The sequence below is a fragment of the Strix aluco genome, unplaced genomic scaffold (genome assembly GCF_031877795.1).
Source record: "Strix aluco isolate bStrAlu1 unplaced genomic scaffold, bStrAlu1.hap1 HAP1_SCAFFOLD_41, whole genome shotgun sequence".
NCBI lineage: Eukaryota > Metazoa > Chordata > Aves > Strigiformes > Strigidae > Strix > Strix aluco.
In genome coordinates this window covers 2630124-2699148 of record NW_027436552.1, presented here as the reverse complement: position 1 = coordinate 2699148, position 69025 = coordinate 2630124, and the positions used below count along the sequence as shown (strand labels likewise).

General features: G+C 50.0%; 2 protein-coding genes across 2 annotated transcripts; both read left to right on the top strand.

Moving 5' to 3' along the window:
* The first annotated feature begins 28289 nt into the window (after positions 1-28289).
* Positions 28290-31576, top strand: LOC141918967 (hydrocephalus-inducing protein homolog). Its single transcript, XM_074813932.1, has 5 exons — positions 28290-28342; positions 28870-29082; positions 29764-29902; positions 30969-31176; positions 31440-31576. Exons 1-4 carry the CDS (start codon positions 28290-28292, stop codon positions 31086-31088), a joined length of 525 nt encoding a protein of 174 aa, XP_074670033.1. The 3' UTR covers positions 31089-31176; positions 31440-31576.
* Positions 31577-32237: 661 nt separating this feature from the next.
* Positions 32238-40865, top strand: LOC141918968 (hydrocephalus-inducing protein homolog). Its single transcript, XM_074813933.1, is given in 13 exon segments — positions 32238-32385; positions 32619-32767; positions 34443-34723; positions 35070-35289; positions 35922-36068; positions 36128-36209; positions 36299-36320; positions 38143-38293; positions 38717-38947; positions 39572-39795; positions 40285-40306; positions 40309-40474; positions 40477-40865. Coding segments are annotated over 12 exon segments (1833 nt in total). The 5' UTR covers positions 32238-32385; positions 32619-32761; the 3' UTR covers positions 40758-40865.
* The last annotated feature ends 28160 nt before the right edge of the window (positions 40866-69025 follow it).

The following is a 69025-nucleotide window of genomic DNA, read 5'->3' as shown; positions in this document are numbered from 1 at the left end:
CCTGCCTTGAAGCTGGGGTCAAAGCACTGCAGGACATGCCTGAGAGGAGTCTTGGGTGGGTTCTGGAGCAAAACTCTTGCTTTACAGGAGAAAAAAAATCCTGGGTATCTTCCTTGGAGGAGTCTGGGGTTGCAACCCAGGATTAGGCCTGCCTTAAAGCTGGGGTCAAAGCACTGCAGGACATGCCTGAGAGGAGTCTTGGGTGGGTTCTGGAGCAAAACTCTTGCTTTACAGGAGAAAAAAAATCCTGGGTATCTTCCTTGGAGGAGTCTGGGGTTGCAACCCAGGATTAGGCCTGCCTTAAAGCTGGGGTCAAAGCACTGCAGGACATGCCTGAGAGGAGTCTTGGGTGGGTTCTGGAGCAAAACTCTTGCTTTACAGGAGAAAAAAAATCCTGGGTATCTTCCTTGGAGGAGTCTGGGGTTGCAACCCAGGATTAGGCCTGCCTTAAAGCTGGGGTCAAAGCACTGCAGGACATGCCTGAGAGGAGTCTTGGTTGGTTCTGGAGCAACAATCTTGCTTTACAGGAGAAAAAAAATCCTGGGTATCTTCCTTGGAGGAGTCTGGGGTTGCAACCCAGGATTAGGCCTGCCTTAAAGCTGGCGTCAAAGCACTGCAGGACATGCCTGAGAGGAGTCTTGGGTGGGTTCTGGAGCAAAACTCTTGCTTTACAGGAGAAAAAAAATCCTGGGTATCTTCCTTGGAGGAGTCTGGGGTTGCAACCCAGGATTAGGCCTGCCTTAAAGCTGGGGTCAAAGCACTGCAGGACATGCCTGAGAGAAGTCTTGGGTGGGTTCTGGAGCAAAACTCTTGCTTTACAGGAGAAAAAAAATCCTGGGTATCTTCCTTGGAGGAGTCTGGGGTTGCAACCCAGGATTAGGCCTGCCTTGAAGCTGGGGTCAAAGCACTGCAGGACATGCCTGAGAGGAGTCTTGGGTGGGTTCTGGAGCAAACCTCTTGCTTTACAGGAGAAAAAAAATCCTGGGTATCTTCTTGGAGGAGTCTGGGGTTGCAACCCAGGATTAGGCCTGCCTTAAAGCTGGGGTCAAAGCACTGCAGGACATGCCTGAGAGGAGTCTTGGCTGGGTTCTGGAGCAAACCTCTTGCTTTACAGGAGAAAAAAAATCCTGGGTATCTTCCTTGGAGGAGTCTGGGGTTGCAACCCAGGATTAGGCCTGCCTTAAAGCTGGGGTCAAAGCACTGCAGGACATGCCTGAGAGGAGTCTTGGGTGGGTTCTGGAGCAAACCTCTTGCTTTACAGGAGAAAAAAAATCCTGGGTATCTTCCTTGGAGGAGTCTGGGGTTGCAACCCAGGATTAGGCCTGCCTTAAAGCTGGGGTCAAAGCACTGCAGGACATGCCTGAGAGGAGTCTTGGGTGGGTTCTGGAGCAAAACTCTTGCTTTGCAGGAGAAAAAAAATCCTGGGTATCTTCCTTGGAGGAGTCTGGGGTTGCAACCCAGGATTAGGCCTGCCTTAAAGCTGGGGTCAAAGCACTGCAGGACATGCCTGAGAGGAGTCTTGGGTGGGTTCTGGAGCAAACTCTTGCTTTACAGGAGAAAAAAAATCCTGGGTATCTTCCTTGGAGGAGTCTGGGGTTGCAACCCAGGATTAGGCCTGCCTTAAAGCTGGGGTCAAAGCACTGCAGGACATGCCTGAGAGGAGTCTTGGGTGGGTTCTGGAGCAAAACTCTTGCTTTACAGGAGAAAAAAAATCCTGGGTATCTTCCTTGGAGGAGTCTGGGGTTGCAACCCAGGATTAGGCCTGCCTTAAAGCTGGGGTCAAAGCACTGCAGGACATGCCTGAGAGGAGTCTTGGTTGGTTCTGGAGCAACAATTCTTGCTTTACAGGAGAAAAAAAATCCTGGGTATCTTCCTTGGAGGAGTCTGGGGTTGCAACCCAGGATTAGGCCTGCCTTGAAGCTGGGGTCAAAGCACTGCAGGACATGCCTGAGAGGAGTCTTGGGTGGGTTCTGGAGCAAAACTCTTGCTTTACAGGAGAAAAAAAATCCTGGGTATCTTCCTTGGAGGAGTCTGGGGTTGCAACCCAGGATTAGGCCTGCCTTAAAGCTGGGGTCAAAGCACTGCAGGACATGCCTGAGAGGAGTCTTGGGTGGGTTCTGGAGCAAAACTCTTGCTTTACAGGAGAAAAAAAATCCTGGGTATCTTCCTTGGAGGAGTCTGGGGTTGCAACCCAGGATTAGGCCTGCCTTAAAGCTGGGGTCAAAGCACTGCAGGACATGCCTGAGAGGAGTCTTGGGTGGGTTCTGGAGCAAAACTCTTGCTTTACAGGAGAAAAAAAATCCTGGGTATCTTCCTTGGAGGAGTCTGGGGTTGCAACCCAGGATTAGGCCTGCCTTAAAGCTGGGGTCAAAGCACTGCAGGACATGCCTGAGAGGAGTCTTGGTTGGTTCTGGAGCAACAATTCTTGCTTTACAGGAGAAAAAAAATCCTGGGTATCTTCCTTGGAGGAGTCTGGGGTTGCAACCCAGGATTAGGCCTGCCTTAAAGCTGGCGTCAAAGCACTGCAGGACATGCCTGAGAGGAGTCTTGGGTGGGTTCTGGAGCAAAACTCTTGCTTTACAGGAGAAAAAAAATCCTGGGTATCTTCCTTGGAGGAGTCTGGGGTTGCAACCCAGGATTAGGCCTGCCTTAAAGCTGGGGTCAAAGCACTGCAGGACATGCCTGAGAGGAGTCTTGGGTGGGTTCTGGAGCAAACCTCTTGCTTTACAGGAGAAAAAAAATCCTGGGTATCTTCCTTGGAGGAGTCTGGGGTTGCAACCCAGGATTAGGCCTGCCTTAAAGCTGGGTCAAAGCACTGCAGGACATGCCTGAGAGAAGTCTTGGGTGGGTTCTGGAGCAAAACTCTTGCTTTACAGGAGAAAAAAAATCCTGGGTATCTTCCTTGGAGGAGTCTGGGGTTGCAACCCAGGATTAGGCCTGCCTTGAAGCTGGGGTCAAAGCACTGCAGGACATGCCTGAGAGGAGTCTTGGGTGGGTTCTGGAGCAAAACTCTTGCTTTACAGGAGAAAAAAAATCCTGGGTATCTTCCTTGGAGGAGTCTGGGGTTGCAACCCAGGATTAGGCCTGCCTTAAAGCTGGGGTCAAAGCACTGCAGGACATGCCTGAGAGGAGTCTTGGGTGGGTTCTGGAGCAAACCTCTTGCTTTACAGGAGAAAAAAAATCCTGGGTATCTTCCTTGGAGGAGTCTGGGGTTGCAACCCAGGATTAGGCCTGCCTTAAAGCTGGGGTCAAAGCACTGCAGGACATGCCTGAGAGGAGTCTTGGGTGGGTTCTGGAGCAAACCTCTTGCTTTACAGGAGAAAAAAAATCCTGGGTATCTTCCTTGGAGGAGTCTGGGGTTGCAACCCAGGATTAGGCCTGCCTTAAAGCTGGGGTCAAAGCACTGCAGGACATGCCTGAGAGGAGTCTTGGGTGGGTTCTGGAGCAAAACTCTTGCTTTGCAGGAGAAAAAAAATCCTGGGTATCTTCCTTGGAGGAGTCTGGGGTTGCAACCCAGGATTAGGCCTGCCTTAAAGCTGGGGTCAAAGCACTGCAGGACATGCCTGAGAGGAGTCTTGGGTGGGTTCTGGAGCAAACCTCTTGCTTTACAGGAGAAAAAAAATCCTGGGTATCTTCCTTGGAGGAGTCTGGGGTTGCAACCCAGGATTAGGCCTGCCTTAAAGCTGGCATCAAAGCACTGCAGGACATGCCTGAGAGGAGTCTTGGGTGGGTTCTGGAGCAAACCTCTTGCTTTACAGGAGAAAAAAAATCCTGGGTATCTTCCTTGGAGGAGTCTGGGGTTGCAACCCAGGATTAGGCCTGCCTTAAAGCTGGGGTCAAAGCACTGCAGGACATGCCTGAGAGGAGTCTTGGGTGGGTTCTGGAGCAAACCTCTTGCTTTACAGGAGAAAAAAAATCCTGGGTATCTTCCTTGGAGGAGTCTGGGGTTGCAACCCAGGATTAGGCCTGCCTTAAAGCTGGGGTCAAAGCACTGCAGGACATGCCTGAGAGGAGTCTTGGGTGGGTTCTGGAGCAAAACTCTTGCTTTACAGGAGAAAAAAAATCCTGGGTATCTTCCTTGGAGGAGTCTGGGGTTGCAACCCAGGATTAGGCCTGCCTTAAAGCTGGGGTCAAAGCACTGCAGGACATGCCTGAGAGGAGTCTTGGGTGGGTTCTGGAGCAAACCTCTTGCTTTACAGGAGAAAAAAAATCCTGGGTATCTTCCTTGGAGGAGTCTGGGGTTGCAACCCAGGATTAGGCCTGCCTTAAAGCTGGGGTCAAAGCACTGCAGGACATGCCTGAGAGGAGTCTTGGGTGGGTTCTGGAGCAAAACTCTTGCTTTACAGGAGAAAAAAAATCCTGGGCATCTTCCTTGGAGGAGTCTGGGGTTGCAACCCAGGATTAGGCCTGCCTTAAAGCTGGGGTCAAAGCACTGCAGGACATGCCTGAGAGGAGTCTTGGGTGGGTTCTGGAGCAAAACTCTTGCTTTACAGGAGAAAAAAAATCCTGGGTATCTTCCTTGGAGGAGTCTGGGGTTGCAACCCAGGATTAGGCCTGCCTTAAAGCTGGGGTCAAAGCACTGCAGGACATGCCTGAGAGGAGTCTTGGGTGGGTTCTGGAGCAAACCTCTTGCTTTACAGGAGAAAAAAAATCCTGGGTATCTTCCTTGGAGGAGTCTGGGGTTGCAACCCAGGATTAGGCCTGCCTTAAAGCTGGGGTCAAAGCACTGCAGGACATGCCTGAGAGGAGTCTTGGGTGGGTTCTGGAGCAAACCTCTTGCTTTACAGGAGAAAAAAAATCCTGGGTATCTTCCTTGGAGGAGTCTGGGGTTGCAACCCAGGATTAGGCCTGCCTTAAAGCTGGGGTCAAAGCACTGCAGGACATGCCTGAGAGGAGTCTTGGTTGGTTCTGGAGCAACAATTCTTGCTTTACAGGAGAAAAAAAATCCTGGGTATCTTCCTTGGAGGAGTCTGGGGTTGCAACCCAGGATTAGGCCTGCCTTAAAGCTGGGTCAAAGCACTGCAGGACATGCCTGAGAGGAGTCTTGGGTGGGTTCTGGAGCAAACCTCTTGCTTTACAGGAGAAAAAAAATCCTGGGTATCTTCCTTGGAGGAGTCTGGGGTTGCAACCCAGGATTAGGCCTGCCTTGAAGCTGGGGTCAAAGCACTGCAGGACATGCCTGAGAGGAGTCTTGGGTGGGTTCTGGAGCAAAACTCTTGCTTTACAGGAGAAAAAAAATCCTGGGTATCTTCCTTGGAGGAGTCTGGGGTTGCAACCCAGGATTAGGCCTGCCTTAAAGCTGGGGTCAAAGCACTGCAGGACATGCCTGAGAGGAGTCTTGGGTGGGTTCTGGAGCAAAACTCTTGCTTTACAGGAGAAAAAAAATCCTGGGTATCTTCCTTGGAGGAGTCTGGGGTTGCAACCCAGGATTAGGCCTGCCTTAAAGCTGGGGTCAAAGCACTGCAGGACATGCCTGAGAGGAGTCTTGGGTGGGTTCTGGAGCAAAACTCTTGCTTTACAGGAGAAAAAAAATCCTGGGTATCTTCCTTGGAGGAGTCTGGGGTTGCAACCCAGGATTAGGCCTGCCTTAAAGCTGGGGTCAAAGCACTGCAGGACATGCCTGAGAGGAGTCTTGGTTGGTTCTGGAGCAACAATTCTTGCTTTACAGGAGAAAAAAAATCCTGGGTATCTTCCTTGGAGGAGTCTGGGGTTGCAACCCAGGATTAGGCCTGCCTTAAAGCTGGCGTCAAAGCACTGCAGGACATGCCTGAGAGGAGTCTTGGGTGGGTTCTGGAGCAAAACTCTTGCTTTACAGGAGAAAAAAAATCCTGGGTATCTTCCTTGGAGGAGTCTGGGGTTGCAACCCAGGATTAGGCCTGCCTTGAAGCTGGGGTCAAAGCACTGCAGGACATGCCTGAGAGGAGTCTTGGGTGGGTTCTGGAGCAAACCTCTTGCTTTACAGGAGAAAAAAAATCCTGGGTATCTTCCTTGGAGGAGTCTGGGGTTGCAACCCAGGATTAGGCCTGCCTTAAAGCTGGGGTCAAAGCACTGCAGGACATGCCTGAGAGGAGTCTTGGGTGGGTTCTGGAGCAAACCTCTTGCTTTACAGGAGAAAAAAAATCCTGGGTATCTTCCTTGGAGGAGTCTGGGGTTGCAACCCAGGATTAGGCCTGCCTTAAAGCTGGGGTCAAAGCACTGCAGGACATGCCTGAGAGGAGTCTTGGGTGGGTTCTGGAGCAAAACTCTTGCTTTACAGGAGAAAAAAAATCCTGGGTATCTTCCTTGGAGGAGTCTGGGGTTGCAACCCAGGATTAGGCCTGCCTTAAAGCTGGGGTCAAAGCACTGCAGGACATGCCTGAGAGGAGTCTTGGGTGGGTTCTGGAGCAAAACTCTTGCTTTGCAGGAGAAAAAAAATCCTGGGTATCTTCCTTGGAGGAGTCTGGGGTTGCAACCCAGGATTAGGCCTGCCTTAAAGCTGGGGTCAAAGCACTGCAGGACATGCCTGAGAGGAGTCTTGGGTGGGTTCTGGAGCAAACCTCTTGCTTTACAGGAGAAAAAAAATCCTGGGTATCTTCCTTGGAGGAGTCTGGGGTTGCAACCCAGGATTAGGCCTGCCTTAAAGCTGGGGTCAAAGCACTGCAGGACATGCCTGAGAGGAGTCTTGGGTGGGTTCTGGAGCAAACCTCTTGCTTTACAGGAGAAAAAAAATCCTGGGTATCTTCCTTGGAGGAGTCTGGGGTTGCAACCCAGGATTAGGCCTGCCTTAAAGCTGGCATCAAAGCACTGCAGGACATGCCTGAGAGGAGTCTTGGGTGGGTTCTGGAGCAAACCTCTTGCTTTACAGGAGAAAAAAAATCCTGGGTATCTTCCTTGGAGGAGTCTGGGGTTGCAACCCAGGATTAGGCCTGCCTTAAAGCTGGGGTCAAAGCACTGCAGGACATGCCTGAGAGGAGTCTTGGGTGGGTTCTGGAGCAAAACTCTTGCTTTACAGGAGAAAAAAAATCCTGGGTATCTTCCTTGGAGGAGTCTGGGGTTGCAACCCAGGATTAGGCCTGCCTTAAAGCTGGGGTCAAAGCACTGCAGGACATGCCTGAGAGAAGTCTTGGGTGGGTTCTGGAGCAAAACTCTTGCTTTACAGGAGAAAAAAAATCCTGGGTATCTTCCTTGGAGGAGTCTGGGGTTGCAACCCAGGATTAGGCCTGCCTTGAAGCTGGGGTCAAAGCACTGCAGGACATGCCTGAGAGGAGTCTTGGGTGGGTTCTGGAGCAAACCTCTTGCTTTACAGGAGAAAAAAAATCCTGGGTATCTTCCTTGGAGGAGTCTGGGGTTGCAACCCAGGATTAGGCCTGCCTTAAAGCTGGGGTCAAAGCACTGCAGGACATGCCTGAGAGGAGTCTTGGGTGGGTTCTGGAGCAAACCTCTTGCTTTACAGGAGAAAAAAAATCCTGGGTATCTTCCTTGGAGGAGTCTGGGGTTGCAACCCAGGATTAGGCCTGCCTTGAAGCTGGGGTCAAAGCACTGCAGGACATGCCTGAGAGGAGTCTTGGGTGGGTTCTGGAGCAAACCTCTTGCTTTACAGGAGAAAAAAAATCCTGGGTATCTTCCTTGGAGGAGTCTGGGGTTGCAACCCAGGATTAGGCCTGCCTTGAAGATGGGGTCAAAGCACTGCAGGACATGCCTGAGAGGAGTCTTGGGTGGGTTCTGGAGCAAAACTCTTGCTTTGCAGGAGAAAAAAGATCCTGGGTATCTTCCTTGGAGGAGTCTGGGGTTGCAACCCAGGATTAGGCCTGCCTTAAAGCTGGGGTCAAAGCACTGCAGGACATGCCTGAGAGGAGTCTTGGGTGGGTTCTGGAGCAAAACTCTTGCTTTACAGGAGAAAAAAAATCCTGGGTATCTTCCTTGGAGGAGTCTGGGGTTGCAACCCAGGATTAGGCCTGCCTTAAAGCTGGGGTCAAAGCACTGCAGGACATGCCTGAGAGAAGTCTTGGGTGGGTTCTGGAGCAAACCTCTTGCTTTACAGGAGAAAAAAAATCCTGGGTATCTTCCTTGGAGGAGTCTGGGGTTGCAACCCAGGATTAGGCCTGCCTTAAAGCTGGGGTCAAAGCACTGCAGGACATGCCTGAGAGGAGTCTTGGGTGGGTTCTGGAGCAAACCTCTTGCTTTACAGGAGAAAAAAAATCCTGGGTATCTTCCTTGGAGGAGTCTGGGGTTGCAACCCAGGATTAGGCCTGCCTTAAAGCTGGGGTCAAAGTACTCCAGGACATGCCTGAGAGGAGTCTTGGGTGAGTCCTGGAGCAAAACTTTTCCTTTTCAGGAGAAAAGACAACCCAGGAAGCTTCCTTGGGGGAGTCTAGTGCTGCTACCTGAGACCTCAGGTCCCTAAAGCAGAGTCGGAAGATACTGGGAGCTGCCTGGGAGGAGTGTGGTGTGGATCTTGGAGGTAAGAGCTTTCCCCAATACTAAAAAATATTCCATGTGTCTTCCTTGGAGGAGTCTAAGAGTTTTACCTGGGATCTCAGGTCCCTGAAGCAGGCCTCAAGACAGTGTGGGACATGTCTGTGAGGAATCTTGGGCAGATGCCAGAGAAGAGAGCGTCCTTTGAGGGAAAAAATCCTTTTGGGTATCTTCCTTGGAGGAGTCTGGGGTTGCAACCCAGGATTAGGCCTGCCTTAAAGCTGGGGTCAAAGCACTGCAGGACATGCCTGAGAGGAGTCTTGGGTGGGTTCTGGAGCAAACCTCTTGCTTTACAGGAGAAAAAAAATCCTGGGTATCTTCCTTGGAGGAGTCTGGGGTTGCAACCCAGGATTAGGCCTGCCTTAAAGCTGGGGTCAAAGCACTGCAGGACATGCCTGAGAGGAGTCTTGGGTGGGTTCTGGAGCAAAACTCTTGCTTTGCAGGAGAAAAAAAATCCTGGGTATCTTCCTTGGAGGAGTCTGGGGTTGCAACCCAGGATTAGGCCTGCCTTAAAGCTGGGGTCAAAGCACTGCAGGACATGCCTGAGAGGAGTCTTGGGTGGGTTCTGGAGCAAAACTCTTGCTTTGCAGGAGAAAAAAAATCCTGGGTATCTTCCTTGGAGGAGTCTGGGGTTGCAACCCAGGATTAGGCCTGCCTTAAAGCTGGGGTCAAAGCACTGCAGGACATGCCTGAGAGGAGTCTTGGGTGGGTTCTGGAGCAAAACTCTTGCTTTACAGGAGAAAAAAAATCCTGGGTATCTTCCTTGGAGGAGTCTGGGGTTGCAACCCAGGATTAGGCCTGCCTTAAAGCTGGGGTCAAAGCACTGCAGGACATGCCTGAGAGGAGTCTTGGGTGGGTTCTGGAGCAAACCTCTTGCTTTACAGGAGAAAAAAAATCCTGGGTATCTTCCTTGGAGGAGTCTGGGGTTGCAACCCAGGATTAGGCCTGCCTTAAAGCTGGGGTCAAAGTACTCCAGGACATGCCTGAGAGGAGTCTTGGGTGGGTTCTGGAGCAAAACTCTTGCTTTACAGGAGAAAAAAAATCCTGGGTATCTTCCTTGGAGGAGTCTGGGGTTGCAACCCAGGATTAGGCCTGCCTTAAAGCTGGGGTCAAAGCACTGCAGGACATGCCTGAGAGGAGTCTTGGGTGGGTTCTGGAGCAAACCTCTTGCTTTACAGGAGAAAAAAAATCCTGGGTATCTTCCTTGGAGGAGTCTGGGGTTGCAACCCAGGATTAGGCCTGCCTTAAAGCTGGCATCAAAGCACTGCAGGACATGCCTGAGAGGAGTCTTGGGTGGGTTCTGGAGCAAAACTCTTGCTTTACAGGAGAAAAAAAATCCTGGGTATCTTCCTTGGAGGAGTCTGGGGTTGCAACCCAGGATTAGGCCTGCCTTAAAGCTGGGGTCAAAGCACTGCAGGACATGCCTGAGAGAAGTCTTGGGTGGGTTCTGGAGCAAAACTCTTGCTTTACAGGAGAAAAAAAATCCTGGGTATCTTCCTTGGAGGAGTCTGGGGTTGCAACCCAGGATTAGGCCTGCCTTGAAGCTGGGGTCAAAGCACTGCAGGACATGCCTGAGAGGAGTCTTGGGTGGGTTCTGGAGCAAAACTCTTGCTTTACAGGAGAAAAAAAATCCTGGGTATCTTCCTTGGAGGAGTCTGGGGTTGCAACCCAGGATTAGGCCTGCCTTAAAGCTGGGGTCAAAGCACTGCAGGACATGCCTGAGAGGAGTCTTGGGTGGGTTCTGGAGCAAACCTCTTGCTTTACAGGAGAAAAAAAATCCTGGGTATCTTCCTTGGAGGAGTCTGGGGTTGCAACCCAGGATTAGGCCTGCCTTGAAGCTGGGGTCAAAGCACTGCAGGACATGCCTGAGAGGAGTCTTGGGTGGGTTCTGGAGCAAACCTCTTGCTTTACAGGAGAAAAAAAATCCTGGGTATCTTCCTTGGAGGAGTCTGGGGTTGCAACCCAGGATTAGGCCTGCCTTGAAGATGGGGTCAAAGCACTGCAGGACATGCCTGAGAGGAGTCTTGGGTGGGTTCTGGAGCAAAACTCTTGCTTTGCAGGAGAAAAAAAATCCTGGGTATCTTCCTTGGAGGAGTCTGGGGTTGCAACCCAGGATTAGGCCTGCCTTAAAGCTGGGGTCAAAGCACTGCAGGACATGCCTGAGAGGAGTCTTGGGTGGGTTCTGGAGCAAAACTCTTGCTTTACAGGAGAAAAAAAATCCTGGGTATCTTCCTTGGAGGAGTCTGGGGTTGCAACCCAGGATTAGGCCTGCCTTAAAGCTGGGGTCAAAGCACTGCAGGACATGCCTGAGAGAAGTCTTGGGTGGGTTCTGGAGCAAAACTCTTGCTTTACAGGAGAAAAAAAATCCTGGGTATCTTCCTTGGAGGAGTCTGGGGTTGCAACCCAGGATTAGGCCTGCCTTAAAGCTGGGGTCAAAGCACTGCAGGACATGCCTGAGAGGAGTCTTGGGTGGGTTCTGGAGCAAACCTCTTGCTTTACAGGAGAAAAAAAATCCTGGGTATCTTCCTTGGAGGAGTCTGGGGTTGCAACCCAGGATTAGGCCTGCCTTAAAGCTGGGGTCAAAGCACTGCAGGACATGCCTGAGAGGAGTCTTGGGTGGGTTCTGGAGCAAAACTCTTGCTTTACAGGAGAAAAAAAATCCTGGGTATCTTCCTTGGAGGAGTCTGGGGTTGCAACCCAGGATTAGGCCTGCCTTAAAGCTGGGGTCAAAGCACTGCAGGACATGCCTGAGAGGAGTCTTGGGTGGGTTCTGGAGCAAACCTCTTGCTTTACAGGAGAAAAAAAATCCTGGGTATCTTCCTTGGAGGAGTCTGGGGTTGCAACCCAGGATTAGGCCTGCCTTAAAGCTGGGGTCAAAGTACTCCAGGACATGCCTGAGAGGAGTCTTGGGTGGGTTCTGGAGCAAAACTCTTGCTTTACAGGAGAAAAAAAATCCTGGGTATCTTCCTTGGAGGAGTCTGGGGTTGCAACCCAGGATTAGGCCTGCCTTAAAGCTGGGGTCAAAGCACTGCAGGACATGCCTGAGAGGAGTCTTGGGTGGGTTCTGGAGCAAACCTCTTGCTTTACAGGAGAAAAAAAATCCTGGGTATCTTCCTTGGAGGAGTCTGGGGTTGCAACCCAGGATTAGGCCTGCCTTAAAGCTGGCATCAAAGCACTGCAGGACATGCCTGAGAGGAGTCTTGGGTGGGTTCTGGAGCAAAACTCTTGCTTTACAGGAGAAAAAAAATCCTGGGTATCTTCCTTGGAGGAGTCTGGGGTTGCAACCCAGGATTAGGCCTGCCTTAAAGCTGGGGTCAAAGCACTGCAGGACATGCCTGAGAGAAGTCTTGGGTGGGTTCTGGAGCAAAACTCTTGCTTTACAGGAGAAAAAAAATCCTGGGTATCTTCCTTGGAGGAGTCTGGGGTTGCAACCCAGGATTAGGCCTGCCTTGAAGCTGGGGTCAAAGCACTGCAGGACATGCCTGAGAGGAGTCTTGGGTGGGTTCTGGAGCAAAACTCTTGCTTTACAGGAGAAAAAAAATCCTGGGTATCTTCCTTGGAGGAGTCTGGGGTTGCAACCCAGGATTAGGCCTGCCTTAAAGCTGGGGTCAAAGCACTGCAGGACATGCCTGAGAGGAGTCTTGGGTGGGTTCTGGAGCAAACCTCTTGCTTTACAGGAGAAAAAAAATCCTGGGTATCTTCCTTGGAGGAGTCTGGGGTTGCAACCCAGGATTAGGCCTGCCTTGAAGCTGGGGTCAAAGCACTGCAGGACATGCCTGAGAGGAGTCTTGGGTGGGTTCTGGAGCAAACCTCTTGCTTTACAGGAGAAAAAAAATCCTGGGTATCTTCCTTGGAGGAGTCTGGGGTTGCAACCCAGGATTAGGCCTGCCTTGAAGATGGGGTCAAAGCACTGCAGGACATGCCTGAGAGGAGTCTTGGGTGGGTTCTGGAGCAAAACTCTTGCTTTGCAGGAGAAAAAAAATCCTGGGTATCTTCCTTGGAGGAGTCTGGGGTTGCAACCCAGGATTAGGCCTGCCTTAAAGCTGGGGTCAAAGCACTGCAGGACATGCCTGAGAGAAGTCTTGGGTGGGTTCTGGAGCAAAACTCTTGCTTTACAGGAGAAAAAAAATCCTGGGTATCTTCCTTGGAGGAGTCTGGGGTTGCAACCCAGGATTAGGCCTGCCTTAAAGCTGGGGTCAAAGCACTGCAGGACATGCCTGAGAGGAGTCTTGGGTGGGTTCTGGAGCAAACCTCTTGCTTTACAGGAGAAAAAAAATCCTGGGTATCTTCCTTGGAGGAGTCTGGGGTTGCAACCCAGGATTAGGCCTGCCTTAAAGCTGGGGTCAAAGTACTCCAGGACATGCCTGAGAGGAGTCTTGGGTGAGTCCTGGAGCAAAACTTTTCCTTTTCAGGAGAAAAGACAACCCAGGAAGCTTCCTTGGGGGAGTCTAGTGCTGCTACCTGAGACCTCAGGTCCCTAAAGCAAAGTCGGAAGATACTGGGAGCTGCCTGGGAGGAGTGTGGTGTGGATCTTGGAGGTAAGAGCTTTCCCCAATACTAAAAAATATTCCATGTGTCTTCCTTGGAGGAGTCTAAGAGTTTTACCTGGGATCTCAGGTCCCTGAAGCAGGCCTCAAGACAGTGTGGGACATGTCTGTGAGGAATCTTGGGCAGATGCCAGAGAAGAGAGCGTCCTTTGAGGGAAAAAATCCTTTTGGGTATCTTCCTTGGAGGAGTCTGGGGTTGCAACCCAGGATTAGGCCTGCCTTAAAGCTGGGGTCAAAGCACTGCAGGACATGCCTGAGAGGAGTCTTGGGTGGGTTCTGGAGCAAACCTCTTGCTTTACAGGAGAAAAAAAATCCTGGGTATCTTCCTTGGAGGAGTCTGGGGTTGCAACCCAGGATTAGGCCTGCCTTAAAGCTGGGGTCAAAGCACTGCAGGACATGCCTGAGAGGAGTCTTGGGTGGGTTCTGGAGCAAAACTCTTGCTTTGCAGGAGAAAAAAAATCCTGGGTATCTTCCTTGGAGGAGTCTGGTGTTGCAACCCAGGATTAGGCCTGCCTTGAAGATGGGGTCAAAGCACTGCAGGACATGCCTGAGAGGAGTCTTGGGTGGGTTCTGGAGCAAAACTCTTGCTTTGCAGGAGAAAAAAAATCCTGGGTATCTTCCTTGGAGGAGTCTGGGGTTGCAACCCAGGATTAGGCCTGCCTTAAAGCTGGGGTCAAAGCACTGCAGGACATGCCTGAGAGGAGTCTTGGGTGGGTTCTGGAGCAAAACTCTTGCTTTACAGGAGAAAAAAAATCCTGGGTATCTTCCTTGGAGGAGTCTGGGGTTGCAACCCAGGATTAGGCCTGCCTTAAAGCTGGCATCAAAGCACTGCAGGACATGCCTGAGAGGAGTCTTGGGTGGGTTCTGGAGCAAACCTCTTGCTTTACAGGAGAAAAAAAATCCTGGGTATCTTCCTTGGAGGAGTCTGGGGTTGCAACCCAGGATTAGGCCTGCCTTAAAGCTGGGGTCAAAGCACTGCAGGACATGCCTGAGAGGAGTCTTGGGTGGGTTCTGGAGCAAACCTCTTGCTTTACAGGAGAAAAAAAATCCTGGGTATCTTCCTTGGAGGAGTCTGGGGTTGCAACCCAGGATTAGGCCTGCCTTAAAGCTGGCGTCAAAGCACTGCAGGACATGCCTGAGAGGAGTCTTGGGTGGGTTCTGGAGCAAAACTCTTGCTTTGCAGGAGAAAAAAAATCCTGGGTATCTTCCTTGGAGGAGTCTGGGGTTGCAACCCAGGATTAGGCCTGCCTTAAAGCTGGGGTCAAAGCACTGCAGGACATGCCTGAGAGGAGTCTTGGGTGGGTTCTGGAGCAAACCTCTTGCTTTACAGGAGAAAAAAAATCCTGGGTATCTTCCTTGGAGGAGTCTGGGGTTGCAACCCAGGATTAGGCCTGCCTTAAAGCTGGGGTCAAAGCACTGCAGGACATGCCTGAGAGGAGTCTTGGGTGGGTTCTGGAGCAAACCTCTTGCTTTACAGGAGAAAAAAAATCCTGGGTATCTTCCTTGGAGGAGTCTGGGGTTGCAACCCAGGATTAGGCCTGCCTTAAAGCTGGGGTCAAAGCACTGCAGGACATGCCTGAGAGGAGTCTTGGGTGGGTTCTGGAGCAAAACTCTTGCTTTGCAGGAGAAAAAAAATCCTGGGTATCTTCCTTGGAGGAGTCTGGTGTTGCAACCCAGGATTAGGCCTGCCTTGAAGATGGGGTCAAAGCACTGCAGGACATGCCTGAGAGGAGTCTTGGGTGGGTTCTGGAGCAAAACTCTTGCTTTGCAGGAGAAAAAAAATCCTGGGTATCTTCCTTGGAGGAGTCTGGGGTTGCAACCCAGGATTAGGCCTGCCTTAAAGCTGGGGTCAAAGCACTGCAGGACATGCCTGAGAGGAGTCTTGGGTGGGTTCTGGAGCAAAACTCTTGCTTTACAGGAGAAAAAAAATCCTGGGTATCTTCCTTGGAGGAGTCTGGGGTTGCAACCCAGGATTAGGCCTGCCTTAAAGCTGGCATCAAAGCACTGCAGGACATGCCTGAGAGGAGTCTTGGGTGGGTTCTGGAGCAAACCTCTTGCTTTACAGGAGAAAAAAAATCCTGGGTATCTTCCTTGGAGGAGTCTGGGGTTGCAACCCAGGATTAGGCCTGCCTTAAAGCTGGGGTCAAAGCACTGCAGGACATGCCTGAGAGGAGTCTTGGGTGGGTTCTGGAGCAAACCTCTTGCTTTACAGGAGAAAAAAAATCCTGGGTATCTTCCTTGGAGGAGTCTGGGGTTGCAACCCAGGATTAGGCCTGCCTTAAAGCTGGCGTCAAAGCACTGCAGGACATGCCTGAGAGGAGTCTTGGGTGGGTTCTGGAGCAAAACTCTTGCTTTACAGGAGAAAAAAAATCCTGGGTATCTTCCTTGGAGGAGTCTGGGGTTGCAACCCAGGATTAGGCCTGCCTTAAAGCTGGGGTCAAAGCACTGCAGGACATGCCTGAGAGGAGTCTTGGGTGGGTTCTGGAGCAAACCTCTTGCTTTACAGGAGAAAAAAAATCCTGGGTATCTTCCTTGGAGGAGTCTGGGGTTGCAACCCAGGATTAGGCCTGCCTTAAAGCTGGGGTCAAAGCACTGCAGGACATGCCTGAGAGGAGTCTTGGGTGGGTTCTGGAGCAAACCTCTTGCTTTACAGGAGAAAAAAAATCCTGGGTATCTTCCTTGGAGGAGTCTGGGGTTGCAACCCAGGATTAGGCCTGCCTTAAAGCTGGGGTCAAAGCACTGCAGGACATGCCTGAGAGGAGTCTTGGGTGGGTTCTGGAGCAAAACTCTTGCTTTGCAGGAGAAAAAAAATCCTGGGTATCTTCCTTGGAGGAGTCTGGGGTTGCAACCCAGGATTAGGCCTGCCTTAAAGCTGGGGTCAAAGCACTGCAGGACATGCCTGAGAGGAGTCTTGGGTGGGTTCTGGAGCAAACCTCTTGCTTTACAGGAGAAAAAAAATCCTGGGTATCTTCCTTGGAGGAGTCTGGGGTTGCAACCCAGGATTAGGCCTGCCTTAAAGCTGGGGTCAAAGCACTGCAGGACATGCCTGAGAGGAGTCTTGGGTGGGTTCTGGAGCAAACCTCTTGCTTTACAGGAGAAAAAAAATCCTGGGTATCTTCCTTGGAGGAGTCTGGGGTTGCAACCCAGGATTAGGCCTGCCTTAAAGCTGGGGTCAAAGCACTGCAGGACATGCCTGAGAGGAGTCTTGGGTGGGTTCTGGAGCAAACCTCTTGCTTTACAGGAGAAAAAAAATCCTGGGTATCTTCCTTGGAGGAGTCTGGGGTTGCAACCCAGGATTAGGCCTGCCTTAAAGCTGGGGTCAAAGCACTGCAGGACATGCCTGAGAGGAGTCTTGGGTGGGTTCTGGAGCAAAACTCTTGCTTTGCAGGAGAAAAAAAATCCTGGGTATCTTCCTTGGAGGAGTCTGGGGTTGCAACCCAGGATTAGGCCTGCCTTAAAGCTGGGGTCAAAGCACTGCAGGACATGCCTGAGAGGAGTCTTGGGTGGGTTCTGGAGCAAACCTCTTGCTTTACAGGAGAAAAAAAATCCTGGGTATCTTCCTTGGAGGAGTCTGGGGTTGCAACCCAGGATTAGGCCTGCCTTAAAGCTGGGGTCAAAGCACTGCAGGACATGCCTGAGAGGAGTCTTGGGTGGGTTCTGGAGCAAACCTCTTGCTTTACAGGAGAAAAAAAATCCTGGGTATCTTCCTTGGAGGAGTCTGGGGTTGCAACCCAGGATTAGGCCTGCCTTAAAGCTGGCATCAAAGCACTGCAGGACATGCCTGAGAGGAGTCTTGGGTGGGTTCTGGAGCAAACCTCTTGCTTTACAGGAGAAAAAAAATCCTGGGTATCTTCCTTGGAGGAGTCTGGGGTTGCAACCCAGGATTAGGCCTGCCTTGAAGCTGGGGTCAAAGCACTGCAGGACATGCCTGAGAGGAGTCTTGGGTGGGTTCTGGAGCAAACCTCTTGCTTTACAGGAGAAAAAAAATCCTGGGTATCTTCCTTGGAGGAGTCTGGGGTTGCAACCCAGGATTAGGCCTGCCTTGAAGCTGGGGTCAAAGCACTGCAGGACATGCCTGAGAGGAGTCTTGGGTGGGTTCTGGAGCAAAACTCTTGCTTTACAGGAGAAAAAAAATCCTGGGTATCTTCCTTGGAGGAGTCTGGGGTTGCAACCCAGGATTAGGCCTGCCTTAAAGCTGGGGTCAAAGCACTGCAGGACATGCCTGAGAGGAGTCTTGGGTGGGTTCTGGAGCAAAACTCTTGCTTTACAGGAGAAAAAAAATCCTGGGTATCTTCCTTGGAGGAGTCTGGGGTTGCAACCCAGGATTAGGCCTGCCTTAAAGCTGGGGTCAAAGCACTGCAGGACATGCCTGAGAGAAGTCTTGGGAGGGTTCTGGAGCAAAACTCTTGCTTTACAGGAGAAAAAAAATCCTGGGTATCTTCCTTGGAGGAGTCTGGGGTTGCAACCCAGGATTAGGCCTGCCTTGAAGCTGGGGTCAAAGCACTGCAGGACATGCCTGAGAGGAGTCTTGGGTGGGTTCTGGAGCAAAACTCTTGCTTTACAGGAGAAAAAAAATCCTGGGTATCTTCCTTGGAGGAGTCTGGGGTTGCAACCCAGGATTAGGCCTGCCTTAAAGCTGGGGTCAAAGCACTGCAGGACATGCCTGAGAGGAGTCTTGGGTGGGTTCTGGAGCAAAACTCTTGCTTTACAGGAGAAAAAAAATCCTGGGTATCTTCCTTGGAGGAGTCTGGGGTTGCAACCCAGGATTAGGCCTGCCTTAAAGCTGGGGTCAAAGTACTCCAGGACATGCCTGAGAGGAGTCTTGGGTGAGTCCTGGAGCAAAACTTTTCCTTTTCAGGAGAAAAGACAACCCAGGAAGCTTCCTTGGGGGAGTCTAGTGCTGCTACCTGAGACCTCAGGTCCCTAAAGCAGAGTCGGAAGATACTGGGAGCTGCCTGGGAGGAGTGTGGTGTGGATCTTGGAGGTAAGAGCTTTCCCCAATACTAAAAAATATTCCATGTGTCTTCCTTGGAGGAGTCTAAGAGTTTTACCTGGGATCTCAGGTCCCTGAAGCAGGCCTCAAGACAGTGTGGGACATGTCTGTGAGGAATCTTGGGCAGATGCCAGAGAAGAGAGCGTCCTTTGAGGGAAAAAATCCTTTTGGGTATCTTCCTTGGAGGAGTCTGGGGTTGCAACCCAGGATTAGGCCTGCCTTAAAGCTGGGGTCAAAGCACTGCAGGACATGCCTGAGAGGAGTCTTGGGTGGGTTCTGGAGCAAACCTCTTGCTTTACAGGAGAAAAAAAATCCTGGGTATCTTCCTTGGAGGAGTCTGGGGTTGCAACCCAGGATTAGGCCTGCCTTAAAGCTGGGGTCAAAGCACTGCAGGACATGCCTGAGAGAAGTCTTGGGTGGGTTCTGGAGCAAAACTCTTGCTTTACAGGAGAAAAAAAATCCTGGGTATCTTCCTTGGAGGAGTCTGGGGTTGCAACCCAGGATTAGGCCTGCCTTGAAGCTGGGGTCAAAGCACTGCAGGACATGCCTGAGAGGAGTCTTGGGTGGGTTCTGGAGCAAAACTCTTGCTTTACAGGAGAAAAAAAATCCTGGGTATCTTCCTTGGAGGAGTCTGGGGTTGCAACCCAGGATTAGGCCTGCCTTAAAGCTGGGGTCAAAGCACTGCAGGACATGCCTGAGAGGAGTCTTGGGTGGGTTCTGGAGCAAACCTCTTGCTTTACAGGAGAAAAAAAATCCTGGGTATCTTCCTTGGAGGAGTCTGGGGTTGCAACCCAGGATTAGGCCTGCCTTAAAGCTGGGGTCAAAGCACTGCAGGACATGCCTGAGAGGAGTCTTGGGTGGGTTCTGGAGCAAAACTCTTGCTTTACAGGAGAAAAAAAATCCTGGGTATCTTCCTTGGAGGAGTCTGGGGTTGCAACCCAGGATTAGGCCTGCCTTAAAGCTGGCGTCAAAGCACTGCAGGACATGCCTGAGAGGAGTCTTGGGTGGGTTCTGGAGCAAAACTCTTGCTTTTACAGGAGAAAAAAAATCCTGGGCATCTTCCTTGGAGGAGTCTGGGGTTGCAACCCAGGATTAGGCCTGCCTTAAAGCTGGGGTCAAAGCACTGCAGGACATGCCTGAGAGGAGTCTTGGGTGGGTTCTGGAGCAAAACTCTTGCTTTACAGGAGAAAAAAAATCCTGGGCATCTTCCTTGGAGGAGTCTGGGGTTGCAACCCAGGATTAGGCCTGCCTTAAAGCTGGGGTCAAAGCACTGCAGGACATGCCTGAGAGGAGTCTTGGGTGGGTTCTGGAGCAAACCTCTTGCTTTACAGGAGAAAAAAAATCCTGGGTATCTTCCTTGGAGGAGTCTGGGGTTGCAACCCAGGATTAGGCCTGCCTTAAAGCTGGGGTCAAAGCACTGCAGGACATGCCTGAGAGGAGTCTTGGGTGGGTTCTGGAGCAAAACTCTTGCTTTACAGGAGAAAAAAAATCCTGGGTATCTTCCTTGGAGGAGTCTGGGGTTGCAACCCAGGATTAGGCCTGCCTTAAAGCTGGGGTCAAAGCACTGCAGGACATGCCTGAGAGGAGTCTTGGGTGGGTTCTGGAGCAAACCTCTTGCTTTACAGGAGAAAAAAAATCCTGGGTATCTTCCTTGGAGGAGTCTGGGGTTGCAACCCAGGATTAGGCCTGCCTTAAAGCTGGGGTCAAAGCACTGCAGGACATGCCTGAGAGGAGTCTTGGGTGGGTTCTGGAGCAAAACTCTTGCTTTTACAGGAGAAAAAAAATCCTGGGCATCTTCCTTGGAGGAGTCTGGGGTTGCAACCCAGGATTAGGCCTGCCTTAAAGCTGGGGTCAAAGCACTGCAGGACATGCCTGAGAGGAGTCTTGGGTGGGTTCTGGAGCAAACCTCTTGCTTTACAGGAGAAAAAAAATCCTGGGTATCTTCCTTGGAGGAGTCTGGGGTTGCAACCCAGGATTAGGCCTGCCTTAAAGCTGGGGTCAAAGCACTGCAGGACATGCCTGAGAGGAGTCTTGGGTGGGTTCTGGAGCAAAACTCTTGCTTTACAGGAGAAAAAAAATCCTGGGTATCTTCCTTGGAGGAGTCTGGGGTTGCAACCCAGGATTAGGCCTGCCTTAAAGCTGGGGTCAAAGCACTGCAGGACATGCCTGAGAGGAGTCTTGAGTGGGTTCTGGAGCAAACCTCTTGCTTTACAGGAGAAAAAAAATCCTGGGTATCTTCCTTGGAGGAGTCTGGGGTTGCAACCCAGGATTAGGCCTGCCTTAAAGCTGGGGTCAAAGCACTGCAGGACATGCCTGAGAGGAGTCTTGGGTGGGTTCTGGAGCAAACCTCTTGCTTTACAGGAGAAAAAAAATCCTGGGTATCTTCCTTGGAGGAGTCTGGGGTTGCAACCCAGGATTAGGCCTGCCTTAAAGCTGGGGTCAAAGCACTGCAGGACATGCCTGAGAGGAGTCTTGGGTGGGTTCTGGAGCAAACCTCTTGCTTTACAGGAGAAAAAAAATCCTGGGCATCTTCCTTGGAGGAGTCTGGGGTTGCAACCCAGGATTAGGCCTGCCTTAAAGCTGGGGTCAAAGCACTGCAGGACATGCCTGAGAGGAGTCTTGGGTGGGTTCTGGAGCAAAACTCTTGCTTTACAGGAGAAAAAAAATCCTGGGCATCTTCCTTGGAGGAGTCTGGGGTTGCAACCCAGGATTAGGCCTGCCTTAAAGCTGGGGTCAAAGCACTGCAGGACATGCCTGAGAGGAGTCTTGGGTGGGTTCTGGAGCAAACCTCTTGCTTTACAGGAGAAAAAAAATCCTGGGTATCTTCCTTGGAGGAGTCTGGGGTTGCAACCCAGGATTAGGCCTGCCTTAAAGCTGGGGTCAAAGTACTCCTGTACTCCCATTTTACTACATTTGAATTAAACTCTATTGTAGTTTAATTACATTCTGCTCCTTTTAGTATTTTCTGTACTGTTTGGTTGTATTTTAATTACATTCCAATGCCTCTGAACAGTTTTTTTTCCTGTCTGATTTTACTTAAACTTTGTGCTAACAGCTGTGTTTGAAGCAGGGTAGCATGCTGGGTTCTCCATGCTGGACCAGCAGCAGTGCGTTGTCAATCCACATGCCACCCTGTACCCACACCAGTGGGGTTGTGTTCTGTGTTCCCTTTTCTTAGTTGATGATAGACCTGTTGGATGAAGGGGGAGTTTTCTTCTTGAAAGCCAGGCCCGCCACACACTGCATCTACCAAGCTGCAGGCATGGAGGAGGACGCTCCTGGAGAAGGTAAATTCAATAACCATCAAGTGTGGTCAGTCATTGGGAAGATGTGTGCCCTGCTCTTGGCTTGGCCAAGCAGCAGCCAGATGTTAGACACAGTTTCTTTCCTGGGGCTCTCTGTACCCCTAGTTTTTCATGTGGATGCTTTGTAGGGTTTCCTCCTAACAAGTTGTAGGAAGTTTTTCTGTTCTTCTGGACATGGTGGGGTTGAGTTGTGGGGGACTATCACCACTTCAGTGAGGTCTTCGCTGCATTTGGGAAGTTACCAGCCTGAATGGAGGCAGCCCTTGAGCCCACAGCCAGCCAACAGAAATCAAAACCACCCTTTGACTCAGCTTTATGTATAGCAGGAGCTGGCTGGGTGCAGTTTGAGTGAGAGCTGGGTGTTACCCTGAGGTTAAGACACTTTAGCAGTGATATGCACAGTGGTGTCATAGTCTTGTGACCATAGGAGGAGGGTCTGGAACCATCGGTGGGAGAACCTGTGCTTAGAGACAGCTGGGTTTCAACCTCTTACTCCTCCTATACCCCATGGAAATATTTTTCTCTCTACAGCTGTATCACTTTTCTCTGATTTCCATTGTTGTGCAGAGAGGAGGCCTCACACCGCTTCCTTGGTCCTGCATCACGGGGAATCAGCAGAGTTTGATGTGCTTTTCAAACCCACCCTGGCCCAATGTGTGGAAGCGAGGATCCACCTATCAGTGGTGGACAACCCCTACGAAGAAACCAACATTCAGCTGGTGGGTGAAGGCTACGAGGATGACTTCATGCTAGATAACATCCATGAACTAATGGCAAACAGCGAGGAGAACACTGAGGGCAATATGGAGGAAGACATAATTGAGGGTAAGAGAGGAGAGACTGACAAGATGGAGCAAGGAATAGGAAAATCCACATTTCTGCTCACCTTGTGCTGGTGCAGGTGTGGTCCAACCTTAGGAGACAGATCCTGTTGCCTTTTGTAGCCTGGAGAGCAGCCACACTTGAGAACAAAGGGAAGATCCTCTGTCAAGGGAGAAGCTTACAGGCTAGTAGGGTGGGGTCAGAGATACCAGCATTCAGCTGAGTATCTCTAAAAGGAGGTCTGCTCGCCCGTGGGATATTGTGGAGATGAAGACCGTGTATGATAATCTGTGTCCTCTATATGAGCAGGCCTGTGCTGTCACCCAGCGGAGCTGGCGGTCTGTGAGCGTGCCAGCCGTGTGCACAGAGGCAGTGCAGGCTGTACTGCATGTCTCTGCACAGCTGCAACCACATGTTTAGGGATGTGTCAGGGCGTTTCCCTGAAAGTGGTAGGATGGGGAGCAGCTGCATCTCCCAGGGGGAGGAAGGTTTGGAGCAAGGAAGAGTTGGACATAACGTGTCTGTAGATGGGGGGGGGCAGATGGACCTCACCACACACTGAGATCCCTTGCTCTCATTGTTAACAGCTGCCAGAGGTGGATCACATGCAGTTCGGGGACTGTCACATCGGGACACCCTACACCGTGAGCTTCACAATCACCAATCGCAGCAGGACGGAGGCGATGTGGTTTGAGTGGCTGGCAGGCGCCCTGTTTCACTTCTCCCCCCAGGTGAGCTTGGACAGCTCTGCCTTTCCCCGCTGCTCAAGCAGTGCTCGGCGGGTTCCCGGGAGCTCGCAGGGAGTCCCCACAGACCAGTGAGAGCCCGGCTCAGAGCCATGTAGGAGCTGCGATCCCTGGCTTTGCTGGGGCAGGGCTGTCTGCCCCACAGAAAAGGCTCCATGTTACGGGAGGTGGCATCTTTTGTTTGTACTTTATCAAACTTCAGATAGATACACAGTAAGACGCAGATTCCTGGCACAGCTGCTCAGCACATCAGTCCCTTTGCTGTCAGTCCTGCCCTTGCCAAGGATTCCAGTTTGGTCTTCGGTCTCTGGTTCTGCCTAGGTGGGACACCTCCATGCTGGCTGTGCTAAGAACATCACAGTGACCCTGAGATCGGACATTGCAGTCGCCTTCAAAAAGCACCCTGTGAGGTGTAAGGTGGCTCGGATCGCTTTGCAGCTGCTGCCAGAGCAGGTTCCCGACTGGGACGACTGCCTGCACACCGTCAAGTGGGTGGATGCCATGAGGGGCCCGGCAGCCACATGGCCTGTCAAGAAGAAGGTAAGAAGCACAATAGCAAAAGCTAACTGAGCATCCACAAGAAGAACAGCCAACGGCAGCAGGCTGCCATCTCTGCTGGCTAAGCAGTTCCTGCCTCCTCCTGACATTTAATCCACCTGTGCGGTTAACCAGCAGTGCATTTCAGGAGAGGTGGATGCACGGTGGCCTGATACACCCCCACAAGATGGGGAAGTCTTTTTGACAAGAGACATTTTGCCACTTGCAAACTATTGGTCTCTGCCAAAAGCAGAAGTGTTGCAGCCTGTGTTGAATGCCACATTTTATGATAATACATTTTATGGTGTTAAAATCTCTTCACCTGATTCAGTACCTTTTCACCAACAAGGAGTTAAATCCACTGTGCTCTGTCTCTTGTTCTGAAGTGGAGAGCAACACTAGTGCTCTTCTGTGTGTGCTGGCTAGCCCACCAGCACGCTGTGGGCGAGCTCTGAGCTCTGCCTACACTGGTACCAGAGGTTCTGGTTGTGGTCTCTGTATGGTGTAGGATGTCTCATTATGGAGCAGCCCAGGTACTGTATGGCAGTCACGCAGGAGTCTGGAGAAGTGTCATCTCCAGAAACTCTTGCTTTTACTATTGTTGTTGCCAGACACATTTATCTTGGGTGATGGTTCTTCCCCAGTTTCTGAACCATTTTAAGACCTGTAAACCGAACTTCTTCCCCATCAGAGCATCAGCAGTCGGAGACTTTCCTAGTGAGTTCACTCCCATCCCAAAATGCCCATCCCCAGCCACCACCAGTGTGGCTGTTGCCCCGCACATGACATCTGGAAAGCACTTTCTCCTGAGACAAGAAGGAAAAGGTGCTTTCTAGGTTTGTTCAGTCTTGGGGTTCTCCATCCACAGAGCTCCAGCAGGGGAACTTAATCCTGATTTGGAAGCCTGCTGGACTTGTAGGAGGCCAGGAAAAAGGTCAGACACTACAGGGTTGAAACACAGAGGCTGATACCCGGTCATAGTCCCCATGGGTGTATTCACAGTCGTGGTGACTGCTGTGATCAGTAGGTAGAAACAAATACTATAGCGGAAGGGTCAAATTTGGTTATCTTTCGAGGGAAATAAATGGGAATGGTCCTTTCTAGCCCTTATATGTGGCTGATTTTAGAGGCCAAAAGATTCCCTGCTCAGCCTGGCTTTCTGGGCTCTGGTCAGTGATTCTTCCCTCTCCTGTTTGGAGGTGATCGAGACCGACCCAGAACCAGCTCACACTGTCCTGGAGAAGAGCATCCGTGAGGTGGAACTTCGCCTCAGTGCTGTCGTTGACTATGCCAAGTTCAAGCTGAAGACGGACATGATTGAGTTCAAGGAGACCTTGCTCTTCCAGACGAGGATGTTCACATGAGTGCCAGACAGGGACCTACAAGTGGGGACTGCCTTTGCCCAGGGCTGACCCATGTCTGCTTCCCCAGAGCTGTGCTGTGCTCTCCGGTGGCCACTGCTTTTCCTTCTACTCATGGTCCTGTGCCCGCTAAAGTTACACTGACATGTTTATTGCTCAGCCACTTAATAAACCTCTTCTGATTTCTAACAGGCTGATCAGCCTTAGAGGGGGGTGCTCCTGCCTGCTGAGTCTGAGGTTTCAGCTTCCACACATAATCTGGCACATCCCAGGGCCTGGAGATCTCCCACATGTGGACCTGAGTCCCTTCTCGGGCTTTACATTCAGTCTCACCTGCTGTTCATCCTTTTAAACAAATCCTTTATTGTTTCATCCTTTCCAAGTCCTGGCTGGGTGCTGGGGCCCATATATATGCACAGAAAGCCAAGCAGGAGATGGTGGCTGCCATTGCACCAAGGCGTGCCAGCAGAGGTTCAATTCTGCTGTGCCTTTCTGCTGAGAACAGCCGTGGTTTTGCTTTCATTGCATGGTGCCTGTCCTTATCTGCTCAAGGACGGGTTTGCAGTCAAAATAATGTGAAACGGAGACGTAAGACCAGAATAAGTCTCCTGGGCACCATGTCTGCCCTTTCCTCTGTAACTTCCAAACTCGGAAATACTTCTGGGGCAGCCCAGGGCAGCAATCTAGATGTGGCAGAGTTGTCTGGGAAAGAAGATGCTACTCAGCATAAAGAAAGGGGTGTCAGGAGCCCACCACACAGTGTTACTTCTCTACTCACTTTGTATTTATTAGGCTTTTTCTTTTTTTTTTTTTTAAACTCCTCCTTGCTTTCCAGTTTCCAGCTGTCCAATACAGGGAATGTGGCCCTGGAATACACCTGGATGGCGGCCATGGAGGATGAAAGTGCAGTGAGCCATGCTGGGGAGCCGCTCCCACCCAGTCTGGATGGTAAGGGACTGGCTCTGTGTGACAGCTCAGGGTGCCCAGGGCATTTTGGCTGGCAGCTGAGGGCTTGGGGAGATGACCATGCCGCTTCCCCCCAAAACATGAATTTCTTTTTTGTCCCTGTCTGGTTGTCCACTTTCATCAGCATCTTCCCAGCTGCAGCTGGAGACTTTTTCCCTGCCCCTTCTCTACCTTTCAGAGCCTCCTGTGAGTGTTCTGACACTTGTGCTCTGCACGGGAGCTGAGCCTGGCTCGGGGGAGAGCCACGTGGTGGGTCAGGTCTGGGAAGGGGGAGATTCGGGCACCTCTTTGGGAAGTCTCTGAGACTGGGGAAAATTCATGGTGTAACGACGAGTTAGCTGACCTGCAGTCACTGTCCGTGTGCAATTCCCTGATCCAGGGAAAATGCGACGTCACTGTCGAAAACTAACCCTCTTAACTCGGGCAGGGGAGTGTTTGCTGCAGGCAGAGCCCCTGCTCACAGCAGCCATTGGAGCTCAATGGCGGGGCCGTGACTCACCAACCCGCAGTAACGCGGTTGTGTCTGAGCGCACAGTCTGCTTGGGAGCAGCGTGGTTCTACAGGGAAACAGGGCTGTGTGTCCAAGAGGTCTCATCAGAAACAGGAGTGAGGAGAGCTGGCAACCCATGTGTTTCCTAGCACAGGCAGCTTGCCTGATGGTCAAGATGGGACAACTCAGCCCAAGTCCTTGATGCCCTGAACATGCTTATCTCCCTCCTCTGTGCGTCCTGGCATTGGCTCTTCCCCGGCACAGGGCACACTTGTGCTGAAGCCAGTCTGCTGGGCTGTGCCATCAGCTCTCTGGTCATTGGTTATGAAAGCCCGACAAAGAGGAAGGGGGGAAAGGGTGTGAAGGTCAGAGCAGCGCTGTTCCCCAAAGCCTTCTCTCCACCACATGTAACAAACAAAACTCAATTCTGCAGGCGACAGGGGAGCAGGACTTAATGCTGTCCTTAATGAACATATCCTTAATGCTAAGCACTGAGGCTTGTATCGGCAGTAGCGTGGCCAGCAGGGACAGGGAAGTGATCTTCCCCCTGTGCTCGGCACTTGTGAGGCCGCACCTCAATTACTGTGTTCAGTTTTGGGCCCCTCACTACAAAAAGGACATTGAATTACTCGAGCATTGTGGCATTGCTGGAGAACAACGGACATGTTGTGAGCGATCCAGACCGAGGGGCCTCACTGTAACAGCAAGCTGCAGCTGTGTTCAAGGACATAAACAAGGCCGAGATGGCCTGAGAAACTACATTCCTGGCCAAGAGATAAAGATGTTGGAATGTCGAAAACAGGGGGTCTACCTGGGGGGAGAGCAGCGCATGGACACCACACCGGGACCAATCATAGAGGGCAGAAGGGCGAGTGAACAAGTAGCTTTAGCCTATTAACAAGAAGATAGCGCTGCGTGAAGCTTCTGATAGTGTATAAATTGATGTGTATCCTGTAATAAAGTGGCATCAACTTGATCAAATTGGTCGTATAAGTTGTGTCCGGGACTTCCACGTCAGCAGAGCGTGTCCAGAGAAGGGCAACGAAGCTGGTGAAGGGTCTGGAGCACATGTCGTACGAGGAGCGGCTGAGGGAACTGGGGTTGTTTAGTCTGGAGAAGAGGAGGCTGAGGGGAGACCTCATCACCCTCTACAACTCCCTGAAAGAAGGTTGCAGAGAACTGGGGATGAGTCTCTTTAACCAAGTCATAGACAATAGGACAAGAGGGAATGGCCTCAAGTTGCACCAGGGAAGGTTTAGACTAGATATTAGGAAGTATTTCTTTCCAGAAGGGGTTGTTGGGCGTTGGAATGGGCTGCCAGGGAGGTGGTGGAGTTCCCATCCCTGGAGGTGTTTAAGAGTAGAGTCGACATAGCGCTTAGGAATATGATGTAGTTGGGAACTGTCAGTGCTAGGTTAACGGTTGGACTGGATGATCTTCAAGGTCTTTTCCAATCTAGATGATTCTGTGATTCTGAGGCTGGCTGTACTGGGACATGAAATGATGCCCAGAAATTTATCCAGGTGCTGTAACACACACACATCTCTACTGTTAGTTCCTGGACATGATTCGGGAATGAAAGCTGGCCAGAAACCATTCTGCAGAAGTTTGCATTAGGTCCCCAGTCCTGGAGATGGAGAGAGTTTAACAGACTGGAGTGAAGCAGTTAACTTCAGTCCTGGGCCTGTTGAATTTGCTAACATACACTTTCCCTTTGCTTCACTGGGAGTCCTGCTGAAAACCCTTGGCCAGAGGTGCTCCAAGTGCATCCCAGCTCCCTTCTGTCCACCTGCAGCAGGAGGCAGAGTTGCTGGGAACAAAGGATTTTCTCCTTGAAAGAAGATGTCATGCTATAACCTCTTCCTTTACTGCAGGGGGTTTCCTCGCCTCCACTTCTGGTGCCTCTGTGAAGCTCCAGTCTAGCCGCTGTTCGAGCCAGCTGGGCCGCGCTCTGGAGCAGGTCTCTTCCTCCCTGAGCTCGTCTCTGAACACCGTCAGTGCCTCCTCACTGTTCTCTGTCAAGCCCCGCAGCAGCACCATCCCTGCAGGACAGGAGCAGCTCTTGTAGATGAAGTTCTCTCTGGTGTACGTGGGGGACTTTGAGAGCCGTATGCTCTGCAGGTAGGAAGCATCCAGGCACTTTTCAACTCGTGCTACTGCTGGGTAGTTGTGGTATTGCCTGTGATTGGGGTGGGTGGGAGTGCAGACCTGGGGACAGCCAGCCCCAGTGAGGCAGCAGAAACAACCAACATACAGGAGCAAAGGCAAATTATCATCCAGCCTTGGTAGAAGCAGGTATGGAGACACTGGGACAAGACACTGTATGAAATACTAAGCTTCCGGAGGGTTCCAAAATCTGGAACGAGAGATCCAGAAAGGCTGTCAAGGGGCCAGCTAGTCCCTAGCTATGCTTTCTTATCAGACAAGCATGGCCACCTTATCTACCTAGAAACCTGTGTGCTGCAGTCAGTCTCTGTGTTTCTGCCATTTCACCTCCACTGCCTCTGGTGGGGAGTGCAGTTCTGTTTGATTTGCTGATCGGTGCTTGCATGGAGAGAGGATGCAACACTGTGCTGCACAAGGAGATAAACAAGCAGCTGGCTGGCTGGAAATGTTAGTCTGGCTAATACTGGTCCCTTTCTTTCTAGTATTCCTAACCTGAGGCCAAATCAGAAGGGCCCGGAGGTGGCTGTGAAGGGGAGAAGCCTGATGTCACTTTGCCACTTTGAGCTGGAAGACTCTGACTACATCACTGCAAAAAGGCGTGTACCAGAGTTGCAGGGACCAAAGGGGGCAACGTTAGATCTCAACACAAGAGTGATTGAGTTTGAGGCAATTGGAGTGCGTGGCAGGCACAGCAGGTAAGTGTGTGGACATGGCTTCTCCTGATGACCGTCTCCTGGTCACCCTTCTTAACCAGAGACCTCTCCAGCTGCTCTTCCAAGCCTCAGGGCACATTTGTGCCTTGTCTCTGATCTGCTGACCCTTGGCCATGAGTCTGTTTTGGACCTGGCACAAGGTGGTCACTGAAGTCCAACTGGCCCATTTTTTGTTCTCTTTGTCCCTTTCTTCAATAAGGTATGGGTCAGTCTGGGACGACCACGTAACCCCAGCTTGTGCAATAGGGCCAGTACAACCTTCGTCCCTTTGAAGAGCATCCTTGGGACATTCTTGCTCTTTTGAGATACCAGTCAGACATGGTCAATGAAGGCTGCAACCACAACCAAGAGTACCATCTTCCAAAGGAGTCTGACTGGACTTGATTTTACCATTTTCGCTTGATCTTATCGTTTTAGCATGCAAGACTTTGGCTATATCCTTGCGAATTTCTTTGTCAATAGACGTTAATCTGTAGCCACCCAGGAAACAGACAGGGCCCTTATAAAGCAGATGAAATGTTTGTGCTCCCAATCTTGTTCCACTGTACCAAATAACTCCTTCCGGGTAGTGTCGAGGACGGGCAGTGCCTGATGTCTGCTGCAGGACAGAGTCACTAATGTCCCAGCACCACCTTAGTAGTCCTTTTTGCTTTGTGTTCCCAGGACCTTCATGGTTATGAACCCATCCAGTTCCACGTATTCCTTCCAGTGGACTTGCCAAGACCCTGAAGCCCCACCAGAACAGGTGGCCGCCTTCTGCCACACAGAGAGAGGTCGCATCCAGCCAGGGAAGCAAGCAGAGGTGGGTGCAGAAATTCAGGCTTTGGATCTTCTAGTTTTGGTGACAAAAGCATGTTTGGGGGTATTACCCCTGTGACCCCTGAGCCAGCAGCTCTAAGTGGGCAAGGTCTCCTCTCTTCCCTGTGTTCCTTTAGCGAGAAAGCCCACCATGCGCGGTCGGTGCAGGGCCAAAAGCAACAAAGCACAGAAGCAGCACTGCAGGCAGCATTTGAGCCCGTCATGGGGGACAGCAACAGGCTTAGGCGACTAGCTGTGTTTTGCAGGATCACCTGTCAGAAAGCAGATGCTCTTTTCTTGTAAACTGCAGCCATGATTTGTGCTCAGACGTGATCGTGAGTTCAAGCGGTATAAGCAGTCACCAACTCATTTGCTGATCCATCATGGATGTCCCTGTGCCCACTCCCAGCCTGCCAGGGTGTAAGGAGAACACATTAGCTCCAGGCAGCTTTGCTGTGTCTTAAAAGATGCTGAATTTTGGCTTGCCACAGAGTGCAAGAAAGCATCCTGCATCAGTTACTGTGGCTCACCTGAGAAGTGGTAATTCCTTAAATCTCTGTAGTTTGTTTGGTTTTGATCACATACCCAGAAATTACCCACAAAAATTACAAAGAGGCAGTTTGGTGGCACCCACGCTGTGCTGCTGTCACGGGAGCTGGACGACTCCTCTTGGCAAAGAGGATGTTACTTACCCTTGTCATATAGATCAGAGAGACTGGGGGTCTCCATGAGTGCCCTCCTTTGTGTCTGGGACAGAAGCGGGGTCTCGACCCGGTGGTGCCCTGTAGCACGTGGACAGGGCAGTAAGGTCAGCGTTAGCTCAGGGTTTGATGCCTTGTTGTTGTATCCTCTGGCATTTCATTGCATGGGATCATCGTACCCTAAGCAGGGCTGACCAGGGCTTGCTCCATAGTGGAAGGCCCTGGAAAGGCAGAGTGCTGCTCCTGCTTTCTCCCAGGCCTGGGGCCTCACCAGGGCCATTGCACAGCTGCTCTCCCATAGAGCAGGCAACGTGTGGCCAGGAAAGCCAAGAGATGGCAAATGGAGCAAAAAGGGTCTTCTCTCGCCAGGTTTCCCATTACAGTCTTCTTCACACCAACGCTAGAAGGAGAGGCGGTCTTCAGCCTCAAGTGCGATGTCAAGAGGAAGACCCAGCCCCTCTCCTTGAATATCAAGGCCACCGGCTATAGCGTGCACACGTCTGTCAGGTGTGAGGACAGCGACGGCTGTGTCACGGAGCTCAGTGCACAGGAGATCAACGTCATTGATTTCAAGGAGGTGAGCAGCACTGCTTCCCTGAACCATTTGCCCCACAAAGGCCTGCAACGTTGGGCCTGAACCAGGAGCTTCACAGAGATGTTTGAACACAAGGGAATGTTTTTCTTCATTTATGGGTCTCTGGAGGGAGGGAGATTGATCTTTCATACAGGTCATTAGCTGAATATGAAAAATGCAGGAGCACATTAGGGAGGAGCACTTGCTGGGCCAGCTGACACTTTGCATGTGCTCTAACCCCCAGTCCTCACTGCTTTTCCCTGCAGGTACAGCTGAACAAGAATGTCCAGCATCTCTTTAGCATCCACAATAACAGCAAGTTCAGCTTCACCTTCTCGTGGGAACTGAGTGGCCCCGCAGCCTGTAAGCAGGTCCTTACTGTCACCCCTCAGACAGTCTTGCAGGCGAAGGGGAAAGCAGAGACCCAGCTGGCTTTTCACCCACAGAGGATGTGCTCTTTAAAAGACGTAGAGCTGACGCTTCAGGTGAGGCACGAGGGTTTAATACGGGACCTTCACCTCCTACGCAGCAGCTTGGCAGCAGGAGCCCAGAGCTAGGGGTGAGCTCTGTCACTGAAGAGCCTGAACAAGGCAAAGAGGCTCCTGTTGCAGAAATAAAGAGCCTGACAGCTTCTGAATGGAGTATTTTAATAAGTGCTTACCCAGGATGACTTTGGGCAGCACTTTTGTGGCAGGGCATATCCCCCAGGCCCCCTCTGCCCCTAATCTGGGGGGGTCCTAGATGTGTGTGGAGATGGAGCTGTTTCTCCTTGCCAGGCCTCTGCTGCGCTGGTCCCACCGTGCAGAAAGGTCCTGCCAGCATGTGGCCGCACAGCTCAGCATGTGGCTGCACAAAGCAGGGCCACGACTCTCCAAAAACCCATTCCCTCTTGGACCAAGCCTTCTACCTTCTATTGCCATTCTGGAGTCTTTTGGCACTTGCTTTTCCTTATTGTCAGTGCAGCCAGCTGCCCCCCATCCTCTTCCTCGGTGTTTGCAGTTGTAGTTCCCATCTCTTCAGTGGGCTTATGCTGTCTTTCTCCTCGCCAGATCAACAAGGGTTTACCTGCGTGTTCCTGGCCACTGTGGTAGTGCCCACTGTCCACTTCTCCACTACCAGACTCAACTTTGGAACCTGCTTCATCTACTATGCTGGAATGGCACCTTCCCATCAGAGCCTCATCATCACGAACCAGCCAGATAAGGATGTGAGGTAGGCCTTCTCCACACACTCCTTCGGCCCTTGCTTAGCATGTGCCTGCTCCATGTCTTCATGAGCACTGTGGGTGACATCCTGAGGACGCAGGGAGAGGAGACAGGAGAGCCCTAAGTAGCCCTGATGTTGCACACACAGCCTTGTGACACCTCTGCTCCTCTCAGCTGTGCTTTCTGCCAGTCTGAGCTGCTTGTTCACCAGCACCTCACACCTCCATGTGGACTTCCCAGGGTACGTCCTACGCCCAGGAGGGACAGTGGCGGTGCCCATCACTTTCTATCCCAGAGAGATTGCGTCTTACCATGAGCTCATCCCTTTTGAAATCAACGGTCTTTGCCAGCAAACTATTGAGGTCCGAGGAAGGGGCACGGAAATGAAGGTGAGATGAAATCCAAATCTTAAAACCCCAGGTGGCACAGGCCGCGGGCACAGCTTTCTCGCTCGTTTTCCTCGTCTCTTCCCCAGCCTACCATGTTTTAGTTTTCTGCCACAAGGGTGTCAGAAAACCTTTTCTCCTTCTTTCCTTTTGCTTTATATTAATTTCTCCTGCCTTAGGTTGACGTTGTGGTGTTTTGCTGATTAGGGATATCAATTAAACTCAGACACCAGAGTGAAAAGAGCAGGCATATTTTACTAGAAATAACTAAATAATATAACAGAATAATACAGAAAACATACAGTAAGAAAAGACAGAATAGTGCATTTAAACAAATAGGAAAATACAGGGTAATGCATGAAATCATTACTACCTGAGAGAGAGAATAGTGATTAAGAAAGATCCATCACCACTTGCACCCGTTCCCACCATCCAGACCTGCAGGCGCTGGGCAGCCCCGGGTGCAGCGAGGATTTGTTGAGCCTGTCCCGGCGAGTGGGAAATCCTACGCAGTGCGTCCACCCATAGGTGAGGGACCCAAAGTCACTGTGAGCGGGTCCAGCCTTATATACCTAAAAATCAGCAAGCCAGAATAGCTGGCACCTTTGTTTTAAGTGGAAATATCTGGTTTAAATTTCACATTAGGTTCCCCCCCAGAGCCTGGCCAGGGCTCAAGGAAGAAACTAAGGGAATTTCTCTGCTTATCGGATCGGATTATGCACAAGGTCTCACATCAGGCCTCGAGGACAGGCACCTGCCTCCATGACTCTGTTATTCTATTCATATACAAAGGAAGGGAAAGATACATCCAAGATAGCTCCATCCTCCATGCATATTTCATTAATGATTACATACTGAGTTAACAGTTTTGGTTCAGGGCCTGTTGCTCAGGCTTCAACACTTCCACCCTTTATATCAGAATAGGTGGTTTGTTATAACTTAGTATAATACCTGTTAGCACAATGGTTATAAAATATACAGGATTCATCTATAGGTCAACTCTGGCTTGGGCCTATGGTCCAAGCCTTAGCACTTCATGTGGAACCACAAGGAAAGGTGGTGAAGCTGGGAGCCCTCTCCATCGGACAGATGGTGAAGAAGATTGTCACCATAGCCAACAACAGTGCTGCTCCTCTCACTTTTAAGCTCAGTCTCAAGTCAACCATGCCAGAGCTGCAGGAAGGCCCCTTTCTTCACTGGAGAGCGCTTTGCTGTGCCTCCAGGGATGCCTGCAGGTAGCTGTGAGCTGCTCTGGGGGGAGCTAGTAGCTAATTACAGTTGTGTGCTGTCCTGTCCTCCCTGCTGGGCAGTGTGAGTGCCTCATCTGAGCCAGGTGTCAGGACTCCCCTCATAGCCAGAAGTGAGAAGAAGGTACCATTCCTCACCTGTTTCAGACACATATGTTAGGATGTATTAGGTATGGAAATGTAATCTTTAAAGACCAAGAGTTATGGCTCTCCTGGAGCTCAAGTGAAATTACTTTGGAAGACGTAGTCCAGCTCACCGTGGCTGGATGCACACATCACAGGAAAATTCCTTTGGTAGCTGAGGATGTGTACCTGGGAATGAGTAGGACTGGGGCAATGTTGATGGGAACAGAACAGGAATGGGAAGACTCTATGGAGGATTCACAGCTCGGTTGCCCGATGAAGTAGTCTCCACTCATTTCTTTGGGCAGGTTCTCTGCTTGAAGCCCACCAATGAACTAAGCCTGAAGCCCAAAGGAGAGACCTGTAAAGTGGAAGTGATCTTCTCCCCAAAGTGCTGCATCCAGCCGTTCACCGAAGAAGTGATGTTGGAGTGCAGTGGCCTGGTGCGTTCCCTCTTCATGGTGCGGGGCTCCTGCCAGGGCACCCACGTGAGCTTGGACCAGGAACACCTCAGCTTCGGAGTGGTGGTGCAGCAGAGCTACACATCCTGGCACCTCACCATGCAGAACACGGGCGACATAGGAGTCAAGTAATGCAAAGCCCTGTCCTCTCTGGTGGCCGAGAGCTTGGGTGAGGGTTGGATGGAGCTGTAGCTTGCCCAGAGAGTTGTCGTCTGCTTTTCCATTCCAGTGGGGAGTTGTGCAGCCAAGGCTGTGCAGTCAGGCCCTGGAACTTAGCAAGGGGTACAACCAAAAGCTTGTTTACGGATGGGTGCAGCTGAGTCCTGCCCAACCTGAAGCCTTAGTGCCAGGTGGCTCAGCACCCTGCCTGAGATGCTGTGGAAAAGCCCACAAGAGAATTAGAAATGGCACGTTGTGTTCGCAGCCTCCCGGTTGTTAATCGTTCCTTTCTGTCCTTGTGCTTTCCTTGGCAAGGTTTAAGTGGGACATCAAGAGCTTCAAGCCAGATTTCTGCATCAGCCCCACAAAGGGTTACATCTTCCCAGGAATGGACGTTCCCTTCGTTGTGACCTTCTGCCCCTCTAAGCTGAGCTGTGCTATCCAGTGCGAGGGCCTGCAGTGCTTCATCGAGGGCAGTGAGCCGCTCCAGCTTACGCTGGCAGGATGCTGCATGGAGACCCCTGTGTCCAAAGAGGTAACTGGAACAGAGACAGGACAGGTGCCCCCTTACCCCACCATTTGCACCACATCTCTCCCAGGGCAGGAACTAGAGGAATCTTACAGGCATAGAGTCACTCCTGCCTGTCATCCTGCCTGGGTGTCCTAGAGAGCTGAGAAAACCCCTGGGCAGGGTTCCCAAAATCTGTGAGCCCTGTAGTTGCCTTCCTCACCTATTAAAGGTGCTGTTCCTCCAGCGAGTACCTCAGCTGTCCTGGCTCTGCCCTGCAGCACCTTTGCCGTGGGGACACCCTGCAGGGCTTTTCTGAGACCCCCCCCACGTCCCCCAGAGCCACCCATCTATAGCCACAATATGGCACCGGCACCCACATTTTTCCTCCCTGTCGGGGCGGGGGAGGGCATTCAGCACTAGGAGCGGACAAGGCATCTGCATCCAGCTCCTGGGGAACAGGGATGCCACGTGAAGGACTCCTGGCCCTTACAGGCCTTGCAGGAGCATGCAGCTGGGAGGTGTTGGCTCTTGCTCCCAAGAGAGAATCAGGAACTGCTCGTCAGCCTGCCCACGAAGGGACTGCGCGGCTGCAGGACTTGTCCTTGCACAGGAGAGAGATCCTTCCAGGGCTTTCAGTTTTCTTTCTCCCCTCCTAGGGAGGCAGCAGCCCCCTTCACCCAGCATGCAAAAGACTCATTCCTCTTCCTTCTCTAAGAACCAACAATTTGATTTACGCCAAGATCTATGCTCAAATGGAAATTTGGTATACGACAAGGAAAAGCCTCTCCCTGTGCATAAAGCTAGTCAGAGTGGAAAGGGTTCCTCGCTGTGACCAAGCAGCCTCTGTGCTCCTCTGTTGCAGACGCTGACTTTCACGTGTGCCATGCGCGAGAAGCACAGTCAGACCATCCTCCTGTCCAACCCGAACAATAAGGACTTGCACTGTGCAAGGCGTCATTGAGGGGCAACACTGGAAGGGGCCTGAATTTTTCCACAAGCCCTACACGATCACTTACGAACCCCTAACCATGAGCTCTGAGAACAAGAAGCATCAGGTATGTGAGCTGTGCCAGCACGCTGACCCTCAGAGCATGACCCTCATTGCTTTGGGCAGGAGGTTGGACGAGATGACCTTCAGAGGTCCCCTATGAACAGAAATTATCCTGAGATCCTATGTTGGAAACTGGGTTTCTTGGTGGCTAGAGGCCAGGTGTAAGGGAAGTTCAGGTGGGAGGTCTGGACTGACCACTAAACGTACTGGAGCAGCTAACCTAAAAAGCCAGGCTGTCTGATGGTCCAGGAAATGAAGTTTGTTTTGTGCAGCTCCTGGTCGTTGCCTGTGCAGCCCAGGGGGGCTCAGAGACCCCTGTGCTCAGCCCTATGGGCTGCACAGGCTCCCCACGCCCTGGGCATGACCATTCTGCCTGCACTGCCCTGCTGGGGCCCTTTTGCAGCACACAGGGAACTAGAGGGGAGAAGCTGCCTTGCCATTTCTCAGTGCCCCCCCCGGCCATGAGCAGCCAGGTGGGAAATGACACTGAGATCTCTCTTGACATCTCCTTCAGGAGCTTTGGAAAGAGCCCTTCCTGCAGGTCTGGGACTGGGCAGATGGGGGTGACTGGCCCCTCTGGTCGCATGGGCAGACCAGGGGCAAGCTCTTAAATCAAGGGGGTCAGTGCAGAAGGGCTCTGGGGTGCTGGAGCTGCTGGGGTCCTTGTCCCACTCCAGCTGACCTTCTCCCACACCAGAATTTAGGCCTGAGTGGAGGCTGGAGACTTGTGGGCACAATCTCCAGGGTGCTCAGCAGATCCGTGCCCTGTGGGGTTGGACATGCTCAGCATCTCTTTAACATACAGCCCTGCATGAAGAGTCCCACAGTTTTCAGCTGCTCTGGAGGCAGAGGAGATGCCCCAGGGTAGGTGGCTGTGACCCACTGGCACCCCAGATGAGGACTGGATATGAACTTTCCATGGCTCACCCTGGCTGGTGGGACCCTGCCGTGCCAGCTGACAGGCAGTAATGCTGGGGCAGTCGAGCTTAGCAGGGACTGCCACCCCCTTAGCACAGCTGTCCCTGCACGAGCACAGGGCTGGCAGCTGATGTGCCCAGGGAAAGGGGTGTTAGGATGGTCAGAGCAGCTCTGCTGCAGGGCCGCTGTGAGCTTGCTCTGCCCAGACATGCTGCCCGTGTCCTGTCACTGCGCCAGCCCCAGTGGGTACGACGATGCCATCTCCACCGGCGAAAGACACGGGGCTGCGGTCACAGGTCTGCCAGCTGGACCTGCCCAAAGCTGCTCAGGTGGCAGCCTGAGACATGGGACTGTCCAGGTGTGCTGAAGAGCCAGTAACTGGTCCAGGCAGAGAGCAGGCGAGCTCACTTACCCTATTTCTTGTCTCTAGGACTCCCTCTATTTCCCATTGCCAGATGGGACAGGCTTGTACTATCTCCTGCAAGGGACTGCTGAGACCCCAAAGTGTTCAGGGACCATTTCCAGCAGGTGCCATGTAGGACTTCCTACACTGAGCTCATCCCTGTCTCCAACTGGCTGAACAGGCCACACAGTGGTGACTCTAGCCCAGGAAGTCTCATCCCATCAGCAATCCCTGCAGTGGTGCAAGGAAGAGCTTCCCACTGCCTGGAAGCTCCTTCCTGCAAGCTTTTCACTCTCCTTGGCTATTTCTGCCTGTAGGTGTCTGGGATCACACTGGCCATGTTCTGCCTACGCAGACCCGTCCTGGAGGGCTTTCCTCCCAGGCAGATGAGAGCTGGCTCCCTCGGGGGCATTGAGGAAGAGAGGGGCTGGGTTGTACCCCACCATGAGGGGTGTCCTGTGGGAGTCCTTCCTGTTGACCTTCACTGCATTCTTCTCACCCACAGGTTCCTCGTGGTGGTAGACATGCTCAAACCAGAAAACCTGGAAAGCAGTTCTGTGCTGCAGGGGCTGGAATACATTGATGTGCCAGGCTCTGCCAAGAAGGACTACAAGCTCACCTTCCTCTCCTACAAGGAAGCAGTCTTTAACGCAATGGTAAGTGTGGACATGGGGCTGTGGGGCCTTCCAAGGAGCTGTTGACTTCCTGAGAAGCTACACGCCTGCTCTCATACCTCCCCGTGCCCACTGGTGGGACTGTAGGTGTCCTGGGTGGGTACTGAACAGCAGGCATCTCTCCACACCCCCCACTCACCTGTCAGTCTCTGTGAGGGTCCCACCGGGGGCTGCTAAGCACAGGTGGACCAGGACACTGGTGAGCTGGAATCAATGGGCAGTCGGGAGAGTATCAAGTAGAAATACCTCACACGCTTTCCCCATCCTCGCACTCTTCCTCGGTGGCTGCTTACAGCCGTTCTTGGAAGCAGGGTGCTGAGCTTGGTGCTCTTGAGGCTGGCTTCAGCACAGCTGGTATATTTTTATGTGCAGAATGACCAGCGCTGCCCTTTTTCTCCGATTCAGGTGACCTTCCTCAACAAGGTGACCAAGGAGTACTTGTTCTACATGGTGACTTTCAAGGCCACTGCTTCAGGACCCATCAGCACTCTTGAAGTGACCGGTGCTGTTGGGCAGAGAGTGTCTGCCACCGTCAAGGTGGACAACCCTCTGCCTGTCCCGGTGACGTTTGCTGTACGTTGCAAAGTGCCCGACATCAGTGTTCCCCCACATTTCACTGTTCCTGCGCAGTCGGAGGTAGGAGCAAAGCTCATGCAGTGTGCTCTCCTCTCCTGCAGCCTTTCTGGGAGTGGGTGGTCCTGAGGGGTGACGCCCTGCATGAACCATCTGGGGCTTCTTCCCAAGGGTGACAGCTCCCACCTACTAATAATCTGGAGGGGAAGCAGAGTGTAAGAAGATGCCTAGTGGGAATCGCCCTGCGCTGGTGGAGTCTGCCATGCTACCCCTTCTGAGATGTTTCCATCAGGCCTCACAGGGCGGGTCCTTGTGCCACAGGCTCTGTATTTAGTGTGGGTATTTTCAGTTTAGAGTGGCTGCAGGGCATGCCTCACCCCACTGGCAGGGAGTTTGCAGCCTCGATCGATAGGTGTTTTTTGCCCTGGGGGAGTAGAGGGGCATTTTAGGGTGGGAAGCTTCTGGGATAGTGCTGGAGGGCTCTGAGCTGTTGGGGACGGTCCCCCGAGTGAACTGTCCCCCAGATGTAGCAAGGCTCTGCCCCAGAGAGAGGGACCTGGAGCAAGGGAGGGTGCTGGGCTGCCTTCCAGCACTGCTGGAGCACACCAGGGACCGATTTCCCCTGTTGCAGGCCCTGCTTTCCCCATCTCTGCCTGACTCAGTGGCTTCTCCTTTGGTTCCTCCCAGGATGATCTTGTCTTTGAGTATCAGCCTGTGAAAGTGGGTGAGAGCACCGGGTGCCTGGTGCTCCGGAGCAGCAGCTTGGGCTCTTTCTATTACAATCTGCACCTGAAAGCCACCATGAGTGGGCCGGAGAAGCCCCTCTACTTCTGCACCACACTGGGCTCTAGTCAGACCATGACCACCAAAATAATGAATTACGCCCAGCAGAAGACCAACTACCACTCCAGGTGACCCCAGCCTGCCCTGGGCCCTTGCTGGGAGGCAGCTTGTCTGGCCAGCATCAGCCCTCTCTGTCAAGGGATCCTACCCCTCTAGCTTGGCCTGGCTGAGCTGGGGTGGCCACATGAGCCTGCGGGTCTCCCCACCAATGCTGGGCTTGTCCCCAGCCGGCCTGTCTTCACTTGCAGATGTTCTCTGCTGCCCTTTCTGGAGCTGCTCTTGCAGGTTCCGTGGCCCATGCAAGACTTCCCCGTTACTGCCAGGGCTGGGGTTTAAGGTCCTCCAGAACTTGGGTGCAGGGTTGTCCCTGCTGGGCACGTTTGGACACTCCTGATGGCCATTCCTCACTGGCAAGTGGTGGGGGGGACAGGCGCAGTGACAGGCAAGGGACAGGGACCCTAGACAATGTGACGGTGGGGACCTTCTGTTTCTTCCTGAGGTGCTGGATCTGCTTTTGTGACCCGCCCCCTCCATGGTCTCTTCTCTCCCCTGTGCAGACCAACTGCGCCGGCTTCCTGACGAAAACCATCGGCGTGTCCCCTGCCAACCCGGGAGGCTCGGAGGTGAGCATGGATGTGACCTTCGAGCCCTGCCAGCTGGGTGAAGCCAGGGCCACACTGCAGCTCTCCTCCCTGCTTGGTGGGGAATACAGCATCCCCCTCTTGGGCCTGGCCCTCCCCCCAAGTCCCAGGGCCCCTCCCCCATCCAGGCTGATGACAGCACCTCCATCCCCTTCAAGAACATCTTCCTGCAGCCCATGGCCTTCCAGTACCGGGTGGAGCACCTGGCCTTCACCCTCAGGGCCCCCGAGAGCTTGCGCTCCAAGCAGACCACCTCCCTCTCCATCTCCTTCGAGGGTGGCCTGACCCCTGGCACAGCCCCCGTCACCCGCAAGATGGTGGTGTCCTGCACTGGGGCAGGGGGTGTCTCCTGGGTCTACTACCTCCGGGGCCTTCCCCCTCACAGGTGAGCTGTGCCCCCCCAGGAGCCCCTTGGGCTCAAGGCCGCAGCTGTTGGGGCGTGACCTGAGGGCGCAGTTACTGCTACAGCGGTTGCTCTGGACTAACCCCCTTCCCTTTGCAATAACCACGCTAGTTTTGGACTAAACCGTTGGTTTTGGACTAAACCTGCTTGCTTTGGAGTAAACCCAGAGCAGACCAGGGTGCGGGGCCGGTGGCGCCGGGGCTGGGGCAAGTGCAGGAGTCCTCCACACTGCGCAGGGGTGCTCTGCAGCATGGCGGAGGGGTCCAGTGGTGGCTGAGCGGGAGGCAGCGGTCGGGTGCTGAAAAACGAGCTCTGCAGGGGGTGGAAGGTGGTGGCCTACAAGGCTGAGGAGATGGATGGGGGTGGCGGGAGCCGGCCCGTGCTGCTCGGCTCACACTGCTGGCTCACACTGAGCCTGCTGTCAGCCAGCGCCCCTGCATCCCTTTCTGCAGGGATGCTCTCCAGCCACTCCTCTCCCCATTATGCTTGTGCCTGACATAGTGCCCTCCCAAGTGCAGAAGCCGGTATTTTCATTTCTTAAATTTCATCCCATTAATGATTGCCCAGTGCTCCAATCTATCTAGATCCCTCTGCAAGGCCTCCTGTCCTTCAAGAGAGTCATCAGCACCTCCCAGTTTGGTATCACTGGCAAACTTGCCAGTGGTACATTCAACTCCTCCAGTGAGATCATTGATAAAATACTGAACAGAGCTGGCCCTAGGACTGAATCCTGAGGAACGCCGATGGTGGCTTGTCTCCAACCAGATGTAGCCTCAGTCACTACAAGGCTTTGAGCTCTGCCCTTCAACCAGTTCTTCACCCAGTGCACCATCAACCTGCTCATCCCACAGTCGGACAACTTGTCCAGAAGGATGCTATGAGGGACACTATCAAAAACCTTTACTAGAATCCAGAAGAACTACATCCACTGCCATCCCTTCACCACTAGGTGGGTGAAATGTCAAAACTTAGAAACTTTCTCAAGTCTCAAAAACATCTAAGAAGGAAATACAAAAAAAATTCTGAGATAAGAATCCACATTAGTATATTTGTGATAAGCTTTCTTCCCAGTCCTCCTGAGTTCAGTGTAACACAGTGAAGCCGGTAATATAGAAGGGGTTTTTTAACATGATGGCTAAGGATTTCAAAGTAAAACATATTTTTAACACATACAGTTAAATTAGAGAACATTTGCCAAATGACTTGTATGTGATCCTTTAAAGCGACTCGAGTTGCTGGATGATGCTGGCATCACCCCTGTGAAATCAGAGTTTCTGCTGTCACAAGCGTGATTTAACATTACCATGTCACCAATCCCTTCTTCAAAAACACTGATAATATTGTGCATGCTGACATCATTCACTGAACGAAACCCATTAATTCTCCTTACTAGAAATTAGGTTTGACCCTGTAAAACATTTCAATAAATAAAGTTATTAAAACGTAGATTTAACTAGGATGGTCTGATGCAGTTTTAAATGGTGACGCATAAATACATTCTTTCGAGTGAAGGAAGGCCTGGAACAACTGCAAAATTCATTTTGAAAAACTCATGGCTAAATGCTTCTGCAAGAATTTGAGAAAATGAGAATGCATCACATCTAGAAAACCACATTCTAGCCCCAAAAGAACGCTTAATGCGTCTAAACTAAGAGTTTAGTAATTCACAGTTTTCAGCATAATTAAAAAGGTCAAATACGTCTTTCTCTAAGTACCAAGTCAGAGAGAGAGAGAGACGGGGCTTTGCGAACAAGGCAGCCTGGCTCCCCGCAGGAGCGTCTGACCTTGTGTCTGCCGAGACGACCTCGTGTGACAGCGGGGAGGGAGTCAGACCTGTGTCACTGCAGGTGGCTTCTGGTTGCGTGGCTTGATCAGCGTCAATCCTAGCGGGGGGGGGGGGGGCGGGGGGGGGCGGGCGGCGCGTGGTGTGATCACCGTCAATCGTATGGGCATCCTCTCTATTCCAAAGACTGACAACTCATTGACACCAACACGCCTCCCGTCAACCAACTCAAGCCCCTGCTGGTAATCACGGCTCACCTCTCAGGAGGGGCAGAAGAAACCTTTCCCACCAGGAAAGCTGCTACTGCGCCAGTGCTCAAAATGCTCTTGCCAGAAATCATTCCCACATACACAACGCCTGGACCCAGAGGAGCCGGCCAGGATTCTCATTCCGCAGCAGCAATACTAAGCAACATTTGTCAAAGTGGAAGAATACAGCGACAGCTACATCCTCCACATCATCTGCAGTTCTCAGGACAGATGGAAAGAAGGAATAAATGACAAGTGCTAAAAAGATTAAAATAAAAGGTCTTAAAACATGGAGTAAGGTAGATCTGAAGTTTTATCTGAATTGGAGTTTGAATCTGAAATTTTAGGGATAGCGCTTTGGGATATTCCAAGTACCCCTAGCCAACCTCTGGGCTTCTCACCAGCAGAAAGAGCGTTTGGCAGGCACTGAGCTCCACCTGGGACCTTCGTCCCTGCTAGGACCAGCCTCCTCGATGGAGATGAACGGTTGAGCCAAGACGTCCTGTTATTAGGAAGCATTTGTTTGCCAAGAGGGAGGTCAAACACTGGAACAAAATTCCTGGAGAGGTGGTTGATGCCCCAAGCTTGTCAGTGTTTAAGAGGCATCTGGACAACGCCCTTAACAACAGGTTTTAACTTTTGGTCAGCCCTGAATTGATCAAGCAGTTGGACTGGATGGTCGCTGTACGTCCCTTCCACATGAAACAGTCTATTCTAGTCTGTTCTAAATGATATGACCTGTCTTTTTGGATGTGGCAGTCAGTGCAGTGATCGATTGATACTGAGCACTGTCTGGGAATGCAGTTAGTACTGCCAGAGTTAAATTCTTTCAGGATGTGCTATTTCAGCACCTCCTGGCCTTGCAGGGCCCTTGCAAAGAGGAAAGCATGCTCTTAAGATGCACGGCCTTGGAAACTGGTTCGTTTCCAAGTGTGACTCAAAGTGCAGGTTTTAGCTGATAAAGTAGATGTGGTTTGAAGTCCTGGCTCCTGACAGGCTGTCTTCTTCCTAACAGCCCTCTGCAGAGGGGGCACTCCTGGCAAGGGAACTCATCTCTAGCCTCACTCTGCCTGCTGCTCCATCAGAGCCATGTCTGGACAGGGGCGAGGGCCTGTCTCTTCACACCTGGCTGGCATCAAAATGTTGTGATTCTTTAACTGAGTCAACATAGCCTGGCAGCTTTCCGCCCTCATTTCACTAGTTTTGCAGACTGATTCATTACCAGGCATGTGCTAGAGGATTGGTTTATATCGTTGCTTTTATTAATTTAAAAGAAAACCAAAAAAAGCAGCTCCTTTGCATCTGAATAACCTCATCAGTAACTTCATCCCCCCACCATTCCAGGCGGTTTCAGCTGTGCCCAGTGCATGGCCACCAAGGGCAGGGACAGCCCCTGGGCCTCCTGGGCACAGCGACTGCCTCGGGGCCAGCACCCCAAAGGCTTCCTCTGAAGGGTGCTGGGCGGAGGGGGCGGGCGGGGCTGTGCGTGGGGGGCCCTGTCAGTCACCCCCACGTCACAATGCCGCCCCCACGTCACAATGTCACCCCCGGCAACGCAGCAGTCGCAGTGCCCCGGGGCAGTATAAAAGGGGGCACCTGCCAGTGTCCAGCTGTGCCAGAGCTGCCCCAGGGGCAGCCCAAAGACATCTGAGAGGAAGCCCTTGAGGAGAGGGTGGGATTACTGGGAGGGGGCTGAGGGAGGAAGGCTGGAACCTGCTCGAGGATGCTGGAGGTTCTCTGCTGCAAGGCCAGCTCCTGGCAGGGCCACCTTCAAATCTCATCTGACGGATGGAAATCCTGCTTCAAGCCTTCCGGGAACAGATGCAAACCCCTCAGGAGATGAGAAGAGCCACCAAGCGCTGGATGTGCCCTAGGCTATCAGGCCGTTTCTGCTGGAGAGCCGTGGCCAGCCGAAGGGAATGAATGCCGCCTTGAGGAGCACTGCAGAGCTCGCCGTCGCAGCCGTAAGAAATGGGATGCAGGGATGTTGTCAGGGGTCCCAGTGCTTTGGAGCACCCGCTAGACAGGCACAGGAAAGATTCTTGCCCCCAAGGTCAATCTGACCAGGGGCATTTGGCCACTCTCGGAAGCCCCTGAGATGGCTCCAAGGTGAGGGAGAACAGGGCTTGGGCATCTCCTGGGAGGCGTGACCAGCCTGTGGGATGAGGAGGCAGGTCTTGCTCACCTGCTCAGGGAATAGCCGATCGCCAGCACTCTGGGGTCAGGAAGGAATTTTCCCCCAGGGCACATTGGCACTGGTCCCCGGGGGTTTTTTGCCTTCCTCTGCAGCACTGAGCAGGACCACTTGCCAGGGCTCCTCCGGTCCCTTTTGGCTGGCTTACTGCCTGCTGCTCGTGCACCACGAAGATGGCCTCTCATGACCTTCAGCTGCGGGGAGGAAGGCTTTTTTCCCCCCACGGTACGCTAGCAGGTGTCCCCTGGGGTTTTTTGCCTTCCTCTGCAGCGCTGAGCACGGCCCCTGGCCAGGGGTCCTTTGGGCCATGCTGGCCAGTTGCCTGCTGCTCTTGCTCCATGAAGGTGGCCCTCGTGCCCCGCATCCGGGGGGAGGAAGCTTTCTAGACTCCCAGGGTGGGCCCCAAGGGTGGCCCCCGGGGGTTGCTGCTTGTCCTCTGTAGCACTGAGCACAGCCCCTTGTCAGGGCTCCTCTGAGTCCTTTTGGCTCCGTCCTTGCCTGCGGCTCTGGCACCACCAAGCCAGAAACACCCCTCGTGCCCTGGCTCTCCTTCCCATGCCTGGCCCAGAAGCACAGCAGAGCAGGTTTTGGAGGGCCGAAAGTACGACTGGCGTTGGCAAGTGTAATACTTTGGAAAATACCACGTACCTCCTTCTTGCTCCTCCTCTTTTCAAAGTGTGTCATTGGTCCTGGTCCTCATTCTGCAGATTCTCGCTCTTGAGGAAACAGGGAATACCTGGCCTGCTTTCTTGCTGCCACTTTATCATCCTAAGTCAAATGTGGCATTGATGATAGCCCTTTCTTACAGTCTGAAACAAAGGATTTAGAAACACAAGAGCAAAACTAAGGATAAAAATAGTAAAAACCCAATTAAAAGAATAAAAAGAGCAAAATTAATAATAAAAATAGCCATTCAAATAGTTATAAAATAGTTATAGGAATAGCTATAAAAACAAATATAAAAAGCTATAAAATCGAATTATCAAAATGAAACAAAGAATTTAGAAACACGAGAGCAAAACTACGGATAAAAATAATTTAAAAAGACCAATTAAAAGAATAAAAGTAAAGAGCAAAATTAATAAAAAAATAGCCATTCAAATAGTTATAAAATAGTTATAGGAATAGCTATAAAAACAAATATAAAAAGCTATAAAATCGAAATATCAAAATAGAATTCTAGAAATTATATAAATCAAAGGTAGCATTGATGATAGTCCTTTCTTACAGACTGAAACAATTTAGAAACACGAGACCAAAACTAAGGATAAAAATAATATAAAAAAAGCCCAATTAAAGAATAAAAAGTAAAGAGCAAAAATAATAATAAAAATAGCCATTCAAATAGTTATAAAATAGTTATAGGAATAGCTATAAAAACAAATATAAAAATCTATAAAATCGAATTATCAAAATAGAATTCTAGAAATTATTTACGTCAAACGTGGCATTGATGATCATCCTTTCTTACAGTCTGAAACAAAGGATTTAGAAACACGAGAGCAAAACAGGATAAAAATAATTTAAAAAGCCCAATTAAAAAAAAAATAAAGAGCAAAATTAATAATAAAAATAGCCATTCAAATAGTTATAAAATCGTTATAGGAATACCTATAAAAACAAATATAAACAGTTATGAAATCGAATTATAAAAATAGAATTCTAAAAATTATATAAATCAAACGTGGCATTGATGATAGTCCTTTCTTACAGTCTGAAACAAAGGATTTAGAAACACAAGAGCAAAACTAAGGATAAAAATAATTTAAAAAGCCCAATTAAAAGAATAACAAGTAAAGAGCAAAAATGATAATAAAAATAGCCATTCAAATAGTTATAAAAATAGTTATAGGAATACCTATAAAAACAAATATAAAAAGCTATAAAATCGAAATATCAAAATAGAATTCTAGAAATTATTTAAGTCAAATGTGGCATTGATGATCGTCCTTTCTTAGAGTCCGAAACAAAGGATTTACAAACACGAGAGCAAAACTAAGGATAAAAATAATTTTAAAAGCCCAATTAAAAGAATAAAAGTAAAGAGCAAAATTAATAATACAAACAGCCAAATAGTTATAAAATAGTTATAGGAAAAGCTATAAAAACAAATGTAAAAAGCTATAAAATTGAATTACCTTAATAGAATTCTAAAAAATTATATAAATCAAACAAGGCATTGATGATCATCCTTTCTTAGAATCTGAAACAAAGAATTTAGAAACACGAGAGCAAAATTAAGGATAAAAATAATTTTAAAAGCCCAATTAAAAGAATAAAAGTAAAGAGCAAAATTAATAATAAAAATAGCCATTCAAATAGTTATAAAATAATTATAGGAATAGCTATAAAAACAAATCTAAAAAGCTATAAAATCGAATTATCAAAATAGAATTCTAGAAATTATATAAATCAAAGGTGGCATTGATGATAGTCCTTTCTTACAGTCTGAAACAAAGAATTTAGAAACATGAGAGCAAAACTAAGGATAAAAATAATAAAAATAGCCCAATTAAAAGAATATAAAGTAAAGAGTAAAAATAATATTAAAAATAACCATTCAAATAGTTATAAAAATAGTTATAGGAATAGCTATAGAAACAAATATAAAAAGATATCGAATTATCAAAATAGAATTCTAGAAATTATTTAAGTCAAACGTGGCATTGATGATCGTCCTTTCTTACAGTCTGAAACAAAGAATTTAGAAACACGAGAGCAAAACAGGATAAAAATAATTTAAAAAGCCCAATTAAAAAAAAAATAAAGAGCAAAATTAATAATAAAAATAGCCATTCAAATAGTTATAAAATCGTTATAGGAATACCTATAAAAACAAATATAAACAGTTATGAAATCGAATTATAAAAATAGAATTCTAAAAATTATATAAATCAAACGTGGCATTGATGATAGTCCTTTCTTACAGTCTGAAACAAAGGATTTAGAAACACAAGAGCAAAACTAAGGATAAAAATAATTTAAAAAGCCCAATTAAAAGAATAACAAGTAAAGAGCAAAAATGATAATAAAAATAGCCATTCAAATAGTTATAAAAATAGTTATAGGAATACCTATAAAAACAAATATAAAAAGCTATAAAATCGAAATATCAAAATAGAATTCTAGAAATTATTTAAGTCAAATGTGGCATTGATGATCGTCCTTTCTTAGAGTCCGAAACAAAGGATTTACAAACACGAGAGCAAAACTAAGGATAAAAATAATTTTAAAAAGCCCAATTAAAAGAATAAAAAGTAAAGAGGAAAATTAATAATAAAAATAGCCATTCAAATAGTTATAAAATAGTTATAGGAATAGCTTTTAAAACAAATATAAACAGTTAAAACATCGAATTATACAAATATAATTCTAAAAATTATATAAATCAAATGTGGCATTGATGATCGTCCTTTCTTACAGTCTGAAAGAAAGGATGTAGAAACACGAGAGCAAAACTAAGGATAAAAATAATTTTAAAAGCCCAATCAAAAGAATAAAAAGTAAAGAGCAAAAAAATATAATAATAAAAAATAAAATTATAAAAATATAAATATTATTAAAATGTAATTATAAAAATATAAAAATAATTATAAACTAGGTGCAGGAATGTTTAGGTGGTTTTTGGATGCCAGGATGGAAATTCATGTGAAAATAGTTCATTCCCAAAAAAAGGGAGAAAGGTCACATTCTTAAAACTTTTCAGTTTGCTCTCAAGAGCACCTTCTCTGTGCATCAGTCAGTTATCTGCTTTCCTTTTTCCGGCAAAGATTAATATTTTCTTAACCATAATATCCACGCATCTGTCCCTCCACACGACGCAGGGCATTTGTGACTTTCTGTGGCTCTCACTTGCCTTTGCCAGGCTTCAAGTGATGTTTTTTTCAAGCTAAACCGAGGACTGCATCAGCCTGCTCCTGGCTACACATCTGCACCATGTTAATGCTTGTGAGCATCTGCTCTGAAACAATAAAATCCTGTTAGCCCTTGTAACCTTTGTGATGCGTGTCCTTGAATGTGCTGTTCGTCTCACTGGGAGGGAAGTGGAAGTGGGGAAGGGAAATCGGAAATGGGGAAGGGAATGTATAGTTCAGCTGGAAGAAACCTACTAGGATTGTCCAGTCCCACTGCGTGACCACTTCAGTGCTGACCAAAAGTTAAAGCCTGTTGTTAAGGGCATTGTCCAGAGCCCTCTTAAACACTGACAGGCTTGGGGCATCAACCACCTCTGCAGGAATTTTGTTCCAGTGTTTGACCTCCCTCTTGGCAAACAAATGCTTCCTAATGTCCGCCCTAAACCTCCCCTGGCGCAGCTTTGAACCTTTCCCACACACCCTCGCCCTGGATACCAGGGAGAAGAGATCAGCACCTCCCCCTCCCCTTCCCCCTCCTCAGGAAGCTCTAGAGAACAATGAGGTCACACCTCAGCCTCCTTCTCACCAAGCCAAACAAACCCAAAGTCCCCCACTGCTCCTCACAGGATAGTCCTTCCAGCCCTTTCACCAGCTTGCTTGCCCTTCTCGGGACACATTCCAGGACCTTCACAGCCTTCTCAAATGGTGGGGCCCAGAACTACCACAGCACTCAAGGTGAGGCCGCAACAACGCTGAACACAGCAGGATAATCCCCTCTTTTGCCCGGCTGCTTATGCTGTGGCTGATGCACCCCAGGGTGCGGTTTCCGCTCTTGGCTGCCAGGGCGCACGCTGCTGGCTCACACTGAGCCTGCTGTCAGCCAGTGCCCCTGGATCCCTTTCTGCAGGGATGCTCTCCAGCCACTCCTCTCCCTATTATAATTGTGCCTGCCGTAGCGCCCTCCCAAGTGCAGAAGCCGGTATTTTCATTTCTTAAATTTCATCCCATTAACGATTGCCCAGTGCTCCAATCTATCTAGATCCCTCTGCAATGCCTCCTGTCCTTCAAGAGAGTCATCAGCACCTCACAGTTTGGTATCACTTGCACAAAAGCGATTCTGCAAAGCAATGGGAACACTTCTCCTTCGCAGGCACAGAGAAGATGCTAGCAGGGAATTCTCTGCCTGCCTTTCCCCAGTGCTCTGCAAGCTCTCCAGGACAACATAGAATCTGGGGCTCTGTGCTTTCTTTCGTTCTGAACAAGTGTTACTGTTTTCTGCACAAAAGCGATTCTGCGAAGCAATGTGAACAGGCACAGAGAAGGTGCTAGCAGGGAATTCTCTGCCTGCCTTTCCCCAGTGCTCTGCAAGCTCTCCAGGACAACATAAAATCTGGGGCTCTGTGCTTTCTTTCGTTCTGAACAAGTGTTAGTGTTTTCTGCACAAAAGCGATTCTGCGAAGCAATGTGAACACTTCTGCTTCCCAGGCACAGAGAAGGTGCTAGCAGGGAATTCTCTGCCTGCCTTTCCCCAGTGCTCTGCAAGCTCTCCAGGACAACATAAAATCTGGGGCTCATGCTTTCTTTCGTTCTGAACAAGTGTTAGTGTTTTCTGCACAAAAGCGATTCTGCGAAGCAATGTGAACAGGCACAGAGAAGGTGCTAGCAGGGAATTCTCTGCCTGCCTTTCCCCAGTGCTCTGCAAGCTCTCCAGGACAACAGCAAATCTGGGGCTCTGTGCTTTCTTTCGTTCTGAACAAGTGTTAGTGTTTTCTGCACAAAAGCGATTCTGCGAAGCAATGTGAACACTTCTGCTTCCCAGGCACAGAGAAGGTGCTAGCAGGGAATTCTCTGCCTGCCTTTCCCCAGTGCTCTGCAAGCTCTCCAGGACAACATAAAATCTGGGGCTCATGCTTTCTTTCGTTCTGAACAAGTGTTACTGTTTTCTGCACAAAAGCGATTCTGCGAAGCAATGTGAACAGGCACAGAGAAGGTGCTAGCAGGGAATTCTCTGCCTGCCTTTCCCCAGTGCTCTGCAAGCTCTCCAGGACAACATAAAATCTGGGGCTCATGCTTTCTTTCGTTCTGAACAAGTGTTAGTGTTTTCTGCACAGAAGCGATTCTGCGAAGCAATGTGAACAGGCACAGAGAAGGTGCTAGCAGGGAATTCTCTGCCTGCCTTTCCCCAGTGCTCTGCAAGCTCTCCAGGACAACAGCAAATCTGGGGCTCTGTGCTTTCTTTCCTTCTGAACAAGTGTTACTGTTTTCTGCACAAAAGCGATTCTGCGAAGCAATGTGAACACTTCTGCTTCCCAGGCACAGAGAAGGTGCTAGCAGGGAATTCTCTGCCTGCCTTTCCCCAGTGCTCTGCAAGCTCTCCAGGACAACATAAAATCTGGGGCTCATGCTTTCTTTCGTTCTGAACAAGTGTTACTGTTTTCTGCACAAAAGCGATTCTGCGAAGCAATGTGAACAGGCACAGAGAAGGTGCTAGCAGGGAATTCTCTGCCTGCCTTTCCCCAGTGCTCTGCAAGCTCTCCAGGACAACATAAAATCTGGGGCTCTGTGCTTCCTTTCGTTCTGAACAAGTGTTACTGTTTTCTGCACAAAAGCGATTCTTGCGAAGCAATGCGAACACTTCTGCTTCCCAGGCACAGAGAAGGTGCTAGCAGGGAATTCTCTGCCTGCCTTTCCCCAGTGCTCTGCAAGCTCTCCTGGACAACATAAAATCTGGGGCTCTGTGCTTTCTTTCGTTCTGAACAAGTGTTACTGTTTTCTGCACAAAAGCGATTCTGCGAAGCAATGTGAACACTTCTGCTTCCCAGGCACAGAGAAGGTGCTAGCAAGGAATTCTCTGCCTGCCTTTCCCCAGTGCTCTGCAAGCTCTCCAGGACAACAGCAAATCTGGGGCTCTGTGCTTTCTTTCGTTCTGAACGAGTGTTAGTGTTTTCTGCACAAAAGCGATTCTGCGAAGCAATGTGAACAGGCACAGAGAAGGTGCTAGCAGGGAATTCTCTGTCTGCCTTTCCCCAGTGCTCTGCAAGCTCTCCAGGACAACATAAAATCTGGGGCTCTGTGCTTTCTTTCGTTCTGAACGAGTGTTAGTGTTTTCTGCACAAAAGCGATTCTGCGAAGCAATGTGAACAGGCACAGAGAAGGTGCTAGCAGGGAATTCTCTGCCTGCCTTTCCCCAGTGCTCTGCAAGCTCTCCAGGACAACATAAAATCTGGGGCTCTGTGCTTTCTTTCGTTCTGAACAAGTGTTACTGTTTTCTGCACAAAAGCGATTCTGCGAAGCAATGTGAACAGGCACAGAGAAGGTGCTAGCAGGGAATTCTCTGCCTGCCTTTCCCCAGTGCTCTGCAAGCTCTCCAGGACAACAGCAAATCTGGGGCTCTGTGCTTTCTTTCGTTCTGAACAAGTGTTACTGTTTTCTGCACAAAAGCGATTCTGCCAAGCAATGTGAACAGGCACAGAGAAGGTGCTAGCAGGGAATTCTCTGCCTGCCTTTCCCCAGTGCTCTGCAAGCTCTCCAGGACAACAGCAAATCTGGGGCTCATGCTTTCTTTCGTTCTGAACAAGTGTTAGTGTTTTCTGCACAAAAGCGATTCTGCGAAGCAATGTGAACAGGCACAGAGAAGGTGCTAGCAGGGAATTCTCTGCCTGCCTTTCCCCAGTGCTCTGCAAGCTCTCCAGGACAACATAAAATCTGGGGCTCTGTGCTTTCTTTCGTTCTGAACGAGTGTTAGTGTTTTCTGCACAAAAGCGATTCTGCGAAGCAATGTGAAGAGGCACAGAGAAGGTGCTAGCAGGGAATTCTCTGCCTGCCTTTCCCCAGTGCTCTGCAAGCTCTCCAGGACAACAGCAAATCTGGGGCTCTGTGCTTTCTTTCATTCTGAACAAGTGTTAGTGTTTTCTGCACAAAAGCGATTCTGCGAAGCAATGTGAACACATCTGCTTCCCAGGCACAGAGAAGGTGCTAGCAAGGAATTCTCTGCCTGCCTTTCCCCAGTGCTCTGCAAGCTCTCCAGGACAACAGCAAATCTGGGGCTCTGTGCTTTCTTTCCTTCTGAACAAGTGTTACTGTTTTCTGCACAAAAGCGATTCTGCGAAGCAATGTGAACACTTCTGCTTCCCAGGCGCAGAGAAGGTGCTAGCAAGGAATTCTCTGCCTGCCTTTCCCCAGTGCTCTGCAAGCTCTCCAGGACAACATAGAATCTGGGGCTCTGTGCTTTCTTTCGTTCTGAACAAGTGTTACTGTTTTCTGCACAAAAGCGATTCTGCGAAGCAATGTGAACAGGCACAGAGAAGGTGCTAGCAGGGAATTCTCTGCCTGCCTTTCCCCAGTGCTCTGCAAGCTCTCCAGGACAACATAAAATCTGGGGCTCTGTACTTTCTTTCGTTCTGAACAAGTGTTACTGTTTTCTGCACAAAAGCGATTCTGCGAAGCAATGTGAACACTTCTGCTTCCCAGGCACAGAGAAGGTGCTAGCAGGGAATTCTCTGCCTGCCTTTCCCCAGTGCTCTGCAAGCTCTCCAGGACAACAGCAAATCTGGGGCTCATGCTTTCTTTCGTTCTGAACAAGTGTTAGTGTTTTCTGCACAAAAGCGATTCTGCGAAGCAATGTGAACAGGCACAGAGAAGGTGCTAGCAGGGAATTCTCTGCCTGCCTTTCCCCAGTGCTCTGCAAGCTCTCCAGGACAACATAAAATCTGGGGCTCTGTGCTTTCTTTCGTTCTGAACAAGTGTTAGTGTTTTCTGCACAAAAGCGATTCTGCGAAGCAATGTGAACAGGCACAGAGAAGGTGCTAGCAGGGAATTCTCTGCCTGCCTTTCCCCAGTGCTCTGCAAGCTCTCCAGGACAACATAAAATTTGGGGCTCTGTGCTTTCTTTCATTCTGAACAAGTGTTACTGTTTTCTGCACAAAAGCGATTCTGCGAAGCAATCTGAACACTTCTGCTTCCCAGGCACAGAGAAGGTGCTAGCAGGGAATTCTCTGCCTGCCTTTCCCCAGTGCTCTGCAAGCTCTCCAGGACAACATAAAATCTGGGGCTCTGTGCTTTCTTTCGTTCTGAACAAGTGTTAGTGTTTTCTGCACAAAAGCGATTCTACGAAGCAAAGTGAACAGGCACAGAGAAGGTGCTAGCAGGGAATTCTCTGCCTGCCTTTCCCCAGTGCTCTGCAAGCTCTCCAGGACAACAGCAAATCTGGGGCTCTGTGCTTTCTTTCGTTCTGAACAAGTGTTACTGTTTTCTGCACAAAAGCGATTCTGCCAAGCAATGTGAACAGGCACAGAGAAGGTGCTAGCAGGGAATTCTCTGCCTGCCTTTCCCCAGTGCTCTGCAAGCTCCCCAGGACAACATAAAATCTGGGGCTCATGCTTTCTTTCGTTCTGAACAAGTGTTAGTGTTTTCTGCACAAAAGCGATTCTGCGAAGCAATGTGAACAGGCACAGAGAAGGTGCTAGCAGGGAATTCTCTGCCTGCCTTTCCCCAGTGCTCTGCAAGCTCTCCAGGACAACATAAAATCTGGGGCTCTGTGCTTTCTTTCGTTCTGAACGAGTGTTAGTGTTTTCTGCACAAAAGCGATTCTGCGAAGCAATGTGAAGAGGCACAGAGAAGGTGCTAGCAGGGAATTCTCTGCCTGCCTTTCCCCAGTGCTCTGCAAGCTCTCCAGGACAACAGCAAATCTGGGGCTCTGTGCTTTCTTTCATTCTGAACAAGTGTTAGTGTTTTCTGCACAAAAGCGATTCTGCGAAGCAATGTGAACACATCTGCTTCCCAGGCACAGAGAAGGTGCTAGCAAGGAATTCTCTGCCTGCCTTTCCCCAGTGCTCTGCAAGCTCTCCAGGACAACAGCAAATCTGGGGCTCTGTGCTTTCTTTCGTTCTGAACAAGTGTTACTGTTTTCTGCACAAAAGCGATTCTGCGAAGCAATGTGAACACTTCTGCTTCCCAGGCGCAGAGAAGGTGCTAGCAAGGAATTCTCTGCCTGCCTTTCCCCAGTGCTCTGCAAGCTCTCCAGGACAACATAGAATCTGGGGCTCTGTGCTTTCTTTCGTTCTGAACAAGTGTTACTGTTTTCTGCACAAAAGCGATTCTGCGAAGCAATGTGAACAGGCACAGAGAAGGTGCTAGCAGGGAATTCTCTGCCTGCCTTTCCCCAGTGCTCTGCAAGCTCTCCAGGACAACATAAAATCTGGGGCTCTGTACTTTCTTTCGTTCTGAACAAGTGTTACTGTTTTCTGCACAAAAGCGATTCTGCGAAGCAATGTGAACACTTCTGCTTCCCAGGCACAGAGAAGGTGCTAGCAGGGAATTCTCTGCCTGCCTTTCCCCAGTGCTCTGCAAGCTCTCCAGGACAACATAAAATCTGGGGCTCATGCTTTCTTTCGTTCTGAACAAGTGTTACTGTTTTCTGCACAAAAGCGATTCTGCGAAGCAATGTGAACAGGCACAGAGAAGGTGCTAGCAAGGAATTCTCTGCCTGCCTTTCCCCAGTGCTCTGCAAGATCTCCAGGACAACATAGAATCTGGGGCTCTGTGCTTTCTTTCCTTCTGAACAAGTGTTAGTGTTTTCTGCACAAAAGCGATTCTGCGAAGCAATGTGAACAGGCACAGAGAAGGTGCTAGCAGGGAATTCTCTGCCTGCCTTTCCCCAGTGCTCTGCAAGCTCTCCAGGACAACATCAAATCTGGGGCTCTGTGCTTTCTTTCGTTCTGAACAAGTGTTACTGTTTTCTGCACAAAAGCGATTCTGCGAAGCAATGTGAACACTTCTGCTTCCCAGGCACAGAGAAGGTGCTAGCAGGGAATTCTCTGCCTGCCTTTCCCCAGTGCTCTGCAAGCTCTCCAGGACAACATAAAATCTGGGGCTCTGTGCTTTCTTTCGTAATGAGCAAGTGTTACTGTTTTCTGCACAAAAGCGATTCTGCGAAGCAATGTGAACACTTCTGTTTCTCAGGCACAGAGAAGGTGCTAGCAAGGAATTCTCTGCCTGCCTTTCCCCAGTGCTCTGCAAGCTCTCCAGGACAACATAGAATCTGGGGCTCTGTGCTTTCTTTCGTTCTGAACAAGTGTTACTGTTTTCTGCACAAAGCGATTCTTGCGAAGCAATGTGAACAGGCACAGAGAAGGTGCTAGCAGGGAATTCTCTGCCTGCCTTTCCCCGGTGCTCTGCAAGCTCTCCAGGACAACATAAAATCTGGGGCTCATGCTTTCTTTCTTTCTGAACAAGTGTTACTGTTTTCTGCACAAAAGCGATTCTGCGAAGCAATGTGAACAGGCACAGAGAAGGTGCTAGCAGGGAATTCTCTGCCTGCCTTTCCCCAGTGCTCTGCAAGCTCTCCAGGACAACATAAAATCTGGGGCTCTGTGCTTTCTTTCCTTCTGAACAAGTGTTACTGTTTTCTGCACAAAAGCGATTCTGCGAAGCAATGTGAACACTTCTGCTTCCCAGGCACAGAGAAGGTGCTAGCAAGGAATTCTCTGCCTGCCTTTCCCCAGTGCTCTGCAAGCTCTCCAGGACAACATAAAATCTGGGGCTCTGTGCTTTCTTTCGTTCTGAACAAGTGTTAGTGTTTTCTGCACAAAAGCAATTCTGCGAAGCAATCTGAACACTTCTGCTTCCCAGGCACAGAGAAGGTGCTAGCAAGGAATTCTCTGCCTGCCTTTCCCCAGTGCTGTGCAAGCTCTCCAGGGCAACATAGAATCCGGGGCTCTGTGCTTTCTTTCGTTCTGAACAAGTGTTACTGTTTTCTGCACAAAAGCGATTCTGCGAAGCAGTGTGAACAGGCACAGAGAAGGTGCTAGCAGGGAATTCTCTGCCTGCCTTTCCCCAGTGCTCTGCAAGCTCTCCAAGACAACAGCAAATCTGGGGCTCTGTGCTTTCTTTCCTTCTGAAAAAGTGTTAGTGTTTTCTGCACAAAAGCGATTCTGCGAAGCAATGTGAACACTTCTGCTTCCCAGGCACAGAGAAGGTGCTAGCAGGGAATTCTCTGCCTGCCTTTCCCCAGTGCTGTGCAAGCTCTCCAGGACAACATAGAATCTGGGGCTCTGTGCTTTCTTTCGTTCTGAACAAGTGTTACTGTTTTCTGCACAAAAGCGATTCTGCGAAGCAATGTGAACAGGCACAGAGAAGGTGCTAGCAGGGAATTCTCTGCCTGCCTTTCCCCAGTGCTCTGCAAGCTCTCCAGGACAACATAAAATCTGGGGCTCTGTGCTTTCTTTCGTTCTGAACAAGTGTTAGTGTTTTCTGCACAAAAGCGATTCTGCGAAGCAATGTGAACACTTCTGCTTCCCAGGCACAGAGAAGGTGCTAGCAGGGAATTCTCTGCCTGCCTTTCCCCAGTGCTCTGCAAGCTCTCCAGGACAACATAAAATCTGGGGCTCTGTGCTTTCTTTCGTTCTGAACAAGTGTTACTGTTTTCTGCACAAAAGTGATTCTGCGAAGCAATGTGAACAGGCACAGAGAAGGTGCTAGCAGGGAATTCTCTGCCTGCCTTTCCCCGGTGCTCTGCAAGCTCTCCAGGACAACATAAAATCTGGGGCTCATGCTTTCTTTCTTTCTGAACAAGTGTTACTGTTTTCTGCACAAAAGCGATTCTGCGAAGCAATGTGAACAGGCACAGAGAAGGTGCTAGCAGGGAATTCTCTGCCTGCCTTTCCCCAGTGCTCTGCAAGCTCTCCAAGACAACAGCAAATCTGGGGCTCTGTGCTTTCTTTCCTTCTGAACAAGTGTTACTGTTTTCTGCACAAAAGCGATTCTGCGAAGCAATGTGAACACTTCTGCTTCCCAGGCACAGAGAAGGTGCTAGCAGGGAATTCTCTGCCTGCCTTTCCCCAGTGCTCTGCAAGCTCTCCAGGACAACATAGAATCTGGGGCTCTGTGCTTTCTTTCGTTCTGAACAAGTGTTACTGTTTTCTGCACAAAAGCAATTCTGCGAAGCAATGTGAACAGGCACAGAGAAGGTGCTAGCAGGGAATTCTCTGCCTGCCTTTCCCCAGTGCTCTGCAAGCTCTCCAGGACAACATAAAATCTGGGGCTCTGTGCTTTCTTTCCTTCTGAACAAGTGTTACTGTTTTCTGCACAAAAGCGATTCTGCGAAGCAATGTGAACACTTCTGCTTCCCAGGCACAGAGAAGGTGCTAGCAGGGAATTCTCTGCCTGCCTTTCCCCAGTGCTCTGCAAGCTCTCCAGGACAACATAGAATCTGGGGCTCTGTGCTTTCTTTCGTTCTGAACAAGTGTTACTGTTTTCTGCACAAAAGCAATTCTGCGAAGCAATGTGAACAGGCACAGAGAAGGTGCTAGCAGGGAATTCTCTGCCTGCCTTTCCCCAGTGCTCTGCAAGCTCTCCAGGACAACATAAAATCTGGGGCTCTGTGCTTTCTTTCCTTCTGAACAAGTGTTACTGTTTTCTGCACAAAAGCGATTCTGCGAAGCAATGTGAACACTTCTGCTTCCCAGGCACAGAGAAGGTGCTAGCAGGGAATTCTCTGCCTGCCTTTCCCCAGTGCTCTGCAAGCTCTCCAGGACAACATAAAATCTGGGGCTCTGTGCTTTCTTTCCTTCTGAACAAGTGTTACTGTTTTCTGCACAAAAGCGATTCTGCGAAGCAATGTGAACACTTCTGCTTCCCAGGCACAGAGAAGGTGCTAGCAAGGAATTCTCTGCCTACCTTTCCCCAGTGCTCTGCAAGCTCTCCAGGACAACATAAAATCTGGGGCTCATGCTTTCTTTCTTTCTGAACAAGTGTTACTGTTTTCTGCACAAAAGCGATTCTGCGAAGCAATGTGAACAGGCACAGAGAAGGTGCTAGCAGGGAATTCTCTGCCTGCCTTTCCCCAGTGCTCTGCAAGCTCTCCAGGACAACAGCAAATCTGGGGCTCTGTGCTTTCTTTCCTTCTGAACAAGTGTTACTGTTTTCTGCACAAAAGCGATTCTGCGAAGCAATGTGAACACTTCTGCTTCCCAGGCGCAGAGAAGGTGCTAGCAAGGAATTCTCTGCCTGCCTTTCCCCAGTGCTCTGCAAGCTCTCCAGGACAACATAGAATCTGGGGCTCTGTGCTTTCTTTCGTTCTGAACAAGTGTTACTGTTTTCTGCACAAAAGCGATTCTGCGAAGCAATGTGAACAGGCACAGAGAAGGTGCTAGCAGGGAATTCTCTGCCTGCCTTTCCCCAGTGCTCTGCAAGCTCTCCAGGACAACATAAAATCTGGGGCTCTGTGCTTTCTTTCGTTCTGAACAAGTGTTAGTGTTTTCTGCACAAAAGCGATTCTGCGAAGCAATGTGAACAGGCACAGAGAAGGTGCTAGCAGGGAATTCTCTGCCTGCCTTTCCCCAGTGCTCTGCAAGCTCTCCAGGACAACATAGAATCCGGGGCTCTGTGCTTTCTTTCGTTCTGAACAAGTGTTACTGTTTTCTGCACAAAAGCGATTCTGCGAAGCAATGTGAACAGGCACAGAGAAGGTGCTAGCAAGGAATTCTCTGCCTGCCTTTCCCCAGTGCTCTGCAAGCTCTCCAGGACATCATAGATTCTGGGGCTCTGTGCTTTCTTTCGTTCTGAACGAGTGTTAGTGTTTTCTGCACAAAAGCGATTCTGCGAAGCAATGTGAACAGGCACAGAGAAGGTGCTAGCAGGGAATTCTCTGCCTGCCTTTCCCCAGTGCTCTGCAAGCTCTCCAGGACAACATCAAATCTGGGGCTCTGTGCTTTCTTTCGTTCTGAACAAGTGTTACTGTTTTCTGCACAAAAGCGATTCTGCGAAGCAATGTGAACACTTCTGCTTCCCAGGCACAGAGAAGGTGCTAGCAGGGAATTCTCTGCCTGCCTTTCCCCAGTGCTGTGCAAGCTCTCCAGGACAACATAGAATCTGGGGCTCTGTGCTTTCTTTCGTTCTGAACAAGTGTTACTGTTTTCTGCACAAAAGCGATTCTGCGAAGCAATGTGAACAGGCACAGAGAAGGTGCTAGCAGGGAATTCTCTGCCTGCCTTTCCCCAGTGCTCTGCAAGCTCTCCAGGACAACATAGAATCTGGGGCTCTGTGCTTTGTTTCGTTCTGAACAAGTGTTAGTGTTTTCTGCACAAAAGCGATTCTTGCGAAGCAATGTGAACAGGCACAGAGAAGGTGCTAGCAGGGAATTCTCTGCCTGCCTTTCCCCGGTGCTCTGCAAGCTCTCCAGGACAACATAAAATCTGGGGCTCATGCTTTCTTTCTTTCTGAACAAGTGTTACTGTTTTCTGCACAAAAGCGATTCTGCGAAGCAATGTGAACAGGCACAGAGAAGGTGCTAGCAGGGAATTCTCTGCCTGCCTTTCCCCAGTGCTCTGCAAGCTCTCCAGGACAACATAAAATCTGGGGCTCTGTGCTTTCTTTCGTTCTGAACAAGTGTTACTGTTTTCTGCACAAAAGCGATTCTGCCAAGCAATGTGAACAGGCACAGAGAAGGTGCTAGCAGGGAATTCTCTGCCTGCCTTTCCCCAGTACTCTGCAAGCTCTCCAGGACAACATAAAATCTGGGGCTCATGCTTTCTTTCGTTCTGAACAAGTGTTACTGTTTTCTGCACAAAAGCTATTCTGCGAAGCAATGTGAACAGGCACAGAGAAGGTGCTAGCAGGGAATTCTCTGCCTGCCTTTCCCCAGTACTCTGCAAGCTCTCCAGGACAACATAAAATCTGGGGCTCTGTGCTTTCTTTCGTTCTGAACAAGTGTTACTGTTTTCTGCACAAAAGCGATTCTGCGAAGCAATGTGAACACTTCTGCTTCCCAGGCACAGAGAAGGTGCTAGCAGGGAATTCTCTGCCTGCCTTTCCCCAGTGCTCTGCAAGCTCTCCAGGACAACAGCAAATCTGGGGCTCATGCTTTCTTTCGTTCTGAACAAGTGTTAGTGTTTTCTGCACAAAAGCGATTCTGCGAAGCAATGTGAACAGGCACAGAGAAGGTGCTAGCAGGGAATTCTCTGCCTGCCTTTCCCCAGTGCTCTGCAAGCTCTCCAGGACAACATAAAATCTGGGGCTCTGTGCTTTCTTTCGTTCTGAACGAGTGTTAGTGTTTTCTGCACAAAAGCGATTCTGCGAAGCAATGTGAACAGGCACAGAGAAGGTGCTATCAGGGAATTCTCTGCCTGCCTTTCCCCAGTGCTCTGCAAGCTCTCCAGGACAACATAAAATCTGGGGCTCTGTGCTTTCTTTCGTTCTGAACAAGTGTTACTGTTTTCTGCACAAAAGCGATTCTGCGAAGCAATGTGAACAGGCACAGAGAAGGTGCTAGCAGGGAATTCTCTGCCTGCCTTTCCCCGGTGCTCTGCAAGCTCTCCAGGACAACATAAAATCTGGGGCTCATGCTTTCTTTCTTTCTGAACAAGTGTTAGTGTTTTCTGCACAAAAGCGATTCTGCGAAGCAATGTGAACAGGCACAGAGAAGGTGCTAGCAGGGAATTCTCTGCCTGCCTTTCCCCAGTACTCTGCAAGCTCTCCAGGACAACATAAAATCTGGGGCTCTGTGCTTTCTTTCGTTCTGAACAAGTGTTACTGTTTTCTGCACAAAAGCGATTCTGCGAAGCAATGTGCACACTTCTGCTTCCCAGGCACAGAGAAGGTGCTAGCAGGGAATTCTCTGCCTGCCTTTCCCCAGTACTCTGCAAGCTCTCCAGGACAACATAAAATCTGGGGCTCTGTGCTTTCTTTCGTTCTGAACAAGTGTTACTGTTTTCTGCACAAAAGCAATTCTGCGAAGCAATGTGAACACTTCTGCTTCCCAGGCACAGAGAAGGTGCTAGCAGGGAATTCTCTGCCTGCCTTTCCCCAGTGCTCTGCAAGCTCTCCAGGACAACAGCAAATCTGGGGCTCATGCTTTCTTTCGTTCTGAACAAGTGTTAGTGTTTTCTGCACAAAAGCGATTCTGCGAAGCAATGTGAACAGGCACAGAGAAGGTGCTAGCAGGGAATTCTCTGCCTGCCTTTCCCCAGTGCTCTGCAAGCTCTCCAGGACAACATAAAATTTGGGGCTCTGTGCTTTCTTTCCTTCTGAACAAGTGTTAGTGTTTTCTGCACAAAAGCGATTCTGCGAAGCAATGTGAACACATCTGCTTCCCAGGCACAGAGAAGGTGCTAGCAAGGAATTCTCTGCCTGCCTTTCCCCAGTGCTCTGCAAGCTCTCCATGACAACATAAAATCTGGGGCTCTGTGCTTTCTTTCCTTCTGAACAAGTGTTACTGTTTTCTGCACAAAAGCGATACTGCGAAGCAATATGAACACTTCTGCTTCCCAGGCACAGAGAAGGTGCTAGCAGGGAATTCTCTGCCTGCCTTTCCCCAGTGCTCTGCAAGCTCTCCAGGACAACATAAAATCTGGGGCTCTGTGCTTTCTTTCGTTCTGAACAAGTGTTACTGTTTTCTGCACAAAAGCGATTCTGCGAAGCAATGTGAACACTTCTGCTTCCCAGGCACAGAGAAGGTGCTAGCAGGGAATTCTCTGCCTGCCTTTCCCCAGTGCTCTGCAAGCTCTCCAGGACAACATAGAATCTGGGGCTCTGTACTTTCTTTCGTTCTGAACAAGTGTTACTGTTTTCTGCACAAAAGCGATTCTGCGAAGCAATGTGAACAGGCACAGAGAAGGTGCTAGCAGGGAATTCTCTGCCTGCCTTTCCCCAGTGCTCTGCAAGCTCTCCAGGACAACATAAAATCTGGGGCTCTGTGCTTTCTTTCGTTCTGAACAAGTGTTAGTGTTTTCTGCACAAAAGCGATTCTGCCAAGCAATGTGAACACTTCTGCTTCCCAGGCACAGAGAAGGTGCTAGCAAGGAATTCTCTGCCTGCCTTTCCCCAGTGCTCTGCAAGCTCTCCAGGACAACATAGAATCTGGGGCTCTGTGCTTTCTTTCGTTCTGAACAAGTGTTACTGTTTTCTGCACAAAAGCGATTCTGCGAAGCAATGTAAACAGGCACAGAGAAGGTGCTAGCAGGGAATTCTCTGCCTGCCTTTCCCCAGTGCTCTGCAAGCTCTCCAGGACAACATAAAATCTGGGGCTCTGTGCTTTCTTTCCTTCTGAACAAGTGTTACTGTTTTCTGCACAAAAGCGATTCTGCGAAGCAATGTGAACACTTCTGCTTCCCAGGCACAGAGAAGGTGCTAGCAAGGAATTCTCTGCCTGCCTTTCCCCAGTGCTGTGCAAGCTCTCCAGGGCAACATAGAATCCGGGGCTCTGTGCTTTCTTTCGTTCTGAACAAGTGTTACTGTTTTCTGCACAAAAGCGATTCTGCGAAGCAATGTGAACAGGCACAGAGAAGGTGCTAGCAGGGAATTCTCTGCCTGCCTTTCCCCGGTGCTCTGCAAGCTCTCCAGGACAACATAAAATCTGGGGCTCATGCTTTCTTTCTTTCTGAACAAGTGTTACTGTTTTCTGCACAAAAGCGATTCTGCGAAGCAATGTGAACAGGCACAGAGAAGGTGCTAGCAGGGAATTCTCTGCCTGCCTTTCCCCAGTGCTCTGCAAGCTCTCCAGGACAACATAGAATCTGGGGCTCTGTGCTTTCTTTCGTTCTGAACAAGTGTTACTGTTTTCTGCACAAAAGCAATTCTGCGAAGCAATGTGAACAGGCACAGAGAAGGTGCTAGCAGGGAATTCTCTGCCTGCCTTTCCCCAGTGCTCTGCAAGCTCTCCAGGACAACATAAAATCTGGGGCTCTGTGCTTTCTTTCCTTCTGAACAAGTGTTACTGTTTTCTGCACAAAAGCGATTCTGCGAAGCAATGTGAACACTTCTGCTTCCCAGGCACAGAGAAGGTGCTAGCAGGGAATTCTCTGCCTGCCTTTCCCCAGTGCTCTGCAAGCTCTCCAGGACAACATAAAATCTGGGGCTCTGTGCTTTCTTTCCTTCTGAACAAGTGTTAGTGTTTTCTGCACAAAAGCGATTCTGCGAAGTAATGTGAACACTTCTGCTTCCCAGGCACAGAGAAGGTGCTAGCAAGGAATTCTCTGCCTGCCTTTCCCCAGTGCTGTGCAAGCTCTCCAGGGCAACATAGAATCCGGGGCTCTGTGCTTTCTTTCGTTCTGAACAAGTGTTACTGTTTTCTGAACAAAAGCGATTCTGCGAAGCAATGTGAACAGGCACAGAGAAGGTGCTAGCAGGGAATTCTCTGCCTGCCTTTCCCCGGTGCTCTGCAAGCTCTCCAGGACAACATAAAATCTGGGGCTCATGCTTTCTTTCTTTCTGAACAAGTGTTACTGTTTTCTGCACAAAAGCGATTCTGCGAAGCAATGTGAACAGGCACAGAGAAGGTGCTAGCAGGGAATTCTCTGCCTGCCTTTCCCCAGTGCTCTGCAAGCTCTCCAGGACAACATCAAATCTGGGGCTCTGTGCTCTCTTTCCTTCTGAACAAGTGTTACTGTTTTCTGCACAAAAGCGATTCTGCGAAGCAATGTGAACACTTCTGCTTCCCAGGCGCAGAGAAGGTGCTAGCAAGGAATTCTCTGCCTGCCTTTCCCCAGTGCTCTGCAAGCTCTCCAGGACAACATAGAATCTGGGGCTCTGTGCTTTCTTTCCTTCTGAACAAGTGTTACTGTTTTCTGCACAAAAGCGATTCTGCGAAGCAATGTGAACAGGCACAGAGAAGGTGCTAGCAGGGAATTCTCTGCCTGCCTTTCCCCAGTGCTCTGCAAGCTCTCCAGGACAACATAAAATCTGGGGCTCTGTGCTTTCTTTCGTTCTGAACAAGTGTTACTGTTTTCTGCACAAAAGCGATTCTGCGAAGCAATGTGAACACTTCTGCTTCCCAGGCACAGAGAAGGTGCTAGCAGGGAATTCTCTGCCTGCCTTTCCCCAGTGCTCTGCAAGCTCTCCAGGACAACATAAAATCTGGGGCTCTGTGCTTTCTTTCGTTCTGAACAAGTGTTAGTGTTTTCTGCACAAAAGCGATTCTGCCAAGCAATGTGAACACTTCTGCTTCCCAGGCACAGAGAAGGTGCTAGCAAGGAATTCTCTGCCTGCCTTTCCCCAGTGCTCTGCAAGCTCTCCAGGACAACATAGAATCTGGGGCTCTGTGCTTTCTTTCGTTCTGAACAAGTGTTACTGTTTTCTGCACAAAAGCGATTCTGCGAAGCAATGTGAACAGGCACAGAGAAGGTGCTAGCAGGGAATTCTCTGCCTGCCTTTCCCCAGTGCTCTGCAAGCTCTCCAGGACAACATAAAATCTGGGGCTCTGTGCTTTCTTTCCTTCTGAACAAGTGTTACTGTTTTCTGCACAAAAGCGATTCTGCGAAGCAATGTGAACACTTCTGCTTCCCAGGCACAGAGAAGGTGCTAGCAAGGAATTCTCTGCCTGCCTTTCCCCAGTGCTCTGCAAGCTCTCCAGGACAACATAAAATCTGGGGCTCTGTGCTTTCTTTCGTTCTGAACAAGTGTTACTGTTTTCTGCACAAAAGCGATTCTGCGAAGCAATGTGAACACTTCTGCTTCCCAGGCACAGAGAAGGTGCTAGCAAGGAATTCTCTGCCTGCCTTTCCGCAGTGCTGTGCAAGCTCTCCAGGGCAACATAGAATCCGGGGCTCTGTGCTTTCTTTCGTTCTGAACAAGTGTTACTGTTTTCTGCACAAAAGCGATTCTGCGAAGCAATGTGAACAGGCACAGAGAAGGTGCTAGCAGGGAATTCTCTGCCTGCCTTTCCCCGGTGCTCTGCAAGCTCTCCAGGACAACATAAAATCTGGGGCTCATGCTTTCTTTCTTTCTGAACAAGTGTTACTGTTTTCTGCACAAAAGCGATTCTGCGAAGCAATGTGAACAGGCACAGAGAAGGTGCTAGCAGGGAATTCTCTGCCTGCCTTTCCCCAGTGCTCTGCAAGCTCTCCAGGACAACAGCAAATCTGGGGCTCTGTGCTTTCTTTCCTTCTGAACAAGTGTTACTGTTTTCTGCACAAAAGCGATTCTGCGAAGCAATGTGAACACTTCTGCTTCCCAGGCACAGAGAAGGTGCTAGCAGGGAATTCTCTGCCTGCCTTTCCCCAGTGCTCTGCAAGCTCTCCAGGACAACATAGAATCTGGGGCTCTGTGCTTTCTTTCGTTCTGAACAAGTGTTACTGTTTTCTGCACAAAAGCAATTCTGCGAAGCAATGTGAACAGGCACAGAGAAGGTGCTAGCAGGGAATTCTCTGCCTGCCTTTCCCCAGTGCTCTGCAAGCTCTCCAGGACAACATAAAATCTGGGGCTCTGTGCTTTCTTTCCTTCTGAACAAGTGTTACTGTTTTCTGCACAAAAGCGATTCTGCGAAGCAATGTGAACACTTCTGCTTCCCAGGCACAGAGAAGGTGCTAGCAGGGAATTCTCTGCCTGCCTTTCCCCAGTGCTCTGCAAGCTCTCCAGGACAACATAAAATCTGGGGGTCTGTGCTTTCTTTCCTTCTGAACAAGTGTTACTGTTTTCTGCACAAAAGCGATTCTGCGAAGCAATGTGAACACTTCTGCTTCCCAGGCACAGAGAAGGTGCTAGCAAGGAATTCTCTGCCTGCCTTTCCCCAGTGCTGTGCAAGCTCTCCAGGGCAACATAGAATCCGGGGCTCTGTGCTTTCTTTCGTTCTGAACAAGTGTTACTGTTTTCTGAACAAAAGCGATTCTGCGAAGCAATGTGAACAGGCACAGAGAAGGTGCTAGCAGGGAATTCTCTGCCTGCCTTTCCCCGGTGCTCTGCAAGCTCTCCAGGACAACATAAAATCTGGGGCTCATGCTTTCTTTCCTTCTGAACAAGTGTTAGTGTTTTCTGCACAAAAGCGATTCTGCGAAGCAATGTGAACAGGCACAGAGAAGGTGCTAGCAGGGAATTCTCTGCCTGCCTTTCCCCAGTGCTCTGCAAGCTCTCCAGGACAACATCAAATCTGGGGCTCTGTGCTTTCTTTCTTTCTGAACAAGTGTTACTGTTTTCTGCACAAAAGCGATTCTGCGAAGCAATGTGAACACTTCTGCTTCCCAGGCACAGAGAAGGTGCTAGCAGGGAATTCTCTGCCTGCCTTTCCCCAGTGCTCTGCAAGCTCTCCAGGACAACATAAAATCTGGGGCTCTGTGCTTTCTTTCGTTCTGAACAAGTGTTACTGTTTTCTGCACAAAAGCGATTCTGCCAAGCAATGTGAACAGGCACAGAGAAGGTGCTAGCAGGGAATTCTCTGCCTGCCTTTCCCCAGTGCTCTGCAAGCTCCCCAGGACAACATAAAATCTGGGGCTCATGCTTTCTTTCGTTCTGAACAAGTGTTACTGTTTTCTGCACAAAAGCGATTCTGCGAAGCAATGTGAACAGGCACAGAGAAGGTGCTAGCAGGGAATTCTCTGCCTGCCTTTCCCCAGTACTCTGCAAGCTCTCCAGGACAACATAGAATCTGGGGCTCTGTGCTTTCTTTCGTTCTGAACAAGTGTTACTGTTTTCTGCACAAAAGCGATTCTGCGAAGCAATGTGAACACTTCTGCTTCCCAGGCACAGAGAAGGTGCTAGCAGGGAATTCTCTGCCTGCCTTTCCCCAGTGCTCTGCAAGCTCTCCAGGACAACAGCAAATCTGGGGCTCATGCTTTCTTTCGTTCTGAACAAGTGTTAGTGTTTTCTGCACAAAAGCGATTCTGCGAAGCAATGTGAACAGGCACAGAGAAGGTGCTAGCAGGGAATTCTCTGCCTGCCTTTCCCCAGTGCTCTGCAAGCTCTCCAGGACAACATAAAATCTGGGGCTCTGTGCTTTCTTTCGTTCTGAACAAGTGTTAGTGTTTTCTGCACAAAAGCGATTCTGCGAAGCAATGTGAACAGGCACAGAGAAGGTGCTAGCAGGGAATTCTCTGCCTGCCTTTCCCCAGTACTCTGCAAGCTCTCCAGGACAACATAAAATCTGGGGCTCTGTGCTTTCTTTCGTTCTGAACAAGTGTTACTGTTTTCTGCACAAAAGCGATTCTGCGAAGCAATGTGCACACTTCTGCTTCCCAGGCACAGAGAAGGTGCTAGCAGGGAATTCTCTGCCTGCCTTTCCCCAGTGCTCTGCAAGCTCTCCAGGACAACAGCAAATCTGGGGCTCATGCTTTCTTTCTTTCTGAACAAGTGTTAGTGTTTTCTGCACAAAAGCGATTCTGCCAAGCAATGTGAACAGGCACAGAGAAGGTGCTAGCAGGGAATTCTCTGCCTGCCTTTCCCCAGTGCTCTGCAAGCTCTCCAGGACAACATAAAATCTGGGGCTCTGTGCTTTCTTTCCTTCTGAACAAGTGTTAGTGTTTTCTGCAGAAAAGCGATTCTGCGAAGCAATGTGAACACATCTGCTTCCCAGGCACAGAGAAGGTGCTAGCAAGGAATTCTCTGCCTGCCTTTCCCCAGTGCTCTGCAAGCTCTCCATGACAACATAGATTCTGGGGCTCTGTGCTTTCTTTCCTTCTGAACAAGTGTTACTGTTTTCTGCACAAAAGCGATTCTGCGAAGCAATGTGAACACTTCTGCTTCCCAGGCACAGAGAAGGTGCTAGCAGGGAATTCTCTGCCTGCCTTTCCCCAGTGCTCTGCAAGCTCTCCAGGACAACATGAAATCTGGGGCTCTGTGCTTTCTTTCGTTCTGAACAAGTGTTACTGTTTTCTGCACAAAAGCGATTCTGCGAAGCAATGTGAACACTTCTGCTTCCCAGGCACAGAGAAGGTGCTAGCAGGGAATTCTCTGCCTGCCTTTCCCCAGTGCTCTGCAAGCTCTCCAGGACAACATAGAATCTGGGGCTCTGTACTTTCTTTCGTTCTGAACAAGTGTTACTGTTTTCTGCACAAAAGCGATTCTGCGAAGCAATGTGAACAGGCACAGAGAAGGTGCTAGCAGGGAATTCTCTGCCTGCCTTTCCCCAGTGCTCTGCAAGCTCTCCAAGACAACAGCAAATCTGGGGCTCTGTGCTTTCTTTCGTTCTGAACAAGTGTTAGTGTTTTCTGCACAAAAGCGATTCTGCCAAGCAATGTGAACACTTCTGCTTCCCAGGCACAGAGAAGGTGCTAGCAGGGAATTCTCTGCCTGCCTTTCCCCAGTGCTCTGCAAGCTCTCCAGGACAACATAGAATCTGGGGCTCTGTGCTTTCTTTCGTTCTGAACAAGTGTTAGTGTTTTCTGCACAAAAGCGATTCTGCGAAGCAATGTGAACAGGCACAGAGAAGGTGCTAGCAGGGAATTCTCTGCCTGCCTTTCCCCAGTGCTCTGC

Excerpts from the sequence above, each read along its gene's own strand:
- LOC141918967 (XM_074813932.1), top strand. The coding sequence starts at position 28,290 with ATGAAGTTCTCTCTGGTGTACGTGGGGGACTTTGAGAGCCGTATGCTC. Across the intron at positions 28,343-28,869 it reads GAGAGCCGTATGCTCTGCAG|TATTCCTAACCTGAGGCCAA; the intron begins GTAGGAAGCATC and ends CTTTCTTTCTAG. Across the intron at positions 29,903-30,968 it reads AGCCAGGGAAGCAAGCAGAG|GTTTCCCATTACAGTCTTCT; the intron begins GTGGGTGCAGAA and ends TTCTCTCGCCAG.